Source organism: Mus caroli, unplaced genomic scaffold (assembly GCF_978045245.1).
Source record: "Mus caroli unplaced genomic scaffold, Mus_caroli_1 scaffold_7, whole genome shotgun sequence".
Classification (NCBI taxonomy): Eukaryota; Metazoa; Chordata; class Mammalia; order Rodentia; family Muridae; genus Mus; species Mus caroli.
The window spans coordinates 39,056,311-39,128,399 of NW_028227262.1; the positions used below are offsets into that span (position 1 = coordinate 39,056,311).

Genomic DNA, 72,089 nt, shown 5'->3' on the forward strand with positions numbered 1-72,089 from the left:
AAAAAATTATAAAGGTGTTTAGAAATAATCTGCTAAACTAACAGTTTAGTTAGATGCAGACAACACATTTGAGGAACTCCATACTTAGTATGGAACATTAAAGCAATTAGAAGGAACACTATGTCACAGGTGTAAGAAATGTAAATGAAGAAAATATCTAATAAAAATTGTTTAATAAAAAAAGAAAAAAGAAAAGAAAAAAACTATTGCTATTGTATGAGAGAATCAACTCCCCTCCATTATGTGCCATGATCTGGGATAATGTAAATACAGTACGATTTTTTTAATCCAACAAAGTTGTGTAGGATGTTGTCTTTAACTATCTAAGACCCAATGAATCAGATGCTAATGGTTAAAAGACAAGAGTATATAAGTTCTACAATACCTTGACCCCAATTATCGAACTACAAATATTGAAAAACTGGATATAACTTAGCCTACAAAGTCCTTCATCTTTGATGTTGATTTTCAAGTTCTGTATTGGAACAGCATTCTCTGGGTAACAGACAGCTGTTATCCATTTTCACATAAGAGGTACTGAAATAGATGGCAAAAAATACTTGCCTCCTCCAATACTGGGCCTATTACCCCATTCCCTAGAGAATTTCTTACTTGCTACAAACATTGTCTCATGTTTCAAGAAGGATATAGGAGGTAGAGGTCCAGCTGAAGGAAGTTTTAAAATGCCTCCATCCATACTGGACTGAAGTTATTAAGGGCTCACTTATACTACTATAAATAACTCCCTATCCACATCCTTGCAAATTATTACTGGATTTAACTTACATACTGGACTACCTTCCGGTAGACCAGGATACAATTATTTATCTGGACTTTTGTAGTGTCCTATCTGGAACAAAAAGACATATTCCCACATTCAAATTAAGATTAGGCCCGACTATGTGCTACATAGCTACATACCTTAGCTGCCCTCACTCATTGTTAGTTTTGATGTCAAATGCCACAAATTAGAAACACTGAAACAGGGATCCTCAACTGAAAAGCTTCCAAAAGTGTCTTACTTGATAGGGGAAGACCGGTCACAAGTGTGGGCAGCACCTTCTGGTGAGAGGCCATATAGAATAAGGTACAACAGAAGTATGGCTGCTCACCTTTTGATGGCATGGTCTTCCTTCTGGCTTTGGATTTGATTTATCCTGGTGCTGCTACTGCTGATTCATTTACTGATACTAGAAGTGTTTCCAGGCTTCAATCAATGACCAAGGGCCAAGAACCACAAAATTCCCACTGCTGTTGGGGACTGCTGAGGCACATAGCTTTCCAGTACAGGGGAAATTACTGGGATGTCAACTTCTCCAGTATGCCATTGTGAAACTACTACAACTACTGAGGCATACAGCATAAAAAAATTAAGAGATTGTCAGGTCTCAGGTGTGAGATAGTGGCTCTTACTATTTTAATGTACTAATTTAATCAATCAAGTAAGCACATACACAGGTATACAAAAACACATGCACAAAAACACACACTCACACACACACACCACTCTTTCCATAAGTTTTGTTACTCTAGAGAGCCCCCATTACCCACCAGTACTCTTCTCTCTCTACTATAATACTACAAAAGTGATTAAACTCAAGTTCATGACCAATTGAAATACAAAGTCCCATAGTACAAAACCTACTGTATATTTTTGTGCTCCTATTTTTGCCGCAGAATTTTCCTTATTGCCTTGTTTAACTAAACACTCCCTTTTCTGAAAATCATGTCCAACATCAAAAGTGAAAGGGACGCTTTTTGCCAATTCTCATTTGCTCAGGAAGTTGTCAAGTGTCACTTTAGAGAACCAGCATCTCTGGGCTGTTTGGGAGTCATAGACTTCTGTGATATTTGAATGCATTTCAGAACTCTGTGCTTCATATTTATTTTAACTGTACATATTTTCTCAGTACATATTTATTTATAGATAAAATAATGAAATTTAAATATTTATTTGACTCTTCAAGGAACAGAAAGATGTGGTTTACAGCTAGTTCTCCTTCTCCAGAATAGTTCAAATGAAGATGAGGATCTTTTCAGGATGAAAGGTTTCTAATTTGATAGCAAACAATGTCATCGTTAAAAATATGTTCACTTTCCACAGACCTAACAGTTCATCTTTTTGAATTAAGCTATGTTTACCTTCAAATCACTTGAAAAGTGAACTACACAAGGCTGGAGAGTCTTTCAGCCATTAAGAGTACTTGGTGTTCTTGAATAGGAGTTTTTCAGGTTTAGTTGCCAGCTTCTATATGGAGGCTTACGACTATCTATAACTGCACATCCAGAGTATCAGATACCACCACTTAAACTCTGGGGTACTAGGTGATACATGCAGCCAAAATATTGATATGCATCAAATAAAATAATGAATAAATATATAAGGAAGTGATCTGCAACAAATTAGAATGATAGTTCCATCCTTCTCTGGGAGTCCTGAAGGAATTGAACTGTGCCTCTGAACTAGAAAATGAGCCTGGGATCTTCCAATTTTGTACAGCTGAGTCTACACAAAGAATCTCAACTTCTTTCTTATTAGCCAATGTGAAGAGAATGGCAAATTCCCTATGGTGAACCTAACTATGAATCTCTGAACCCATAGCAGATTCCATAGGAACCCTAATTGCAGAAGGAATGGCAGGAACCATTCTATCTCCCCACAAAGATGTTCACAGACTCCAGGTTGCCAGATCATCAACTGGCTACATATAATATCACACCCCCATCACTCAATCGGGAATGTCTTAACTAAGCATAATTCTCTTCTTCATTTTCCACACAAGCTGGAAGATACACATTATCTGAATTTCTTCTTCCCTTGCTGACAATGTAAGACTTCTGTCACTTTCCAGGAAATCAGAGACAGCATGACTATAAGCATTACTATTCAACAGCTACTTGGCATGAAATGTCCCTTTAGAAACCCATAAGGTACTTTTGCTCTGCCACAGGGGCCTAAACTCTTCTTTGAACCCTTACTGTGTTGTATATATACATATGGTGTTGAGATCAAAACCTTTCTCTGACTTCACACTCTATTCCTATAAGTCTGTCCATGGTATTAATAAATGTCTCAATAAAACTCTTACAAAAAAAAAAAAAAAAGACAATCCATCTCAATGTCCCTGTTGAACATCAAAACAGAGACTTCATGATCCAATGAGTTTCTTCCTATGAGAATATCCTTTACAACAGAGATCTTTGTGAAGATTAATTTTGTCAATTTGATGGAGTCTTGGAACACCCAAACATCTTGCAGAAATTATCCTTGAAGTTTCCATGATAGAATTCTCATAAGTTGTCAGAATATGCATATCACGTGATACTCCCTACTGAGAATGGGCCTCATTCAACCAGCTCAACATCCACAACAACCAAAAAAGCAAATCCTTTGTAACAGGAGGTCCTTAAACCTCACTCCCCTGATGGAGGACTAGGGCCATTTCTTGTCTATAGATCTGAACTGTACTCTTAGCTCCTTCAATACTAGGATCCTAGGTGCCTCTGAAATGGAATTTGAATCATCAACTCTCATGATATCGAGCTTGCCAATTAAGATGCTAGTCTTGAGACCTACTAATTTCTATAATCATGTAAATCAATTTCTTACAAGAAAATCTCAAATGTAAGTACAGTATCCATGTGGGAGAAACCCTATTTATTTTCCTGTGTTTGTGAAAATGCTAATACATCCTTCCTTTGCATGATATAAAATCAAGTACCATCTAAATAAGAGGGATTGCTCTTACAATCTTTACTTGATATTGCAAGAGTGCACAAAGGACCTAAACTAATTACCATCTTCCTCCAAATCCTTTGAAAATGCTGAAGTCAGAGTTTAAAAAAAACAAAAAACAAAAACCAAAAAAAACCTAAAATTGTTTCAAATGCTTTCGGTCCTTGTGAGTCTTCTGGTATAGACAGCAGAGTATTAGACACTGACTCAATCATGCAATAATCTAAAATAAAGATATAAGATAGATATAAGGTACAAGGTATAATACTGTGGAAAAAATAAACCATATCTTTTTGTTAAAAGAATTCTAATATCAAAACTCAAAAGATAAAACTGGCAGTTACCTAGCAGTTTATAACTACCCTGGGAGAAATTTCTCCTGAACAATTTCTGAGCAGTTTGCAAACTATAGTTTGGATTTAGAAACATTTCTGAAATGCCTGCTTTATAAGTATAGGTCCCTGCTTCATTTATATAGCTGATAGCTCAGTATCTTAAAAGGTAAGACCCAGAAAACTCTACTTCCAACCAGATGCTTCAGCTGTCTGGTATGTACACTCATTTGGAACGACAAGAGACAGCCTTTCTAATGCTCTCCCAGATGCTCAGAACCATCACTGATAAAGAGATAATTGTTCCCCTCTTCAGTTTCAGACTATTTTTATTAGCTTCAAGTTACTGTATTAAAACCAGATGGCTTATAATTTGTACCATTATTCCCCCCTGAGCTTAACATGCTTAAGCAGTTAACAGGGAAGTAATAGAATTACTTGCAAAATTTTTCCAGCTTTTGCCTCTTTCCTTTTCACTATCAAAGTGTTCCAACTGGTTATTTCAAATGATGTTTACTCTTCTGAGAGATTAAGTGATGCCAAAGAAGCCTCTTGAAAGCTTCCCCTCTTCTACAAAGGAGAAGTTCTCTAGAGAGTCTAGACCTTCAGATAAGTCACTAATACAGGTCTCAATACTAGGATCTTCAAACATTATGAAGAGGAGGCAACCACACCAAAAAAATGTATACTGCTAACTAAAGAAAGGTAATACATACCAAAAAAGTGGCGAATTTTGTGGTATATAATGAAGTTAATAAAGTCTAGTAATCCCCATTATTATAAGTAATGTCTTACTTATTAGCACATGATTAAAAGAAATGGTCTGAGGTATTTTCAAGTTTTCTACAGAAGGCAAATTGTTCAAAAAAGTAGATTTTGTGTGTTTATGATAGATGTTCTTGTCTATTTTTCAAGATATTCCTGAGAACAAGAAGGGAACTATTAGGGGAGAGGTAGAAACACAGCAAGGAAGTAGTATAAGGTTTAGGGGAATTGGGGAGAGGTGTATAAAACAAGGAAAAATAACATTCACAATAACTAGAAAATGGAAATATGTGGGTAAACCCTGCTAATTAGGGTCAAAGTCTACTACTGTCCAGACAGCTTTCTTGAGCTTCGTGCAAAATGGAGGACTCCCTTGACCAGCTGGGATTCTCTTTCTATGACCTTGTCTGGGGAGATCAAAACCTCTGCACCTTCTACCTCTAGAATGTCAGGAAGCGTTGCTGATATTGACTTCCTTTCATCTTCTCCCACCTTCCCCATAAGAACCTGCCCAGAAAGTGCCTGGGATTCCTGAAATGCCTCTCCATACAAAGGAGGTATTCTTAGTACTTTGAATTCTAGCCAATGAATCTTCACCTTCAAAACCACTTCCCACTCTCCAAGGTTCATGTATATATCCCTAGTTCATCCCAAGTAAAGTATATGTGTACAAACCCATCCTGAATAAAGGTATGCACACAAACTAAGATTATTTCAGAGAGGTGTTTCATTGAAGACCTTCAGAGAAGACCTTCATCTAAAAGATCTTTAACACTAAGATCCCCAGAGAAGGTCTTTTCTCTCTCCTCCTGATGTGCCATGCACCCACTCCCAGCCAAATCATGGTCCTATAGAACTCCTCCAACTCTGAACTCTGCTTCATCATTCCAGCTCTATGCGCAGCAGCATTTGTGCAACCTGAGAAGTATGAAGTAGAAGGACTCAAAACTATAGTAGGATCCCAAAATATATGCAACAGAAATAACTTAAATATTTTTCAACTGATGACTGGGTGATAAAAAATGTAGTACACATGCATAACGGAATTCTACTTGGCTATAAGAGAAAAAATGATATTATAAATTTTTCAGGTAAATGGATGAAACTAGAAAATATTATACTGGATGAAGAAAGCCCAGCCCAAGAATGACAAACACCACCTTCTCTCTCGTTTGTGGTTCCCAGCTCCAAAATTTAAAATATGAATATGTAACTTAGAGTATTGGCAGAAATCAAGAAAGTAAAGACAGACCATGGGAAGTGGGAGTTGAGAAACTCTAGTGACAGAGAAACTAGGACATCTGTGCTATGAAGTGAGAAATGGGAAAATGAGTTGGTACTTTATTCAGGGAGTGGGGAGGGAAGAGGAATAAATAACACTAAGGACAATTGAAAAAGACATACAGAATATTATTTTATCTTTACCTAAAATTTGACACAATAAAAAAGAACATTTACACACAAACACACAAACACATACACGTACACATACACACACACTTTAAGTTACCCCAATAGCAGAGATAATTAGTCCCCACATTGGCATAGATCATCTAGCAAAAACTTCAGCATCTGTCATGAGAAATTTGTTTCAATTTGGAGCCTTTAAGAGATTCCCCAAAACAAGACAGGCTATTGCTATTGCTTTTGGTTTTCTCCTAAGTTCTTATTGCTGAAGACTCCACATACTTCAGGTGCAGGACTTGAAGAATTCAAGCAAGAAGGGAACTGGAAGCCTTTTCACAGAGACTAGCTCTCATAATCCTAGAAGGTGTTTTACAAGATGCCAAAGGAGAAAAACATAATCAGTGGCCATACCGAGCCATGATGCCTAGAAACCACAACAATGTCCAGCATGAAAAATATACTGAAAGATGACATGGCAACACTTATATCCAAGGGCTAACCAACAGTCTTTAGTTGGATGTAAGGCCTGGCTGCTCAGTAGCAGGGAATTCATGTCTGGTTCTGTAATTCTAGCCAACTATATGAGATCAGTGAAGTCATGGATCTTAAAGGAGAACCTATTAAGCCAATGACACTTTTAACTGAATTCTAAATATCCTCATGCCACAGATAAGTATAATTCTCACTTCTCATCAAAGGACCTTATTTTGGCAGTAGATGAAGACCATCACTCCCTCCCCCCTCCCCCGCCAAAAAAAAAGGAAGAAAAAAAACCTAGCTAGTCAAAATGCAAAGTACAGCTGAGCATGGGATGCCCAGCCCCAAATAATACAAGGATACAACCCCTACACCTAAGTAAGGCTCACATGGTATTGTACAAGAGAAGGTCAAAAGACCATAAGAACCAGAGCATCAGGATGCCTGCTGCAAGGTTTTGTCATTAATATATGACTGGGAAGCTCTACCCATGAGATCTCAGCAATCTGGCTGCCTGAATAAACCCTGAAAAATAATGATACCAGCTGACATGCAGTATGAAAGGGGGAGGGAAATCACACAAGGCCACGCTGCTAGATGTAGGAAATTATCTATGGGAAATTAATGACTGCTGAGAGGGTCCAGCCCAAAGATGAGTCCTATGATTGGTTATCCAACATCAAGTGATCATCCCTGAAGATAAATACACATGAACAACATTTAATGGACACACACACACACATTTATACTTATATATTTATATTTAAAGGTAGAATATTGTTTCCAAAAATGTGAAATTTTAGTAATATGGCAGATAAAATTTAAATATGCATTTTGTCTCCTGGTGTGCTGTTAAAATGAATACATAAACTGCCAACATTGAATTCATCATTTCCTTTTCTTTCTTAAAACACATTAAAGTTTAAAAAGGAATTCCTTAACTCGGTCTCTTTATAGACAATTAAAGAAAAATAATTTAAGAACTTTAAACACGTAGTTTTTTAACTTGAATAAAAACCAAAATTGCCCAATGAGTTACTTAAGACAGAATGCTTGTGGGTTACAACCTCAAAATTTCTAATTCTTGGTAACACTCCAAAAACTCACATTTCTCTCAAGTTTCCACTGAACCTGAGGATGCTCATCTGGTTATTCAAGATAAGAATGGGTGCATTAGAACAGGCTTCATAGTTAGCAGTGGTTGGAAGCATGAGCCACACCACCCAGTAGAGCAGTAAGTATAGGGTTGGGAGACCTTACTTTCAGTTGTCAACTTGACACCATCTAGAACCACTGTGTAAAAGAGTTGCACTGAGGCATTCATTGCTTATATCAGCTTGCTATGTATGCATGTCTCTAGGAAATCGTCCTGATTACGATAATTCATATGAGAGGATTGAACCCACTGTGGGGAGCAACATTCCCTAGGTTTGTATCCTGGACTGGATAAGAGTAGAAAAAGTAAACTGAATTGTAAATGCTTGTGAGTTCGCTTCTTTCTGCTCTTGATGGAGGATGGGATAGGAGTAACTGTTTTAGCTCCTGCTACCTTGACATTCTTGATGTGATGAACTGTAGCCTGGAATTACTAGCTAAAATAAACTGGTTTCTCCCCAAAGTTGCTTTCTGTCTGCTACTTTATCACAGCAACATGTATTAAACTAGAAAGTTTAAAACTTTCAGTGCTGTGTGACACCCTATTCTAAGCTGGAATGGTTCAATGACAAATATTTCCAAATAGCTTATGTTTTTAGACTGACGAGTTTCAAAATCTTTTTTTTTTTTGCTTTAAAGACTAACAAATAATATCTACTCTGCTTGATATATGAAGAATAATTTAATGACTCATGTACTTGGATATTCAAAACATCCTTAATCCAGAGCACAGGCAACAGATCCTGACTGTCCATTCTTTTCCTTGCTTTGTTCTATTTGTATCTCTTTCTGTTTGTGGGGTGACTGACTGTACGGTCTCCTGACACAGCTCTCTCTTCCAGAGGCAGAGAACATAAAGACAAGGCAACTCCCTGGTCATGATATAAGGAAGAGAGAGATACAGTGCCTCTTGGTATCATCCAGGAAAGCCACAGGACAGGAAGCATATCTATCATACACACAGGACAGATACCAGACTGACCAGCTTTTGGTGACCCAGTATTGTGATGACTAAGGAGTGACAGACCTCCTCAAATGACAGGTTCAGCAGAAGTGAAAGTGATAGGAGCTTCTTGGTGGAAGTAATACTTAACAAAGACGGTGTGTTAACTATATAGGTTGAACAACCAACCTAGAAAGAAGAGAATAACAGAGAAGGCAGCCCCTATTGTGATACATTCAAACCTGCATGATTGGATCCCTGTTGAGACATCATGCCACAGGGAAGGAATAGAAAACTGATTTCTCACTTGTTTGAGAATGCCATGTTCCTGTTAACTTCACTTCTAAAACTCTACCACCTCCTGCAATTCCATATTATTCTCTCAGTATTTCCAGTTAGCTCATAAGCCTTCATCAGAGACCAGATACTTGCTCAGTGTTATTAAAGAAACACGGGGGAGGACAGGAAGAGAAAGGAAACTGAACTTAGAGAGATCAAATGAGCTTTCTGAACTATTTATCTATGAATGGGTCCAACAAAAGAGTATACTTTCTGATCAGTGTTGAGGGTGGATATTAAGTTAAGTAAAATATAAATGTAATTCTAAAATTTGACAATAAAAATACAAATGCAAGGACCATTGGGGGACAGAAAGAATTCAGTGTCTTGCTATATAAACCAGGCTGGGCATGAACTTAAGATCCTCTACCTCAGCATCATGAGTGTTGGGATTACTAATGCTTGTCACAGTACTGAGTGAAAAGTAGCACCACTATTTGGGTGATATTTGTAGGCCATATTGCACAGTAATGATGGAGATGTCTGTTGTAACACTGTCAAATAGGAACCACATTCTACCCTAGTTTGCCTCTTTCTGATAAGCTATTGTTATCCTAGTCACCCCTTTCTCTACTTCAGCAATGTGTCTCAATCTGGGTGATATGGAGACATTATGTGAGATGCTTTGGGATACTCTGTTCTCTAGGATCATCCAAAATACGTGCTTAATTGCATGGGCTTGGAGCCTGGGCAACTCTATGTTAAGTCTCCCTAGGAGATTCCAATATGCAACCAGCACTAAGAAGCACAGACCTCAGCTCCCTGTAGCCTCAGTACCTAAGTGCTTTTCTTTTGGCTCCTACAAATAGACTTGTCTCGGTTGACTTCAGGGAAGCACCTTAAGCTTGGGTACAATACATGTTGCTACTTTCCTGAAGTCAGCATTTCCTCCCTCAAGACCATAGCTTTATAACAGATTCTTAAAACAGTCTTTCATCTCAGGTAAAAAATATCTTCCAAATGTGTCTTTCTCACGGGGATCTAAAGAAAGCACATAAAGCAAAATCAATTTAACTGTCTAGATAAATTGATGAAATTGATGGTATACAGGAGAGGAAACTTTTTTCTCTAAGATCTATAGTTATTAAAAGTTGACTCCTGTTCCTAAGTCCTAAATGCTTAGTAAATTAAGAGAGAAGAAAGGAGAAAGGGAGGGAGGGAGAGGGAGAGGGAGAGGGAGAGGGAGAGGGAGAGGGAGAGGGAGAGGGAGAGGGAGAGGGAGAGGGAGAGGGAGAGGGAGAGGGAGAGGGAGAGGGAGAGGGAGAGGGAGAGGGAGAGGGAGAGGGAGAGGGAGAGGGAGAGGGAGAGAGACTGAGAAGATAATGTAATTCAAATATGGAAAATGCATTATAAATTCTAATCAGAGATGTATTCTTGATTTACAAAATATTCCTTACAAAAAGCAAATTCAATAGGGTACTAGAAGAAAGACTGTCTTTTTTTGCTGCATTCCATTGGTTGAAATATGTAATGTGCTCTGTGCAAAGCATTGTGATGGAGCAAGCAAGATTCAGAGAAGGTAGGCAGAAGTGGGAAGACAAAGACAAGCTCTAAAACTTGCAAACACACTGAAAAGTTACTGGGATTGATGTGGAGGGAAAGTTTCTAAATCTTGTCACTGTTGACATTTGGGCAGGTACCTCTGTGCTGAGGAACAGGGAAAGATGTTTTATTCACTGGAGATGTCAGCAGCATCTCTGATCTCTACTCTCTAGAGACCAGTACTGCACTTTTCCAAATTGTAACAACTGGTATCTCTCTGCATAGATCTTGCCAACTACAAGTTAAAAAAAAATAAAGTTGGATCTGGAGAGTTGGATTAATGGCTAAAGTACATGCTGTACATATGTGAGGACCTAAGTTCAGATCCCCAGAATCCACATAAAATCCAGACTGATTGTGCACACCTGGAAACCCTGTATGTCTACAACAAGATGGAACACAATTTAGGAGGATCCCTGGAAGCTCAGAGGCCAGATAACTTTTAATACACTGTACTAATCAAAAAGGAAACTCTATCCTTAACAGGTAGAAGGTGAGCAACAGCACTCAGGATTGTTCTATGCAGTGGTCCAGGTATGCCAGTACTCACACATGTGGTCTAGATAGATAGATAGATAGACAGATAGACAGACAGACAGACAGACAGTCAGATAGATAGATTTTAAAAAGGAAAAAATCACCGTAATCATAAATGGCTGTGACAGAGTGACCACATAAGGATGTAGCCAACTTAGGAAGTTTTCTTCAAAAAGCTAATAATAAATATATTAATAATGATGGAAATCAATTTTAATTATTCCATCACTGTGTAGAAAACAACACAGAGACTGTTTATGGGCCCTTCTAGTCCTCATAAATCTAACAGTAGTTCATGCATGATTCATTCTGCTCATAGTTAACAAGGCTAGGATTTGATTTCACAACTGTTCTCTGGATCCATTTTTTTTCTACTGCTATTGTAAAATATCAGAAACTGGAATTGAAAAGATATATAAACCAGAGCAAGGTATCTCAATGTGTTTCAATGATGAGGCATAAATGTTCTCATATCTTATAGAAATTCTGGCCTAAAATACTAATGCACAGCTGGGGGAATGTGGAAAATGCCTGCCATACAACTGTGGGGCTGGAGCTTAGAGTTCTAGTATCCATCTAAATGCTGAGAAATTTGATGGCCCGCCTCCAATACCAGTGTTCAGGAAGCAGAGAGAATCTTTAGAGCAAGCTGATTAGCTTACACATGGTGAGCTCTGAATTCAAGTGAGAAACCCTACTTTACAATATAAGATGGGCAATAACTGAGGAAGATAAATTTTGGCTTATATGTGCATATTTACATGCATATGAGTATGCTTACATTCATACTCACACATATGTGAACCACATAACATATGCTCACATACATACACACACACACATGCACACACACACACATTTAGATACTATGTTTCCTTTTTATCTTACTTTTCATCTTACTTTTTACGAGAAAATTACAACATGTCTAAAAAAAATATCACCAATCTGGGCCCAAGGGGAGAGCAGATGTTGACATGAAGATGTCTTCTTCAGTTTCTTCTCTGCCTTATTTTATAAGGTATCTCTCACAGGATATGGACTTTGTCATATCAGCTAGGCTGGCCACCCAGATAGCCTGAAGTACTATGTGTCTATTTCTCACTGTTAGGGTCACAGTTACCACTGCACGGGCTTTTCTTTCTCTTACATGGCTTCTAGAGATCTGAACTTAGATCTGAACTTTCAAAGCAACCACCTGAAGCATTTTGCCCACTGAGCCATCTCCCCTGTCCCCAGTCTGACTTCTCTAAATTGCCTATAATTGTCCAATAGTGTCACTGATTAATTATTGCTCATTATTCATCCATTAATTGGAGGGAACATATTTTTAAGTTATTTATATACATTAAATACTTGTAGGGGTCTTAGGTTGACAATATATATGACCAAATAGATTCTCAATAAATAAAATATGTTGGATGTAATCTCAGACCTTCTGAACAGAATCCTGGAGGATCAAGAATTCAAAATAGTCCTTGGCAATAATAAATAGAGTAAAAGGCCAGTGTGACCTTATCTCAAAAATTAATAGAAGTTAGAGAAATGGCTTGGTGATTAACAGCATGTACTGTCCTTCTAGAGGATCCAAGCTTGGTCTCAGCATCCATGTTGGGCAGCTCTGGATCATCACCGCTAGCTCCAGCATGAAGGGATCTGATGCCCTCCTCTGATTTCTACAGACACTTTAATCATGTATACATTCACACACACATACACACACACACACACACACACACACATGCACACACACAAACATGCACACACACAAACACACAATATTAAAAAAATAAATATTTAAAAATATTTTAAAAATTTAAAATGAATGTTAACAAAACAAGGTAAATCATGATAGATCACACATTTATTTTAAAAATTACTGGCAGTTTTGTTTGGTTCAGATGATGGTAAATGACAGAAATAAAATACAAGAGGGGTATGTGACAGAACATTGCAGTATGTTTTTCCTTAATGAGAGTGTTGGGCAAACCTGCCATTGATGGGACATCATCTATGAGAATTCAATAATATAAAGATCTGCACTGAGAATATTCCAAGGAGGGAAACAGCAAGAATGACTGTCCTGAAGCTGCAGCAAGCTGTTAGAATCAAAACAGGTAAGGCTTATGAGGCTAATAGAGATAGATCTTGTGAATGGGGACATTTGGAAGGAAGGAAGAACCGAAGTGCACATGGTTTAGAAGTTGAAATAATGAGTGGTTTTCTGAGAGTGATAGGAAGTCAATGGAAGTCTTAAGTTCATAAAGCTTATGAACACTTTAAGAAGCTCTTGGCCACTAAGAATATTGTATAGAAGCTGGGAGTCAGAAAAGAAAGACAGATTAGGGAATAATTTCATTAGCCAAGTCTGGAGATAACACCTCAAGTGAGAATAATTAGTGTATTTGAAGAGAACCTCTGGTTTGGGACATGCTTTGGAAATGAAATCAAGTAAGCAGTCTTGTGAATGAAAAGAGTTTAGAAAGATGAACCAAAGAATTCAAAACTCCTTGGAATTTTGGCTTATGTATAAGAAATGCCATCTTTTTTCAAATGAGAAAATCTAGGAAATATCTAAAGAGGGTAAGAGGTGCACAGAAATTTATAAATAATCATGGTCTCTAATATAATTTTAATTCATAGTTGATAGTAACAATCTCAAGCGGACAGCTGTGTCCCAGATTGTAAAACATGGCAAGGCTAGAAACGGGAATTAGGAGAAAATATAATGATTACCTTGTAACCATGAGACCTGATCAACTCAGAATAACAGTAATAAACTGTAAAAATATTCTAGATTATCCTAGTGTTTGCAGTTACAACATAACCAGAAAATGAGACAAGGGAAAAGAATTTGCTGAGATCAGAGAAAAGAAAGCAAAAGGAGAAAATGTGGCAGCAACTGCCTGTCATCTACTGAGGGTTTGCAAAGTGAGCATCCTGAGTCTGAAGCAGACTGAGCTACACAGCAGGACTTTCTCCCAAAGGAAAGGAGAAAATGATGTGTTCTAAAAGCTAAATGATAATAAATATCATCACAATTCAGAAACATTTGTAGTCCTCTCAACTATCCTCTTCAAATGCTTTTCCGATTAGAAAAGTTTGCTTGACCATGGATTAAATATATGAGCATCAAGGAGAAAGTGGACCAAAACGTCTTCAAAGGAGAGGAATCTTTGGCAACCTGGAATGTCAAGGATTAATGAGTGTATGAATGATAAACGAGTGGCTTATCTTGGAGGCTGATCAACACTGAGTGATGAATCGTACATATAGAATGATCTTCGACAGAGACTATGTACATCAGAGAAAGATATGACTGACACAGTCTGCTCTATATAAACTGAGCAATGAACTCTGGGAAATGGTTGGTCCTACTTCTTACTGTCAGATAACTAATTTTCCAGTTTTATACTAACTTCTTAGTTGTGACTTCATGGTTTCTATCTGGAAATCTAGACAGCCCAACAGATACAGATACATTGACACAGAAAAAGCATAGCAATATATTGGTAGTAATGATAGCAAGCATAAAATTTTCAAGACTATACCTCATCTGGCACTCTGTTGGAAAATTCATGAACCAGGAGTTTGTCCTGGCAAGCAGTAGAGAAGGAACTAACTGTATTATCCTAATATGTTAATCAATTTGTATAGAATATAATTCACTTTAATAATGAGTGCTTCTTTTCCATTATATTTTTCTTTGAGAATTAATTATCCAAACAATTCTTCTGATAGTTTCCTTTACTCAATAAACCTTACCAATCCCTGTCTATAATCATAATATATATATTCATGTACATATATATGCATACATACAGTTCAGAATTTCTATTGTCAAGAATTTAATAAGCTTTTGATATTTATAAAGCGCTCTCATGTTTAGTTGTCTTTTTTATTTTCCCCTTTGATGTGATCAGGGATTATATATGAGTTTAGCTAAAATCAGTAAATGATTAAAAAAATACTGAAATAGGAAACTGTTAAATAAGTTTAAAAATTCTAATTAATATGCCATTTTATAAAATCTGAAATGAAAAGAAAGCTCAGAAACAGGACTTGTGGTTTTACTTTCTGCTTAGAAATTTTTGAAAAGTAAATTCAACAAAGAAAATGAATCATTTTCAAAAGTGAACTCATAACTGATAATGAATAAAATTTTTATTTTGTGGATTTTTTAATCAAGCACATGATAAAGCTTGAAAAGCAGTTGTTATAGGATGAAAAGACAGTTAAGCCCAAGTGTCTTAGCTTAGTTTTTTTTTTTTTTTTAATGGAGGTCTTTTACAAAAGTGTCTTTTAAAATAAATCTACATTTTATTTATTTTTAATTGTTTTATTTTTTACATTCCAAATGTAGACCCCTGCCCAGTTCTCCTTCCATGAGCTATTCACCACATCCCCACCCTGCAGTGCCTCTGAGAGGATGTCCACTCACCCTCTCCCAACTTACTACCACCACACTCTTTCCTGTATCCCTCATTCCTAGAGCATGAACTCTCTACAGAGTTAGGCACATCCTCTCCCACTGAGGACAAACAAGGCAGTCCTCTGCTATAAATGTGCCAGAGATCACTGACCAGCTCTTGGACCTCTCTTCAGTTGGTGGCTTAAGGTCTGTGATCTCCCAGGGGTCCCACTTAGTTGATACTGTTGGTCTTCCTAATGGGGTTGCCATCCCCTTCAACTCCTTCAGTCCTTCCCCTAATTCTTGCATAGGGGTCCTTGTTCTCAGTCCAATGGTTGGCTGTAAATATCTGCATCTGTCTCAGTAAGGTTCTGGTAGAACCTCTTATTGGACAGCCATACTAGGCTCCTGTTTTTAATTACAACATGGCATCAGTAATAATGTCAGGGTTTAGTTCCTGCCCAAGGGATAAATCCCAAGTTGGGCCCTTCACTCTATATCCTTTTCTTCAATCTCTGTTCAACTTTTGTCTCTGCATTTTCTTTAGACAGAAAAAATTTGGGGTCAAAAAAAATTGAAGGTAGATTAGAGATTCCATCTCTCCACTGGGGGCCTTGTCTATATACTGGAGATAGTCTCTTCAGGTTCCATCTCCCCACTGTTGGGCATTTTGGCTAATGCCATCCCCATTAAATCCTGGGGACCTCTCACATCCCAGGTTTCTAGGACTTTCTAGAAGTTTCACCACCCCCCACCTCCAGCAGGGGCATATTTGCATTCATTCTCCTGGCTCTCTGGGATTCTCTCCTCTACCCCAGACCTTATACTTTTCCTTTCCCACTCCCCTCTCTACACCACCACCTGACCCTTCCTTCCTCTGCCTCCTTGATTATTTTCTTCCTTTAATTGTGATTAAAGCATCCTTATTTGAGCCTTCCTTCTTGGTAACTTCTTCAGGCCTGTGTGTTATAACATGAGTATTCTATACTTTTTGGTTAATATCAACTTATCAGTGATTACATACAATGCGTGTCCTTTTGGGTTTGGGTTACCTCTATCAGGATAATATTTTCTAGTTCCATCCATTTGCCTGCAAAATTCATATTGTGCTTGTTCTTAATAGCTGAGTAGTATTCCATTGTGCAAATGAACCACATTTTCTCTATTCATTATTCAGCTGAGGGACATCTGGATTGTTTCTAGCCTCTGGCTATTATGAATAAGACTGCTGTGAACATAGTGGAGCACATGTCCTTGTGGTATGATGATGGAGCATCATTTGGGTATATGCCCAGGAGTGGTATAGCTGAGTCTTTCAGTAGAACTATTTCCAATTTTCTGAGGAAACTCCAGATTGATTTCCAGAGCAGTTGTACCAGACTACAACCCCACCAGCAATGGAGGAGTGTTCCTCTTTCTGCATATCCTCACCAGCATGTGCTATCACTTAAGTTTAGTATTTAGTTCAGAATCTTAGCATTCTGATTAGTGTAAGGTAAAATCACAGGATCATTTTGATCTGCATATCCCTGATGACTAAGGATGCTGAACATTTCTTCTTGGCCATTCAAGATTTCTCTGTTGAGAATTTTTTATTTACCTCTGTACCCTATTTTTAATTGGGTTATTTGCTTTTTTGAAGTCTAACTTCTTGAGTTCTTTCACATACCTATGTATACTTGATCTTTGGCAAGGAAGACAAAACCATACAGAGGAGAAAAGAAAGCCTCTTCAACAAACGGTGCTGGTCTAACTTGCAATCTGCATGTAGAAGAATGCAAATTGATCCATATTTATCACCTGTTACAAAGCTCAAATCCAAGTAGATCAAGGACCTCAACATGAAACCAGATACATTGAATATAATAGAAGAGAAAGTGGGAAAATATCCTCAAACACATGGGCATGGGTGATAATTTCCTGAGGAAAACACTAATGGCTCAGATTCTAAGGTCAACAATTGACAAATGGGACCTCATGAAACTGAAAATTCTTCTGTAATGCAAAGAACGGTCAGTAGGATAAAACAGCAACCTACAGATTCATAAATCTACATTTTTTATGGACATTTTACAATCTGTTGTTTCCAGGAATGATTTTAATCACTGGATTTTATATTAGGGATCTGGCATCTTGGCTGCCATAGATTGTGGTATCTATGGGGGGTTTTCCTGAACTGCCTGCCATAGATACCAAAATACAAGTATATTTTAAATGTTCATGAAGGTGATTTCAACTCTAGATTCTTCTGTTTACAGAACACACACCACCTGTCTGATACTCTTGTAATTCCTGGTTTATTGCACACAGCTTTATATGAAAAAGACATTGCAGGCCCTACTGCATCCATCATTTTCCTTCTGCCTTTCCTGTTTATTTTTTCTTTCTTTCTTTCTAGTTATTTTACTCTGAAGGAAAAAAAAAAGGACAGTATTATCTTTCCCAATTCCCAATGTGTGCATCTGCATAATATTCTCAGGACTGAAAAGTGTTGGAGGACAACAGAGATTGGTTGTATCTGGTTTCATGTTGAGGTCCTTGATCTACTTGGATTTGAGCTTTGTAACAGGTGATAAATATGGATCAATTTGCATTCTTCTACATGCAGATTGCAAGTTAGACCAATCTCTGTTGTCCTCCAACACTTTTCAGTCCTGTAGCCCTATCTGTGTGTGTGTATGCATGCATGTGTGTGTGTGTGTTTGTGTGTGTGTGTGTGTGTGTCTGTCTGTCTGTCTGTCTGTCAGTCTGTCAATCAGAGCTAATGATCCTGAGGCTACTATGAGCATTTTACATCTTCTGATGAACCATAGTGCCATCTCCATTGTCAAGGGCTGTCAGACTCAGGAAGAAGGAGGTGAACTTTTGCTGCTGAAGGCTTCATTTCCACACAGCGCTGAAGGTATGTGTGAGGAAAGGGGGAATGGGCCCTAGGAAAGAGGGGTTTTATCCATACATCATTGATGTGGCCAGAGCTTGGATGACCTGAGGAATCAAAAATGGTTCTTATGGTGGTCTTACCGCACAGTGAAAGCTACATAAGGAGATATGTTTTTACTTTAATGAAATGTGTTTGCCCAAAATGTTTTTCAAAATAAACAAATCAATGGAACTGATCAACTTATTTTAAAAGGACAACACTTCCTGACATTGAACACACCAGCTTTGAATTTCCCTGCCTTCCTTGTGATCTCTTTGTAACAATGTGCAGCTGTTTCTCATTTGTCATTTTTTTTTATTTAACATGTGCTCTAGGCTCCAATGTGATCTTTCTATTTAACATTTAAAAACTGTCTTAGCTATTTTAAATCCTGACATTTATAGAAAATAGTTCAACGAATATATTCAGTGAATATGCATATAATAGTTGGGCCAAAGAGAGTAAATACTCTTAGAGTTTGTAGTTCTAGAATGAGGTTCTGTTTTCCAAAGTATCTGATCATTAACCCTTCCACCAAGACACAGGTCACATTGAGAGCTAAGAAAACAAGTAAACTTTTAGAATGGTGAATTTTGAAGCATAGCTACCCTTGTGAAAGATTCTGTATTAGAAGCAAAGTCAAAGCAGTAGTAACACTAGCTTCATGCTCAGTGGAGATCATAATCTCTGGTGCTTTCTCCTATTAGACACAGAGTATGAACTAATCAGGAACATGGTAGAGTGCCTGCATAAGATGTACCTAAAAGGAGATAATATGCTTTGCCCTAAGGAATAGCTTCTACTCTACTTTCCTGAACAGTCCTAGTTTCAAAATATCAGCCAGGAATTTAAATTCAATATGTGCAAGTATATCAGATGGAAGGGAGACAAGGGAGAAGGGAGGGGCCAAACAGTCAGTTTGCAATCTCTACATGCAGACTTTATAAGGAACTGTTTGCAGTGATCTTTTCTTTATGGGAACAAGACAAATCACAGTGAAAAGATGCACCATGAAGCTGATTACTGGGATTAGTACTGATGGGGAAGAAACGAAAGTGCTAAGCGACCAGCTCCATCCAAAAGAAATGTCACTTGTAATGTTGTGCAGTATGCACGCCTGAAAAGCAGAATTAGATGCTGGGCTTCGGCAGATGTAATTATATAGCGTGATAAAATGTACCACAAAAGAAACTGAACGACGCTTTCCAAATTACAAAGTTGTAAAGCATTCAGCAGTCAAGTTGTAAAAAGGGGAGGGCACGAAGTATTTTACTCCTTTAATTTGAAAAATCTATCTCCTGCCCTGTAACAATATGCCTTAGGATGAGAAATGCCTTCAGGAGCTGGTGAACGGCTGCAGTCCCGCTCTACTCAAGCTCCAAGTGATTTCACTTCCTGAATGAGATCATAGCTATACAAGACAGTAAGAAGCACAAGTCACTGTGTAGTTTCCTAGATTTGACTTAGTGACACACACAGCATATGTGACAAGAAGAGGATATTCCTAAATCAAGGTAAGATACTGACAAGGATAAGAAAATACAATCTACTTGGAGCGGGTTATTTCTCATTTCTCAGTCCCCTATAGAACCAGTCTCCCTTTGTAAATGCAGCTGAGGGCAGGGTATATCTGAAACACAAGAACACTTGACATTTTCTACAAGGCTATCTACTGCCAAAAGCATAAGTATAATTTCAGTGAGATAAAAGGATTTGGAGAAACATGGGGTGGAGAGCACACAGGCCATAAAGGAGGTGTTTAGTGTCCATAGAAAGGCATTTACTGTCTAGAGATATTTCCAAGCTAAAGGTGGAAGTGAAAGGACAAAAAAAAAAAAAAAATAGCGATGCAAATTTCCTATACTAAGATAATAGAAAATTCAGGACTGGCAGAAAGATAATAAATGCACAAATGAAGTCATTATTCCCTGTTTACTCTGTATGCTTGGCAGAGCCCTGCATGTCACCTGATTGGCAATTCTAAGTATTCTTATCTCAGTGACTTCACATGGATGTCATGGAGAAAGCACAGGTTTTAAGTGCTATACTGGGGCAAAAATTCAAGCAATAAAAGCCCATTGGTCTTGAATCCAAAGTAGATTTTGAGATGCCTTGATCCTTCAGTGTGCTTTTTCTCATGGATATGGTTTTTATTTTAACTTCTTTTCTGACTACTGTGTTCAAGAGAAGGTAATGGGATTCCATCAGGCCTGGAAGTATAAAAAGTTCTGCTACACAATTCTCTATACCAACCTTTACCTATATTTGACCATTATCCTCCTCTTTTACCATCATCTCCTTGATCTGAAAGTGTCTTGTCCTTCATCTACCATGCCTAGGCAATTTAAAATTGCATCTTGCCTCCTAATCTGGCTTCAGATTCAGGGCAACCAATGCTGCAGATGGACAAAGCAATCTGCTGCATCCCAGGCCTGGGTTTAGAAACAACCTGTATAATGGCGATAAATTATCTCTTGAGACACCTGAAATCTTGTGAGAAGTGGTCTCATTAGGACTTACATTAATTATATGCTTTCTATAGACCAGATATTGCAATCAAACTTTGTTGGCATGTCCATCATGACAGCAAACTAGTACATTAAGGACCCTTTTTGTCACCAATGTACAATTCTCTATACCAATGTCACAATGAAAATACTAAAGAAAAGAGATAGGGAAGCACCTGACTAGGCTGTGTCCTCTTGGGGACAGAATGAAGACAAAAATCACAAGTCTGACACAAATCCAAGATTCCTAGCCATTACTTATATTAATGACAATTGAGAATGAAATAAGTTGATAACATTTACTGAATAGTTTTTTTTTTTCTGTTTTAACCAAACAGTGAAGCACTTGATAGAGAATATATGATTTTTTTCAATTACAACAATGACTGTGGGAGGTCTACGAAGTTATCACTATCCATTAAAAGATGTGAGGTCTTTTCATGTTGTCTTATTTGATGAGACGAATCCTTATATTACCTGAGAGAGGATTTTTATCTGGCAGATATCACATGAGTCTCTAGATTTTGAATAATGAATAGAACCAAGGGAAACTATGTAGCCAAACACTATAGTTAGCTCAATTTACAACATAATGGTAGTTTTGTAGGAAATAAGTAAACAATAAATATATATTATGCAAATATATAAAATACATATATAACCATAAAGCCATTTTAATAAAATAAACACAAACAAAGGGAAGTGGTGCTTAGTTAGTGTTTATCTGATAAACATTACTGAGAACCTATTGGGTAGTAGGTACTCTGCTGAATTTGCTGAGGGAGACAAAGATGTATAAAGACATATGGATCATTATGCCAATAAACATTAATTGTGAGATTCATTCTGCTGAGGATAAGCACCCTGTCTCATCTAGAATTTGTTACCCACTTCCTGTTTTTCATTTGCAAAACAATTAATGACCTTGTTAGCAAGTTGTAAACAATGGCTATTAAATACGTAAATACACTCATTTAACTACTCCTTTTTCTTTGCCAATTAAATAAACCTTCTTTATTAATAAACTTCTACAAACAAAAGGACTGTGTTGATGAACTACAGTTAGACATGACAAAAGCCCCAAATGTGTAAAGGCAGAAATAAAAGACACTGGAAAAATTAGTAATATTCTTTCTGATCTATCAGCCTGCAGCCTTTACAGCAGCATTTATTAAAGAATTAAAAGTGCATTCATTTTCAAGTCTTTGGTAGTAAAATAACAGCTTCACTAGACCTTTAGAAATTACAACTTCAATTATATTACTTAGGACTTTGTTTTTATGTTTTCTATAAACACTGTCTCCACTCACTCAAATACTAACTATAAAAACCACAAAGAAACATGGAGTTTAAGTTATGGTTAAAGAACATTAAAACCATATTGCTGAAAATGGAGGAAGGATAGCTTTATATTCCCATTGCTTTCTCTAAGTAACTGTCCAACATTCTGCTGAGCTGTGGCCAGTACGTAATGACTATAAATGCCTTGTATTTGTAGGGCACTTGGGTTTTTATTTGCAGTAGTTATGCAGATGGAGATCCCCAGCCAAAACAAGTAAAACTGGAGTATATTATTTTTCTTTATTGAGTTCTACCATATACACAGTAAACCATGTACAACACACTAATCCCACATGATTGTCCTGCTAGATAAATTTTACACGCATGTAACTGCACAAGTTAAAATCTAGGACATTTCTAGAGCCTCACAAATTTCCTTTTATCCCTTTAATCAATAAGAAAACAATCTCCTTTTTACCTTCCCAACTCAGAGCACACAGTTAACACGGATTCTTCTGCCTGTTTCTGATTGTCATGTAAGTAAAATGAGCAATGTCTACATTTTCAGTCCATTTTCCCCATTAGCAATATATGATTTAACTGGGATGTTGTACCTGACATATTCTATTAACTGCATGAACACAGCACACTTCGTTTATACATTTCTCTTCTGTTTGACATTTGGATTGGGTCTACTTTTCTGTATAATGTGAATAAAGCTAGCTTAAATACAGCTTCTTAGGAGGTTGTAGAAATGGCCAAATTAGACCCAGCTATTGCCATGAAAGAGTAGAGACCTGAGTTTGGATTTAATCATTGATGTAAAAACTAGACGTGGGTGCATGTATACCTAAACCACAGCAATGTGGGTAAAGTCTAATAGGAAATGGACTGCTGATGGATATCCAGGAATGGAACCATGGGTTAGGGGGATACCATGCCTCGAAAGGAAAATGAAGAACATCCTTCTCAGGCCTCCCTTGTATTCACAAGTGAACATGCCATGTGTGTGTGTCTGTCTGTCTGTCTCCCACTCTCTCGCTCTCCCTCTTTCTCTCTCTCCCTCTCTCTCTCCCTCCCCCTTCTCTCTCTCTCCCCAAACACACACAAGCACACACACACACACACACACACACAGGTCTTCAGTATCAACAACTAAATAATAACCAAATAAATAATATCAAAAGGCTAAATTATAAGTCAAATCATAGCATGAAAGGAGTTTAATCTTGTGGGTGTTTTCCTCCTCTTGTGAACCTAAAGTTTAAAAGTCATAGATTCTCAATTTCTACAGGAAAGAACAAGCCTGCCACAAGTAGCCAGAAGAAAGAGAATCTAATAAGAAGCCCTTGCATTAAAGTAGAGCCCTCATTTTAGCATTAAATCAGAAATAACTCCAGATCTGCAGAGGATGCAAAGAAATCTACTCCTTTTTAAAGTACCAAATGTAGAAGAAAAGGAAATGAGCCATGAAAATCTATATCCTCAAATTGGGCTCTGAAGATTTGAACTTCTTGTTAATCCTAAGAAACTTTACTTTAAACTTTTGTTTAAAGTTTGGTGTTGTTACCTTTATTGGAAGAAACCATGCAAAGTTTCTCTCATAGAATCCATTTTCCGTTAAAGACTCAGAGCACAAAATTTTTAAAAAATCATAAAATACATAGGAAGTAAAGATACATCAAGAACAGAAATAGAGCAATTCATATAACATGTGGTAACAGGGACTTTTATAGAAGATTATACAAAAAAAAATGACTATTCTAAATAAGGTCAAATATTGAAGATTTTTAGTCTCAGTGACACTAAATACTTGGAAGATGAGACATAAATAAAAAGTTGAAGCTACAGAAGTGTAATCACCTAAGCACTGGATAAAAGTAGAATTAAATATATTACTTCTATTCAACCACCATCCTAAAGCAAAGAAAGAATGAACAAATAGAAGTAACGATGTAATTAGATTATAATCTAGAATGTTCCATAAGATATGAAGTTCACTTTTCATATACAAATCCAGCAAAATTATAAGGAAAGATATTAAAAGAATCAGAATCTATATCTGTATATATTACATCAAATATTTAGAACAAGAGAGCTATATTATCACTTAACTACTGGGGCTGGAAGTCTGGCTCACTGATTAAGAATATTTGTGGCTCTTTCATAGGCTACAAGTTTGATTCCTACCACTCATATTGGGAAGCTTGGATACAGCTGTAATTTCTACTCCAGGAGAGATAACATTTTCATCTCACATCCCTGTGCACCTCCATACACATACACACATACACACACACACACACACACATACACAGAGAGAGAGAGAGACAGAGAGAGAGAGAGAGAGAGACAGAGACAGAGAGAGAGAGATTCATACACATTTACAAAAAGAAAAAGAAAATATATCTGAAATAGAGGTGAAAAAGTCAATTACACATCAGAGCCATGTTTCAAACATAGAAGGTGCTGATAGTTATCTCAAAAGAAGTAGAAAAAAAAAAACAATAATATCTTGAATGCATTTTGAGTGATTCATCTAACTTAGAAGTGTATAATCATTTAAATATATCATGTGAAACATAAGTGAAATCAGGATCTTCTAAAATTACTAGAAGCAGAGAACATCTTCCAGAAAATATATAATCAGGGAAGTTTGGAATATGGTAGAAAAGACAAAGGGGAAGACATTCAGTAGAAGGTATAAGATACAAGAACAGTTAATTACTGGTGAGTTTTACAAATATTCACATAAATCTCAACACATATTAACTGTACAACAGTTCTGACAATAATGAACATAAGAAGTTAGTAACAGAAACTTGAGAGAAAATGAAGTGTTTTAAGATATTTATGTTTAGGAGACAAAAATTACCTACATTTACTTGCTTGAACATTGACTAGTTGTAAATTTTGTAACTAAACAGATAAATTAAGCTTATAGGGAGATAGAGAGGTGGCCAAGCAGTCAAGAGCTCTTCTAGAGGACCTGAGTTTGGTAGCTAGCACCCCTACCAGGTAACTCAAACCACTTGAAATTCCAGTTTCAGGAGATCCAGCACCCTATTATGTCTCCTTGGACATCCACATGCATATAAACATAGTAACAGGCAGACATGGCAACACAGATACATTAGTAAAAGTAAATACAAAAAGAATGATAACAGGGTAACTAAAATAATATAATTTTTAAAAAAAGGAAATCTGAGTAAGAAAGGAAAATACAAAATGAAAGAAGGCAAGGAAACAAAATGGAAATAGAAAGGGTAGAATAGACAAACAAAATAAGATTACAGATGTCAACCCCAAGACAATAGTAATTTTTCAATTAATTGAATGATTTAATTAAAAGATACAAATTGTCAACACCAGCTCATAAAAATTTTAGCAATATGATGCTATGGGTAGATCTAAAATAATAACTCAAATGAAGGCTGAAAGAGAAAATATTTATTATAAAGTATGAATTTTTATAAATTTAAAGAGAAATACCTATAACATTAATATATGTAGTTATATGTAGTTACAAAATTATAATCAATATTAAGGAAGTAACTATGATAAAGAAATAAATACCAAATATAGAGGAAAACATAATCACACACACACACACACACATGACAGAGTTTCACTAGGCTGCCCAGGTATATATCTATAGAATATAACATGACATTATCCTTAAATTATATCTGAACATGATTTTAAAATACTTGCTCTATCTATCAACAATCTTACTAAAAGATACAAATATTTGCAGTCCATACAAGTAATGAGCTAGGGACCTCAATTGCCCAGAATATATATTTTTAGAGTCTGAACACTCAATAGTAAAGCTCAAACAATCTAATTAAAACACAAAAAGATAACATGAACAGATATTTCACTGCAAGAGTACACAAATGGCAGAAAGGCACATAAAAAGATGTTCAGCATCACTATATATTAGAGAAATGTGTAGGAACCCATTGTTAAATATTATGCTCAATTTTTCAGAACAGAATTGTACAGAACAGCTAAATTTAAAACAAATAAATTTGATAATACCAGATGTTAACAAGAATACCAGAAAAGTGAGCCTTGCATTCAACGTTCATTGCTGGTAGACTAAAAAATAGTTCAGCTATACAGAAAACATCTCAGTAAATTGTTTAATAACTGAAGTATGTCTGTACCATGTGGCCCATTAATTATTTGAGGGTTATTTATCCTGAAAAGTAAAACATAAGTTTATTTAAAACCTGCATGAAAATATCTGAAACAGCCATTTTAATAGCCCAAACTTGAAGCACTCCCTTCCATAATCAGAAGATTAAGCTAATTGTGGAAGAACCAACATAGTGTTGTAAGACAACAGACTGTTAACAGACTCATCTTAAATGTGTATGTGCCTCACTCACACTGGGAATGAAAAGTCCTCCTCCATAAAGATGTGAGTCGAGCTATACAAGTATCTCAAAGGGACAAAATTACATAGATAGAGTACAACTTAGTGGTCACCTGGAGTGAAGGATAGTGACAGCCAGTGAATCAATGTGGCTATAAAAGAGTGACAGGACAGAGGTCTCAGTGATGATTAAATGATTTTGGACCTCAACTGTAGTGAGATCAACACTACAGGAACCAAAAGCTGTGATTAAAGAACACTGGTCTGTGTACATACTCCACCACTGGAAACTCCCTGTTTGTATCATGAACTATAATATATGGACAGTATGTTGACTGGGTGAAATTGACAATTCCCTTCTTTGGTGTTTGAATATTTTCTACAGATTTTTCATGTCTCTGACTAGGTTTATTCAAAGGTACATCTCTCCTTTGTGGCGGGGAGGCAAACATTAGGAAAAAAAAATAATGGTAAATGCTGGCAAGGATTATGGACAAAAGAGAGTCCTCATACAATGCTGGTAAGAAGGCAAACCACCTAGATACTATAAAATCTTGTATAATTTGTCCTCAAGAAACTAACAACAAATGTACCATGTGATCCAGGTATAGGACTCCTAGCTCTTTATGTAATGGCTTCATAGTGAATGTATTACAGGAATATTTGCTCATAGGTGTTTACTGCATGACTAAGTTATGAAAATCAACTTTATAAGATCGAAGTTATGAAATCAACCAAGGTGTCCATCATCAACAAAAATTAGTGATCTATAAAGAAATTATAACATTCTCTCAACAGAGACTAAAGTTTCTATACAAAGACTAGTTAAAATGGCAAATCTTCATTAGACACGTGGACTAGGGGAATAAAGAGAATCAGGAAAAATAATTAAATCATAGTATAACTTAAAACTATAGAAACTTCAGGCAGTATAGAATACTGATGAAAATACCACCATTCCTCTATGCCAGTAAATGCCAATAAGAAGCCTAGAATAATATAGCAAACATAAGTAGTCCTAACAATGATAATACTTCTTTTATAAACATTTTAGATTGGTAATATTTTAGGTATTTATGTGTTCTGTTTGTACCTTCATTACTTTTATATTATCATAATAAAGCACACCATGACCAAGACAAATTATAAAATAAAGCACTAGATTTTTGAGCTACAGTTTCATAGAGTTCATGATATCCAGTCAGGGAGCATTGCAGAAGGCAGGCCAGTAGAAAGGCAGGCATGGCATGACGCTGGAGCAGTAACTGAGTCCTCTTAACACAGCACCATTTTCCAGCACCCATATAGCTCAGAACTATCTGTATCTCCAGTTACACAGTGTATTAGTCAGGGTTCTCTAGAGTCACAGAACTTATGGATAGTCTCTATATAGTAAAAGAATTTATTGATGACTTACAGTCGGCAGCCCAATTCCCAACAATGGTTCAGTCGCAGCTGTGAATGGAAGTCCAAGGATCTAGCAGTTACTCAGTCTCACACGGCAAGCAGGTGAAGGAGCAAGAGCTAAACTCCCTTCTTCCAATGTCCTTATATTGTCTCCAGCAGAAGGTGTAGCCCAGATTAAAGGTGTTCCACCACACCTTTAATCCCAGATGAAAGGTGTAGCCCAGATTAAATCTCTTTAAACTCGGAGATTTAATCTTCTGGAATTCATAGCCACTATGGCTCAAGATCTCCATACCAAGATCCAGATAAGGATCTCCAAGCCTCCAGATAAGGGTCACTGGTGAGCCTTCCAATTCTGGATTGTAGTTCATTCCAAATATAGTCAAGTTGACAACCAGGAATAGTCACTACACACAGTATCTGCAAAATTTCTATATCAATCACTAGGCTAGCATGGCATTATGCATTACCTGGATAGCTTCTTGACATCAGTTGCTCTGGCTGGATTTCAGGATTGTTGTCCAGGGCTCAACTGTTGTTGACACTATCAATAGAAAAGATATCACTCAAAGGGATCAAATAGCAACGGGTAATGACTCTGTTATTCAAATATTTATATATCAATCCTCATTAACATGCATATACTAGTTGTAGTATTAGATGATTGAACTGGTATCCAGCAGTAGATGGAAGACATCCACATTTTCTCATGCCAACACCTGTAGAGGTATCTAGTGTGTTAGCTTCCTGACTGAAGTATAATAGAAAATAATATGCTTTAGAAACTTGGCACTGAGGTGGTAAAGACATTTGAAGAAACCATCTATAGGATAATGAAATAATCTAGATTTAATTGGAATTTCACTCCAAACTCTAGCATTTCTTTATACAAAATCAATTCTTTTAAAAATCAATTTGTTCTTTTAAAATTGTGCAGTAATTGCACAATTATTGGGCACAATTGAGAGAAAATAACAGTGCAGAATTATCTGAGGAAATCTAAGACTCACATCAGAAAACTTGAAACAATAGACTCTTTGAGACTCCTGCACCATGTTTGTTAGTCAAGCATTAGTTTGCAGTTCTTTTGGAGTCCTTATATTTTCTTAGAGACCAGGATATCCTAGTCAATATTTGAACAAGGGCCAGAACTCCTGCAGTATCACATCAATCAAGAGACAGAGACCATGAAAAAGGGGTCAACTTATGACAAGGAAAATCCATAGGCCCATAAAATTATGCCTTGTTTCTTAGGTATTTATTTTTCTGGACAGCCAGTTGATTTCATAGCACTATCTTTTATTTATCATTTATTTGCCCAGCATACAACCCTAAGGAATTTCACATTTCAACAGATGAGCCTTCTCACATAAACAAAGCAGAAGTCATGCTAGGCTTCTTTGAAGTTAAGATTCCATCATTCTCTCCCCAAAGAGCCTGAGCTCTTTGAGCCATACAAACATTTCCTATTTCTTATACATTGATATTCAATGTAAATACTGTAATGTATAGGGTAAGATCTAGAAAATTCCTAAAATTCAATAATTCACTGTTATTTTATTCTCTTCTGTAGATGCTGTAATCCATCTATTTTATTCATATACAACAAATGAGTAGAAATTACCTTTTTCAGAGGCAGGCGGATTTCTGAGTTCGAGGCCAGCCTGGTCTACAAAGTGAGTTCCAGGACAGCCAGGGCTAAACAGAGAAACCCTGTCTCGAAAAACCAAAAAAAAAAAAAAAAAAAACCAAAAAAAAAAAAAAAAAAAAAAAAACAAAGAAATTACCTTTTTCACCAAATTACACAGAAGAGCTTAATTTCCGTACTTTTATTTTCCCACTCTGTAAAATAGGAACAATAATGCCAACAGGCTCTTCTTTTCTTTATTAAAGGAGTTAGTACAAGCCAGTCCACCTGAAGCATTTGTAATGGAGTATGATTCTAGTGACGGTTTTAGCTCAGATGTCCCAAGAAAACTTATCCACAGAACTTGTTAACTAACTCATGAGAATACTGGAATTTCATTTAGCACATACAAGCTCAGAATAATCAGAGTGGGCTACACAAAAAAAAAAAAAAAAATAGCAAGACAAAGAAAAAAGAAGAAGAAGAAAGAAAAAGAAAGAAAGTGATGTGAACTGATGTTTTCACTTTGGCACCATTTTACAGTAAACTGCCAAGAGACCTATCAGATACTCAGTAGATTTTCTGGTTGTCACATAGGACTTTTCCAGCAGGACTCTAAAGGAAAAAACAAATCTTGGCATAGTCCACAGGAGACATGGAACAAGAAAGAGAGAAATCTCCTAGATTTCTTTCCCCTTCTAGTTTCACAGGGCAAATGTCACTGTTCACATCTTTGTAGGGTGCCATCTCTGGCTCCTCTGAGAGCCCACAGTAAACCTGATCCCACCCATTGCAGCTGCTGTATTCTAATCATTTTCTGTTATGTTCTACTTGCTATCAATCAAGCTATAACCTGGAAACCATAACCAGCACCATGGTTGCCTTTGAATCAAATCTCCTTTTCACAGCTCTTGGTGTAGTTGATCAAAGGAGGGCTGTGGGATGAGACAAGTGATTTTTGAGTCCTGGACCTGCGACATTCCAGCTATGGAAGGTATTTAAGCTGCCTGAGTCTTGGTATAAAATAGAAATGTTAATATCTACCTCACAGTGCTATGATAAAGGATGAATGAGCAGTAAAGTAATTAGAGCTGTGATTGGCACATAAACGTTCAATAAATGTTTACTACGACCATAATCATCACTGCATACAAATGAGAAGACTGGGAAAGGCCATTCAGAGCACTTACTGTGAATCTGCCAAGACTGCACTGAAGGAACAAATGACAGCTGCCAGTGGCAGAGGAGAAATAAAGCTGAATAATGACCATGATAGATTGCATCAACATAGGGAACCTGAACTAATAACTCAAAACCCAAATTGCATATTTCTCTTATTGCCTGAATTATCCAGGAATTTTCCAAGCTCCCCAGCCCCTCAAGATGTTACCATTGTTCAGTGTAGCATATTTCTAATAACATGCCATTGAATGACAACAGCCTTACATAATTACTCATGGACACCCACATAAGAGTTTTTTGACATTTTTAAAATACTCTTCCTCCTGTAAATTGTGACATTCAGTCCCTCCTCATTTGCTCAAGGCTTTGAGTCAGCTATTTCATGTGACACTGAAATAAGCATACTGTACAATGGATTTATTTTATATCAAGGCAAAAAAAAAAACACACCTTTTTAAAAGCAATATGCGACTTACTTTAGGCAGAAAAGATAGATTAAATTTCCTCAAACATTTTGATATTTATACATGTTTTACTACTTTTTAGTCTTTTTGCCTTTGAAGACCTTTAAAAATAAATCCAATGAAATCATATTTTAAACAATAATATGACAAATAAAACCCTGCAATGATTTCTTTATATTAAAATTAATTATAGTACCAAGAGTCTGAGCTCAAATATCAGATACTAACTTGTATTATAAAAGAATGTCAAGAATAATCAAAGCCGGGCGTGGTGGCTCACGCCTTTAATCCCAGGCAGAGGCAGGCAGATTTCTGAGTTCAAGGCCAGCCTGGTTTACAAAGTGAGTTCCAGGACAGCCAGGGCCACACAGAGAAACCCTGTCTCAAAAAAAAAAAAAATAATAATAATAATAATAATAAAACTGAAGTTTAGGCTCAGGTCTAGACTATAGTTATCAATTCTGGTAGGTTCAGAAATCATTAATCATGGTCTTAACATTTTCAGACTCTCACTTCTCGTGCCTACCTTGTGATTTCAATTCAGAAGATCTGGGTGGAAAGTAATCATTTTGATACTGGTTATTCTTGGGCTAAATTTGAACAAGTGAAAAAACATGGAGAAGCAATTTACTAAAGATAAATCAAAATCCAGAAAGAAGAACAGTATTCACCAGTTTTTAATATCTTTTATGTTGATGGAAGTGCACAGTCAAATATAAGAAGAAAACCAATAACTCTTATTAGAAAGTTTTGACAAAAAGGAAAATTATATAATTATACTTTGATTCCAATGAATAAAAACATATATATATGTATATATAAAACAAAAAGTAAATCTGTAGATTGTTGTCTATAAGCGGGTGAAGACAGGTGAGAGCCTGTGATTGGGCAGTGAAAAAAGAAGGTGGGATACGAATTTTAGAGATGAGTACAGAGACAGAGGGGGAGACAAAGAAGGGAGAGACAAGATGGAACCTATATGAGAGGAAGAGGATCCAGAACCACACATTCTTGGGAGCCATACTTATTGAGGATTTCTTACCTAGATGTTTGAATAGTAAGTCGGGTGCATTTGCACTATCTAGGTGTGCAGCTTGTGTTTATATCAATTGAGTTTTCAGTTCATTGTGTAGGCATTTTGTGGGTTGAGAATTTACTATTATAAATCTGACTGATAAATTACCAACCTCTAGAGTTTTGATTTTACTGGGTTACAGGGGGGCAGGGATGGGATTTGTGACAGCTAACCACAGGGGGCAGATGGCTAGAAATGTGAGTAGGATTAGCCTCAAGAGACCAGGGAGGTTGGGCAGTCACTGCATGGAGATCCTGGTAGCAGGGAAACTATGATACTAGAAATTAGCCGGTGCTAGTGTGGATACCTTGATTTTATATATATTTCATGCAACAAAAATCTTAAGAAAGAAATAACCAAATTCTTTTTTAACCATTTGACTCCACCTGAACACATGTGAAATGAAAATTAAAACAACCAATTTAGGGGAAAATAACAGAACTGAATTTCAAGCAATTGGCAGTTTATTCTTTGAGTCCATCTAAGTTAATTCCTGGCTGAAGTAAAATGAACATAATCTGGCTAGCAATATACAATAATCTAGATAATATCATGTCTTCAAATTCTAGAATGCAGTTCAAAAGTATCCAACATAGAAGTCATAGAAGTCTAGGAATATATAACCAATATTCATTAAAAAGACAACCAATCGCCCCTTTGAAAGATCTAACTTTTTATTAAAGTCCATCTATCATAACTATGTTAAGAATCATCCTGACAATAGAAAAATCTAAAGATAATGCAAAACTCAGTAGGAACTCTTAAACTGAATTATAAAACACTATAAAGGAAGATGCCATTCTCCAGAATACACTTTGCTACCTACTACTTCCCTTTTTACTTGGGTTTAGAAATGTGAGCTTGCTTTCCACTGAAGGAGGAAAAATCCCACAATGGAAAGAAACAGTCCATAAGCAGCCCTGGGGATAACACTTCATTTCTGTCTATGGCAAACCAAAGTGAGATAAGATTTACCATAGTAATTTATCAGTTTTCTCTGCGGTTCTAGTTAAAGACTAAAGATACTAATACTACAACTATCTGACTTTGTAAACACAATTCCTGTAAAGATAGTTTTTCAAACAATGTGACCTAATTGTAGAATAGAAGTAATTTTCTCCTTTTTTTTTTTTTTTTGTTTTTTGAGACAGGGTTTTTCTGTGTAGCCCTGGCTGTCCTGGAACTCACTCTGTAGACCAGGCTGGCCTCTGCCTCCCAAGTGCTGGGATTAAAGGCATGTGCCAACACGCCCAGCTTCTCCTTTCTTTTTAAAAATGATCTCTCTGTGTGTGATGGGTATGTGTGCACACTCATTTGTGTTCATGTTGATGCACACACGACACAGTATTCACATGGAAGTACAAGAATAACCTTACATGCCAGTACAATCTTCTATCTTCTACTTCGTTTGAGGATCTCTTATTCTTTTCCATTGTTTGGTTGGCTATCTCGGTTCCCATAAGTCTGTATACACCTCCTATCTTGCCAAAGAAATGTTGGGATAACAGACACAGACTACTATGTCCAGCTTTATATGGGCTCAGGACATCCAAACTCAAGAGTCAAACACTAGCATGTCAAATATTTTACTCAATGAGCCATATTTTCAGCCCAGAAATCTGCCCTTTTAAAACTAAAGGTGTTCTGTAAATAGGATATGCTAAATGGATTTTGGGAGCTCCCTAGAAGAACCAAAGCCAGGAACAGATATAGTTAACCTAAAGAAAGGTTGCTAAATGTTCTCTCTAATCCCAAAACTCAACTCATAATCCTATGTAAAATTTTACACTGCCTCAGAGGGACCCGGGTGTCTCTAGCTGTATATGTACCAAAAGATGGGCCACCATTGGGAAGAGAGGCCCCTTAGTCTTGCAAACTTTATATGCACCAGTACAGGGGAATGTCAGGGACAAGAAGTGGGAGTGGGTGGGTAGGGGAGCAGGGTAGAGGGGGAAGGTACAGAGAACTTTTGGGATAGCATTTGAAATGTAAATAAAGACAATATCTAATAAAAATAAATAATTCAATACCAGATTAGGGATTGTGTAAAAAAATTTACACTGCTAATTATCTTCTGGCATGTGTATCTCTCCTCTCAATTTAACAGTCTTTCTCCGATGTTGCTATTAATGGGTCTTGTTAACACTAAAATAATAATGAAATGATTAACTTCTAGGTGCTGACTTTAATATCATTAATCTTGTAGAAGCATTTGGAATGAATGTGACTGTCATGTGTACTTAAGAAGATTTAAAGCAGCTTTCTAGCTCTGTCATGTCACAGAAGGCGATGTCTGCAGAAACGTTGGGGCTGCCCTCCTGAGAAAAGTATGCTACATGCTTGATATTTACTGAGAGCCTTTGGAATTACAGTATGGGGGGCGGAGGGGTTCTCAGCTGCTTATCCACCACTCTTCCCCAGCTTTCCTCCTTGACAGAAATTGACCTCTGCAGAATGTAAATTCTAAACATTTCTTGCTTAGGGCCTTGTTTCAAGACAAAGTAAATGCAGGGACTATTTAGAAAAAAGCACTGTATGGAAACATGTTTCTTGTTGTGGTGGTATTTGGCGGGGGTTGTTTTTGTTTTGTTTTGTTTTTCTCTCACTCTCACTATTCTGTAAGCAACAAAGACTGGGAAAAATAAAGGGAGGGGAAACAGAGGGCACACACATCAAATGCCAAACACACACACATACACACATACACCAAACACAATACACATACCAAATACCAAAATGACACACCACATATACACATGACAAACAGTAACCACATAGACACACTATGTATACACACAGCACTCATATCAAACATGCACACATACACACATCAAATGCAAAACACTCACATAAGCACACACCACATGTGTACAGACCACACATATACCAAACACACATTCACATACCAAATAAAAGATATACCACATATACACATATCAAACATTAAATATATACACACAGTACTTATGCACAGCAGACACACATCAAACAAGCTTGTATTTATGCACACATACACACACACACACTTACCCACCTGAAAAACACAACACACACACACACACACACACACACACATCAGGATTGCTTTGTTTTGTGTTTCTTGTTGGTGAAGTCATGATTATTGCCAAAAAATGTCAAACGATTGTGAAATGACCTGTATAGAGACAATAGTCTGTCTTCTAAGAAGTATCTCAAACAAAGGTTTGAAAGCTTTCTTCCAGTCCACATCTACACCTGCAACACAGACCTCTAGTCATTAGGAATTACCTAGTTAGACTCTAACCCCAAGTCCTTGCCTGGTGGCCCCTCTGAGCAAACCCATCAGTGGCAAGTTCTGCCTTGCCCACCCTGTACTCCATTTCTTGGACCACAGATTGCAAGCATCCCTGGATGCCTGCTGATGCCTGAGACAAACAGGTGAGATCCTCAAGCCCTAAACTCCTTCCTATTGTGTCTCCCCAGCAAGCCCATTAGCCTTGAGGTATTCTTTGTCCCTTCTGAGCTTTATCTTCTGGCTCATACCTCTAGCCACAGCCCCAGAGGCCTGCAGCTATTAGGGGCTACCAGTTGAGACCATCTACCCTCTGGGTTAACCAAGAAGCAGTAACTTCCTTTCTGCTCCATGTGTATTCCATTTCCCTGGGCCACAGCTCTACCTGCACCCCTGGAGACATGCATACCCTGAACAACCAGTTGCCTGAAGCCACCAGGGACTACCAGCTATACTTACAGCTACAAAGGCTTGTTCCCATCAGGTACTACCAGGCCTACCAACACTAGGAAAAGCCAGATGGCCAAAGGCCAGCATAAGAACAAACGCATCAAAAGCCAGGGCAATAATGGAATCCAGCTACCCTAATACAGCAAGCCCTGAAAGTCCTAATGCAACTGAATTGAAAGATGACCTTAAATCTAATTTTATGAAGATGATAGGGGCCTTTAAAGAGAAAATGAATAAATCCCTTAAATAAATACAGGAAAATCAAACAGGTGAAGGAAAGGAATAAGAAACTTGAAAATGGACATAGAAGCACTAAAGAAAACACAAACTGAAGCAATCATGTAGTTGGAAAAACTAAGAAAGAGAATAGGAACTGGAGACACAAACATCACCAACAGAATACAAGAGATGGAAGAAAGAATCTCAGATATAGAAAATACAATAGAATAAAATTATATATCAGTCAAGGAAATGCTAGCTGTGAAAACTTTCTAATGAAACACATACAGGAAGTTTTGGAAACTATGAAAAGACAAAACAAGAATAATAGAAAGAGAAGGAGAAGATTCCTATATCAAAGTCACAGAATATATCTACAACAAAATCATAGAAGAAGATTTCCCTAAACTAAAGAAAGAGTTGCCTATAAATGTATAAGCGGTTTCAAAGTCACTGTAGAGTAGAGCAAATAAAAAGGGGGGTGTCCTTCAATCACATAATAATGAAAACACTAAATGTACAGAATAAAGAAAGAATACTAAAGAAAACCACAGGAATGAAATAATATATAAGTACAGACCTATTAGAATCACACCAGAACTCTCAACATAGACTTTAGAAGCCAGAAGGGCCTGAGCAGACATTTTACAGTATCTAAGAGATCTCAGATGGCAGCCCAGACCATGTGCATCAAACCTTTTAATCATCATAGATGGAAAAATCAAGTTATTCAATGACAGAACTAAACTTAAACAATATCCTTCCACTAATCCAATCCCACAGTGGATAACAGAAGAAAACCTTCTATACAAGGAAGGTAACTACACCCCCCAAAACACAAGAAAAAAATAATTTCACATCAACAAAAACATAAGAAGAAAAATGCTTACACACACACACGCTGACATTATCAACATCAAAACAACAGAAATTATTAATCATTCATCATTAACATCTTAATGTTATTAATAATATTAATGATTATTAGCATTTGTATTAATAACCATTCAACATTAATGGACTCAATTCTCCAGTAAAACGACTCAGACTATCAGAATGGATACAAAAATAGGATCCATCATTCTGCTGCATACAAGAAACACACCTCAGCTACAAAGATTAACATTACTTCAGAGTAAAGGGCTAGAAAAATGTTTTCCAAGAAAATAGTCCCAAGAGAAAAGATGGACTAGCCATTCTAATTTCTATTAAAATAGACTTTCAACCAAAATTTATTTAAAAACAAACAAACATAAAAGTTGGGGAAGGACACTTCATTCTCACCAAAGGAAAAGTCCACCAAAATGGCATCTCAATTCTGAATATCTGTGCCCCAAATGCTAGGACATCTTGGTAAAAGAAACATTCTAAAGCTTTGCCTGATGTTCTAGCAGAGCCTCTTTCAACTGAAAGACACGATTTTGTGATGGTGCAGTATGTAAATGAGTTTCAGGATAGTGATGCACCTGTTGTACAAGAAGTTAACAGTGCAGAAACTTACTTTGAAAGTGCCAAAGTTGAATGTGCAATCCAGACATGTCCAGAACTGCTGCGGAGAGATTTTGAGTCACTTTTTCCAGAAGTGGCTGGTAGCAAACTGATGATCCTGACTTTAACCCAGAGAACTGAAAATGACATGACTGTCTGGAGTGAAGAGGTGGAGGTTGAGAGAGAGGTGCTCTTGGAGTTCATCAATGGTGCTAAGGAGATTTGCTATGCTCTTCGGACTGAAGGATATTGGGCTGACTTCATTGACCCATCATCTGGTGTGGCATTTTTTGGACCATATACCAACAACACACTTTTTGAAACAGATGAACGGTACTGGCATTTAGGATTCTCAGTTGACGACCTTGGCTGCTGTAAAGTGATCCATCATAGTCTCTGGGGTACTCATGTGGTTGTAGGAAGTATCTTCACTAATGCAACAGCAGACAGCAGTATCATGAGGAAGCTCAGTGGAAACTAGCAAGTGGCACTGTGATAACTGCAGCACTGTTTGTCTGTCATGGATTGCTCTATATAAACACTGTCATGGACAGCAGCTTCTAGAGGATTCTTGTTTCTAGGTATTTATTGTATCATTTATGGGTTTACATGGACAGGTGACTTGGGGTTTCAGAATTGCAAATGCTAGTTCCTATTCTTGAGTGCATGCTGAACACATCCATATTCTGCAAAGTGAGGTCATCAGCTTGTAACCAGGGTATGTGTGTTCTCTTAGGGTTGATTCTCCCCTTTATTGGGAAAACTTTAATTATTTTTATTTTATTTTATTTTTTATTATTTTTTTTGCATCTGCCATGTTGTTTATAAAATAAAAACAAAACCCCAAAAAACTAAAAGTTCAATAAAATAAGTTTCCTTTCCTTTGCTCAGAACCACAGGCATATTTTGCTACAGCCCGGAGCAAGGTATCTGCTTGTCAAAAAAGCTAAGAACGCCAACACACAGGGACAGTAGACTGCAGACTGCAGACTGCAGACTGCTCACAGCTTGTATCCTACAGTGTAACTTCACAGGAGGGAAGGAGCGAGGGAGGAAGGGAAGGACGAAGGAAGGGACCTGAACCCTGTGACCAGCTGGGCTGAGGGGTTACCCAGGCACAGAGGGAGAGGAAGCCACACTACCAGACACACCTGGGAAGTGGAGAAGTTCTCCAGCCCAGGGCTGTCATCTTCCCCTATCTTCTTGGCCACACCACCAGCTTCTTGATAGAGCTTTTAGCTTAGTAGTTTTTTTTTTTTTTTTTTTTTTTTTTTTTTTTTTTTTTTTTTTTTTTTATGCTGGAGAGGGTTGAGGATGGTGCAAGAGCCAGGAGTAAAGTGGGGGAAGAGAATAGTAGTCCTTGAGTTTTTCAAGCACACATTGAATCCCACACATTAACAATGGGAGACTTCAGTTCCCATTATTGCCAATGGACAGGATAGAAACTAAACAGAGAAATAATGGAACTAGCTGGTGTTATGAAATAAATGGACCTAACAGATATTTACAGAACACTTCACCCAAACACAAATGAATAAACCTTCTTCTCAGCACCTCACAGAACCTTCTTCAGAACTGGCCATGTAGTTAATTACAAAGCAAGCCTCAAAAGATATTAGAAAACTGAAATAACTCCCTGTATCCTATCAGAGCACCATGGATTAAAGTTGGACTTCAACACAATGGAACAACAGAAAGGCTACAACTCATAGAAATGGAACAACTCTTTACCTGATGATCACCGATTCCAGAAGGAAATAAAAACAGAAATTAATGACTTTCTAAAATTCAATGAAAATAAAGGCACAACATATCCAAACATATGGGACACAATGAAAGCACTGCTAAGAGAGGTGATCATAGAACTGTCTTCATAAAGAAATTGGAGACATATCATACCAACAACTTAACAGCACACCTGAAAGCTCTAGAACAGAAAGAAGCAAATATACCCAGGAGGAATAGACTACAGGAAATAATCAAATTTAGAACTAAAATCAATATATTAGAAACAAAGAAAACAGTTCAAAAATTGATGAAAACATGGGTTTTTGTTTTGTTTTGTTTTGTTTTGTTTTGTTTTGTTTTGTTTTGTTTTGTTGATAATAGCAACAACTTAGGCAAACCCTTGGCCAAAAACTAAGAGGCAGAGAGAGAGTATCCAAATTAACAATGTCAGAAATGAAGAGGGAGACATAATAATGGACACCAAGGATATCCAGAGAATCATTAGATCTTACTTCAAAAGCCTATATTCGCAAAATTGGAAATCTAAATGAAATGGATGGCTATCTAGACAGATACCACTTTCCAGACTTAAATCATGATCAGATCAACTACCTAAATAGTCCTAAAGAAATAGAAGCAGTCACCAAAAGTCTCCTAACCAAAAATGTCCTGAGCCAGATCGTTTTAGAGTAGAGTTTTGCTACACTTTCAAAGAAGAGCTAATACCAAAACTCCTCAAACTATTCCACAAAATAGAAAAGAAGGAACATTGTCAAACTCATTCTATGAAACTACATTCATTCTGATCAAAAAAAAAAATATGCAACGACTCAAAAAAAAAAAAGAATTTCAGACCAATTTCCCTTAAAAAACAATAATGAAGAAATAATCAATAAAATACTCATAAACTGAATCCAGGAACACATCAAAGAGATCATTCACCAGGATCAAGTAGGATTCATCCCAGGCTTGCAGGGGTGGTTGGGTTGCATCACTGATTCAATATATGAAAATTTATCGACTCGAACTACCATATAAACAAATTGAAAGAAAAAGCACATGATCACCTTATTAGATGCTGAACAAGCCTTTGACAAAACTCAACACTTCTTCATGTTAAAAGACTTGGTGATATCAGGAATGCCTAACCAAAATAAAGGTAATATTCAGCAAGTCAATAGGCAATGTCAAATTAAATAGAGGGAAACTTAAAAGCAAATTCATTAAAATCAAGGACAAGACAAGGCTGTTTGTTCTCTCCCTATTTCTTCAATACTTGAAATCCCATATAGAATAGTAAGACAACTAAAGAACATCAAGAGAATATAAATTGAAATGGAAGAAGTCTAAGTGTCACTATTCTCAGATGATAGTATACATAAGTGATCCTAAAAATTCTACCAGAGAACTCCTTCAGCTAATAAGCACTTTCAGCAAAGTGTTAACTCAAATAAATAAGTAGCCCTCCTTCATACAAATGAATAACAGGATGAGAATGAATTTAGAAAGATAACATGCTTCACAATAGCCTCCAACAATATAAAATATCTTAGAGTAATTCTAACCAAGCAAATGAAAGACCGGTGTGACAAGAACTTCAAGTCTTTGTAGAAAGAAATTGAAGAAGATATCAGAAGATGGAAAGATTGCCCATGCTCATGGATTGGTAAGATTAAGATAGTGAAAATGGCAAACAAAAAGCAATCTACAGATTCAATGCAATCGCCATCAACATTCCAGCACAATTCTGTATTGATCTTGCAAATGCAATTCTCAACTTCTTATGAAAAAAACAAAAAAACTTGGATAGCTAAAACAACCCTGTACAATAAAAGAACTTCTGGAAGTATCATTGAACCTGACTTCAAGCAGTAACACAGGGCAATAGTAATAAAAACTGCATAGGATTGATATAGAGGCAGACAGGAATTGAATCAAATACACAGAAACAAACCCACATAGCTAAGGACACTTGATTTTTGACAAAGCTGCCAAAACCTAACAATGGAAAGGGGTGAGCATCTCCAGTCTAACTGGATGACTACATGCAGAAAAAAATGCAAATAGATCCATATCTATTATCCTGCACAAAACTCAAGTCCAAGTGGATTGAAGGTCTCAGCAGAAAACAAGACACACAAAATCTAATAGTAAATAAAGTGGACAATAGCCATGAACACATCTGTACAGGAGACCACTTCCTGAACAGAGTCTAGCTCAGATACAGTTATACCACTAAGATTCATAACGAATAAAAGAGACCTTCTAAAATTGAAAAAAAATCTGACAGAGAACTGATTCCAAAAATATATAAAGAACTCAAGAAGTTAGAGTTCAACAACCCAAATAAACAATTTTTTTTAAAATGAGGTACAGAATTGAAGAGAAAAATCTCTAATACCTGAGAAATATTTTTAAAAGATGTTCAATATACTTAATCATCAGGAAAATGCAAATAAAAATGACTATGAGTTTCCTCTTAAAGCCATCAGAATGGCTAAGATCCAAAACTGAAGTGACAGCACATGCTGGTGAGGATGTGGAAAAAGGGAGAAATTTCTCCATTTCTTAGATGGAGTGCAAACTTTACAACCACTCTGAAAATCAATCTGAATATTTCTCAGAAAATTGGAAATACTTCTACCTCAAGACACAGTTATACCACTCCTGGGCATATACCCAATAGATGTTCCACCATACCACAAGGAAATTCACTCAACTATGTTCATAGCAGCTTTATTTGTAAGAGCCAGAAATTAGAAGCAATCCAGGTGTCTGTCAACTGAATAATGTAGAAAAATTTGGCTCATCTACACAATGGAATGCTACTCAGCTATTAAATCATGAACATTATGAACTTGGCAGGCAAATGGAAGGCGGTAACCCTTCCTGAATGAGGTAACCCAGACTCAAAAGTACATGCATGGTATGTAGTCACTTATAAGTGGATATTAGCCATAAAATACAGGATACAAATGTTATAATCCACATACCTAAGGAAACAAAATAACAACATCCCAAGTGAGGATGGTTGAAACGTACTCAGAAGATGAAATAACACCCAAGGTGGTGAAGGGAGGGAACTGGGTAGAAGGGATTGAGAAGCAAATGGAAGGTGGACATTAGGTGTAGGTAGAACATAGGAAAGAGAAAAAAGACAGCAGGCAGTAGGGGGTATATCTAGGATGTGACAGGGATCTGGAATGAGGGGGAGGTCACAGAGAGTCTATGAAAGTGAAGCTAGCAGGATATAGAGCAGAAGTGGCCCCCTAGTATAGCCAAGCAAGACTCCCAGTGGAGGGATAAGGACAACAACCCACCCAGAAAACTTTTGAAGAAAAATATTTACTACCTTCAAGATGTGCAGGAATGAAGCTGGAACAGAGATGGAGGGAATGGCCAACCAATGACTAACCCAACTTGAGACCCAAGAACTAATCTCAGTCACTATTAGTGCTACTCTGCTATTCTTTTTTTTTTTAATTAGGTATTTATTTCAGTTACATTTCCAATGCTATCCCAAAAGTCCCCCACGCGCTCCCCCACCCACTCCCACTCCCACTTCTTGGCTCTGGCATTCCCCTGTACTGTTTGCACAACCAATGGGCCTCTCTATCCACTGATGGCTGACTAGGCCATCTTCTGATATATATGCAGCTAGAGACACAAGCTCCGGGGGTACTGGTTAGTTCATATTGTTGTTCCACCTTTAGGGTTGCAGATCCCTTTAGCTCCTTGGTTACATTCTCTAGCTCCTCCATTGGGGGCCCTGTGATCCATCCAATAGCGGATTGTGAGCATCCACTTCTGTGTTTGCTAGGCCCCGGCATAGTTTCACAAGAGACTGCTATCTCTGGGTCCTTTCAGCAAAATCTTGCTAGTATATGCATTGTTGTCAGTGTTTGGAAGCTGATTATGGGATGGATCCCCAGATATGGCAGTCTCTAGATGGTCCATCCTTTCGTCTCAGCTCCAAACTTTGTCTCTGTAACTCCTTCCATGTGTGTTTTGTTCCGAAATCTAAGAAGGGACAAAGTGTCCACACTTTGGTCTTCGTTCTTCTAGAGTTTCATGTGTCTTGCAAATTGTATCTTATATCTTGGGTATTCTAAGTTTCTGTGCTAATATCCACTTATCAGTGAGTACATATTGTGTGAGTTCTTTTATTATTGGGTTACCTCACTCAAGATGATACCCTTCAGGTCCATCCATTTGCCTAGGAATTTCATAAATTCATTCTTTTTAATAGCTGAGTAGTACTCCATTGTGTAAATGTACCACATTTTCAGTATCCATTCCTCTGTTGAGGGGCATCTGGGTTCTTTCCAGCCTCTGATACCAGGTACCGAAGTTAAATCAAAATCATGTTAATGATCTAAACAGTCCTATATCCCCTAAAGAAATAGAAGTGGTCATTAATAGTCTCCCAACAAACAAAAAAAAAGGACCAGATGGGTTTAGTGCAGAGTTCTATAATCCCAGTTCTTCACAAACTATTCCACAAAATAGAAGCAGAAGGTACTCTACCCAACTCATTCTATGAAGCCACAATTACTCTGATACCTAAACCACAAAAAGACCCAACAAAGATAGAGAACTTCAGACCAATTTCCCTTATGAATATCGATGCAAAAGTCTCCAATAAAGTTCTTACTAACTGAATTCAGGAACACATCAAAACAATCATTCATCCCGACCAAGTAGGTTTCATCCCAGGGATGTGTATGCATACATATAGACAAATACACACACACACACACACACACACACACACATAAATATATTTGGATGTATGTGGTAGCCCCGCCCCCCCAAAGCCACCATGTTATTTCTTCTCTCTGGCCTTTTTATACCTTCTTAGACAAAAGTTCTTTAGAAAATTACCTCATAGATAAAATGTTACATTAAAGGTGCTTTACAGAAGGATGTTGATATTAAGTGCAAAACAGTGTTTCACTCTATGAGCTCATTGTATGTCAAAGCAACAGTTTTACACAGCCTTCCTTCAACATAGTGCCATACCTGCGACTTCATCCTTGCACCTGACCTAGAAGGAATGCTTTTCTTTGATCAGAAAATTGTCCCAAGGCTTTTCTCTTTTTAGTGTAATTGTGAAAGCTAATTGTATTCCTTATTATGCAGCCTTTGTTTACTTTTTTATTAAGGGGGTCACATTCTATTCCTGATTCTAACTTTATTACATCTTTCTGGCAAAACAACTAAAACCATCTCTTGAAACTTTCTTCCTAAAATTTTTGAATCAATCAGGAATTCTATAAAATCATCAATTCATCTAAATAGCATTAATTTCTGAAAGTTTATCTTATGTGGACATGTAGGAAATCTGCCCAATAGGGTGGGATAATACCCAGAATCATTAGACTATGTAATAATGACAGGAAAGGCCTTTCAGTAGTAAGAAGCAATCCTGGTATGAAATCTCTGAAGGCCCTGCAATTCAGAGCTTACCCTTCGTACCCATATAAAGCAGTTGGGCTATCTCCAGAAAACTTATTTGCCTTAAGCCTTTCCCAGATGAGCCATAATGTCTAGTTTAACTTCTGGTCTTACAAAATAATGTAAATCTACCTCTATGTCAATGGCATGGACAAAAATCCAGAAATTCCTCAGCAGAAGATTTAGATCTTATAATTTAGTGTTGTTAATTTTGAATTATTATATTTCTCTGAGCCTCATTTTCCTTCACAAGTAAAATTTACACTGTAGTACATTGAAGAATGAATGTGAGGAATGAAGAAGGGGATCTACCCATGCATTTGTAACTATCTGGAAAGCTATAAATACTTATCAATAAATTAAAGCTAGTGTGTCCTTAAAACAAATGTTTATCATCCTATGCACTCTCATTTTACACACGAAGAGCCTGCACATCTGGAAAAATTGTATTTGCCTGCTTTTAAAGATTAGAACCAAAGAAGATAGCATTAATTCAATTGTTCAATGGGAAACATCAAAGGCCATTTGTTCATTCTCGAATAACTACTGAAGTTGTGCATCTTCCTCCATAGCTTTACTATGGGAACTATTCAGAAATTCGGTTGTTACCCTTAAGTTGCTAGTGTTTATCTTGAGAGTAATGATTGGGATATAGTTTGCTAAGGAGTAAACCTAAACTACAATGATGGCCACAGGGCAGGAGATAGATAGATATAAATTTGGCAAGGGTTATGAGGCAATATTATCTTTGGTTGACAGTCAATAGTTTGAGTTATCAGACAGGCGGATAGGACAGACTGAGAACCTTTGTCAATGTAATTTAGTTATCTTCACAGAAAATCTTGCCCAAGAAAACTTTTAAGTGTGTGTGTGTGTGTGTGTGTGTGTGTGTGCATATAGGCACGTGCACATGCACACACATTCTCATGTGGATATGGAAGACAGATGTCAAAATGAGGTGTCTTCTACTATATTGCTCTACATTTAGATATCTGTTGGTTTACTTCATTTATTTATTTATTTATTTATTTATTTATTTATTTATTGAGACAAGCTCCCTCATGGAACATAGAAATCACATTTCAACTAGACTGATTGGCCAGTAAGTCCCTGGGATCTACATGTCTCTTCCAACATTTCCACCCAATACTAAGATTATAGATACGTTTCTCAATGTCATCTGTCTTAGGTTCTTATGCTAACACAACAAGCATTTTTCCCACTGAGCATCTCTCCAATTCTCCAGGAAGACATTAAAGTAAACAACAACATAATTCTCTGTTTGCTTCAAGAAGGTTATTGCAGTTCTATTATCATAGCAAATAGTTTACTCAACGAACCAACAGCTCTTTCATATTAACAGACAAGAGTTTATTATGACTAATTCAAGACTTGCCTTATTGTGTTCTACAACCCCAGATCATTACAAAGTTAACTGACAAGAATTGTTTTCTGTCTTATAAAAATTGTAAAAATTTATCTAAGAATTTGATACAAACATTTTGCTAAAACCAAGCCCAATTCTTTTTCCTCTCATTCCTCCCCTATCCCCACCACAAAATTTTCCTCCAGATTCAGTTTAAAACCAAAATTCCACATAATGCTGCCTCTGTGTGCTTGTATGTGAGACAGACTCCTGTCCTGGAGCATGGATACCCTCTTAGAGTTCACATCTCCCTGCCCTAGCAGCCACAAATTGCCAATTGATCCTCAGATATGATTGGGAAATCATGGCATTCTCCACTATCCATTCTGGGAATTTGACTGTCTTGACCTTTTTCATGTCTTGTGCATGTAGTCCCAGCTTCTCTCAATTAATTTGTTGAATGCCCCTAATAAGTCCGGTAAATAGTATTTCCCTGAAGATGCCCATTATCCAAGATGTCCTTGGATCTTATCATCTTACTGTGCTCTCCCCTGAAATGATGCTTGAGCTTTAGAAGTGGGAATATAACATCCTATTGAGAGCTGAGTACTCCATGGTCCTTCATTCTCTGTGAGTTGATCAGCTGTTGGTCTTTGTATTAGTCACTATCTACTGCAAAAAGCAGCTTCTATGATGAGAGCTGAGAAATGCTGTAATATTTGTGTATAAATATAAGAACTCATAGGCCAAATGATTATAGAATACATTTATAGTAGTAGTAGTAGTAGTAGTAGCAGCAGCAGTAATGGATTCCTCCCTAGGGCTTATGACCTATCCAGGCATAGGTTTTGGCCCAGTTAACAGTACCAGGCCTAAGTTTGATCTTGTAGAGTAAGCTTTAAATCCAACTATGAAATGGTTGCTTATTCCTATAACATTTATGCCACTATTGCACCAGTACCCTTTGGTGTATCTTGCCAGGATGGTAAATACATTACACAGAGTTCACAGCTGGGTAAGATCGTTGGCTACTATTTTTCCTCTGTAGCACACATAGAGAGCTTTATTGCTATGAAACCTAGCCAATAGGATAAAATTTCTAGTTCAGTGCCATTTTGACTTATTCTGTGTCTTATATCTCATGTGTGTGATATCTTTATAAAACATGGAAGCTTTCTGAATATACCTGGTTGAAACAGCTTGAGTTTCTTTGTACTGAAGCATTTAAGTATTTAACTTATCACAGTTGAGAGCAATGACTAATAATATATTTATGAGTATGTATGTACATATGTATGTATCAACAAAGAATATATCCCCGCCTGAAAAATCATCACACAAATGTCATAATACTTTTGGGAAAAGGCCTCAAAAGTTTCTAAGTTTTTACAATTATTCAGATTATAAGCAGAAATCAATAGAACTTTAACTACTATTGCTAAGTTGAGACTGTTTCTTTGTTGTCTCTTTATTATATGGCACGTGTCTCTGTGGCTGGGGTGTATATTTCGGAGATCTTATTTACAGATTTGTTTCCAAATGTGGTTCTTTGACTGAGAGGTAAATCGCTGTATGTATTTTATCTCTTGATCCCTGTATTTTCTTACATATTTAAAAAACATAAGCCTCAGCATTTATCTAAAATATGCATAGCTGCAAATTAATAACAAATTCTGCTATGTTCCTTAAAGCAACATTAATTACAATTTGATTGGAGATGAAGGGCTATAGAAGCCAAGGTCATTTTTGAGTGGAATACTGTTATCAACTCTGTAAATGCCCTTGGCTATTGTATTAATTTTATCCATGTTCTCTAGAGACATATTTTGGGGGAAAATTTGATTAATTCCAGCTGAAGAGGGATCTGTTTCTTAGGTCTGCTTTGAAGGATGTACAAAACAACACCAAATTGATTGCACAGGGCAACTGTGAGCACTGAGTTTCCCAAATAGCCACAAAGGACAACAGCATAATTAGGAAACCAAGACAAACAGGGGAAAGTAAAAGGTTAGTAGAAGAATGAAAAAGAGTGCAAGCCAAAGAGAGGAATAAGAGTGTTCACAGAGAAGCAGCCAGGGCACAAATGAAAAGATAAACTATAGGATAATAAAGGTGGGCTTAATCTAACCTCTGGATTTTTAGAACAAGGAAACAATGAATTCTTACCAAACCATTGAGCTACATACCTTTCTCTTTGTTATCTGGTGATGATGGAGAGTAGCCATCTTCACAGGGAAGAATATGAGTATGCAATGCAAATATGAAGAGCAGGGGGTTGAATCAAATCCACCCAACAGGATGGACTGTCCCCACTAGCTTACTTCCAGCCTGTTGGATATACTAAGGGTCCCCAAGGGAAGTCAGACTACAGCAGCAGCCCCCAATGGACCTTCAGGAAGTCTTCACTCTGGGCTCTAGAGCTTCCTCTTGATGAGTACACTGCCAGAGAACCTGTTGAAGTCTGCAACTCCAGAAATACGACAGAGTCCTAGCCAGCAGACAAAGAGATACACACCAGAGTACAGGGTATTTTTTTTTCCTACTACAATGCATTCTGACTGAAGGAAAGAAATTTTAAAGTTAAAACCTGCCATGGGTGACAGAATGCAGTCAATGAAAAGCAGACTAATGTGTTAAATATTTAATATCTGCTGATTGCTTTTGATCTCTCAATCACAGTATGCAGGTGAATTTCTCTCTACTTTAAAAGCTTTTCCCTCTAGTATTTTATTCACAGTTTTAATATTAGTATATCAAATATTCATAATGAAAATAGAGAGGCCATTGGCAGACATAATAAAGAACACAAATCATTTCCAAGGTGTGCAGAGTGAAACCACATGTCCTTTCCATTTTAGGCATTTGTTTCCAGCAAAATGGTTACTTTAAATATGCCATTCTATATCCTCATGTGTATCAGATCTTGTACACCAGGAGGATTCTTGCAGCTTTGAAACCATTTATTTTAATGCCTGCAAAACATCTCATGATGCCATTTACCCTAAATTACCTAAAACTTTTACTGGTATTGGAACATGTAGGTTATTTTCAAATTGGTGTGATTATGAGTTACATAGAAATAATTCTTCCTCATACATAAATTTATGAATTCATCTCTGAATGATTGCATACAATAAATTTCTAAAGTAGGACTAATGTTTCAGAGACTATGGCTGCTTTAAGTCCCTCAAATTAGAAGAGTGGGTTGTCAAATGCAAACACTAATGTGAAATATAAACTGTGGACAATTCAATTATACCCTGAGGCCCTCTTATCAATAGGAATGCATAACTACAGGATCCTTAAGTATATTTAGAAATTCAGAAACAAAGAGCTTTAAAACTACATCAGAAAGTTGCTATGTATAGAAACTGCTGCAGGCTGTTTTGGCAGATTTGTTCTTTTGTTTGAATGTTTGCATAAACCCTTTGAAAGTTGAACTCTCCTCAAGTGTGTCACAGTAATGTCTCAGTATCTTGGCTTAAAGGACCAGGCTGTAGTATAGAACACCTCTCCCACAGTGGTACAGGTTAAAAGAATGTTTACTTGGTACCAACCAGGTTCTCATAAATCATTTTCAAGATTTCACTTGTAATATCAAACCAGTCCTCAGCAAAGGATACGGATTTCGATTTCAACAAATGATCCTTATAAAGACAGAAGGCCTGTACTAAGAAAACATAGCTTGTTGAGGAACATACTTGCCATGGGCTCATGTAAAACTCGGAGAACAGTGGCTCATTTTTATAACTCCAGTGCTCAGGAGATATACTTAGACCCTTGGACCTTGTTAGCCAACCAGTTGAATTCAATTGATAATCACTGTATTTTGGGAGAGACTCCATCTCAAAACGAACAAATGAAACTAATAGCAATTGGGAAAGATACTAGACCTTTATTTTTACCTCTATATGTGTATATAATTATCCAATTCTCAATTCTCTCATCTCTCTCTCTCTCTCTCTCTCTCTCTCTCTCTCTCTCTCTCTCTCTCTCTCTCTCTCTCTCTCTCTTTCTCTCTCTCTCTGTCTTTCTGCAAGATTAAGGCTCAAAGCAGCACACTGAACATCTTCTCCACTTGGTTTTATGCTTTCTCCTGATGGTTGCACAGCTCCAACCTTACGACTTCATTAAGCTGCTTATCGTGCTCTGTGATTGGACTCCAGTAGAACCTGTCTTATTTCACTCAGACTTGAGAAGTAGTGTGGAGATGTAATGGTGGGCAGTTATGGGGAAATCCATGAACATTACACACCAAAATCCATGGATAAGGGCTTCCCCTTCCTCTTCCTGGGCAGAAGTTGCTAAGGATCATCAGAAGGCCCTGACAAAGACAACACAAGGCTACTAGAAGGGAAATCTGAAGCCTCATCAAAAACAAACAACAAAACAAAATAAAAAAGGAAGCTAAAACAAACAGCATCAACCATAAGCCATGCTGCCCATTTCTGCCTTCCTTAGGACTCAGATGCCAGATATCCAAATGTGAGTACCTATCTCATACTCCATCTTTCTCAGAAATTGTGATAAAAATGTGCATCTGAATGAATCTCAAAAACTGAAATTGGGAGGCATTTGTGGATGGTATGGAAATCTAGTGCAGTGGAAACTTGCTGGAATCTATGAGGATGACACTAGAGAAGATTCTAGTATTGGAGAATAAGAAGTCTGAACTACCTATCTTTTGCAGCCAGGCAAGGCTTCCAGTGGTGGGAATTGGTTAAATTTGGTTGAGTTATTCGCCTGCAGAGGTCTTGTGGAGATCCCTAAGCAACCTAGGCTGAGGCTAGTACAGAAGGGGCCTCTCTGTAAACTGACAATGAGGTCCTGTTGCCAAGAACAATTTCCATTCAGCTCACTGAACATGGAGAAATGGTGCAGACTTGGAGTCTTCAGTCCTACATTTTACTCTCTTTGGCAAGAGAAGGTACTTTGCAAGCTATGGAAAGAGAAACCTGGATACCAACCCAAGCCACAGAAACCTTGACTTACACACTGTCCTGCCTGCAAGATGTGCTGGGACCGTAGTGGCACCAAACTTATGAAAATGGCCAACCAACATCTGATTTAACTTGAGGCCTACGCCATGATGGGGTGTACTTGCCTGACCGCGCTTGAATGGCCAGAAACTTGAGAGTAGATAGATATCCCAGAGAACTAGGGTAGAACCAAACACAACTAGTTTAAAAATAAAAAATCAAGGAAATGACTCCTAATGGTATTCTGGTATACTCAATAGATGAGTGCCTTGTCCAGTCATCATCAGAGAGGCTTCTTCCAGAAGCAAAAGGGATCAGGTGCTAAAATCCATAGACAGACATTATGCAGAGAATGCGTCTGAATTTGTTGTCTCCATTAGATCCCTTGTCTTAGAGATCAAGGGACTCCATGGAATAGAAGGAGGAAAGACAGTAGGATTCAGAGGGATTGGAGGAGACCAGGAGAAAATGGACCACCAGTTCAACTAAGCAGGACTCACATGGGCTCATAGAGATTAAAACCAAAAGCAAAGGGTCTACATGTGTCTGTACCAGGTCCTCTATATATATCTTCTGGTTTGTGATTTTGTGAGAGTCCTTACAGTGGTAGTGAGTGTATCTCTAACTCTTGCCTCCTCTTGAGACTCCTTCTCTCCTACTGGGTTACCCTGTCCAGCCTTGTCTTATTGTATCCTGTTTTGTCCTGTTGGTTATTATCTCTTTGAGGCCTGTTCTTTTCTGAAGCAAAGGGATAGCAGATCCTGGGGAGAGGGAGGGTAGTGGATAAGCTGAAAAGTGCAAAAACAGAGTAAAATGGTTAGAACGTATTGTATGAGACTTGATTTCAATAAAAAGTATTTAAGACTGTATACTTCTTTGTTTCACAGGTTTGACTAAGCCATTGATACATTATGAGTCTGCTCAAGTTATTTTCTGTCTCTGTCTCTCTCTCACTGTGACCCCGTCCCTCTGACTTACTCTCTCTTCCTCTAAGCTTCATGCAGTTCTCCCTTCTTCCCTACTCTCCGTCATTTTCCTTCTTTTTACACACACACACCTCCCAAATACACATACAGATATATAATAGGAGTAGGATAGGTAGCTCTCTCGAGAGGTCCTTAATAAACTAATTCAGTGATGATAATATATTAATAGTTATTACAATTATTATTAATGATTAATTTACTAATATTATAATGCAAATGTATAAAATTTTAAAACTGTTTTTTCAGTCCTTGTGGGTTCCTAAGACTTTTTCATGGAGTCTATGAGTTCAAATTTGTTTTTTGAATAACAATAAACTAGTAGCTGTCATTAATTTGGGCAAAAGCAACAGTAGGTATTGTTTACGGGACTTAGAACAAAACAGCAGAAATAAGCCCTACTAGTATTTTATCTTCATTCAAATTTCCTGTCATTCCTTTTGAAAATACAAGTTCATCTAAGATGGTCCTTGAGGAAGAAGCAAAAGTTGGCACACTATTTACTCTTGAGTACACATCTTTTTAATATTTGACACATATGGGAACACATATAGGCTTAAAAACAGACATATGGTGCTTATTTTGAAAGACTTGTACAATTATTTTAGTTGTCAAGTGAACTGAACACCACTTTCTCTTCAAAGAACAGCAAGTTGACAAAGGATATTTCACTGGTACCTTTTTTAGAAATAATAAAGTAAGTTTTTAAGGAAAAATAATGGTTAATAGTCAATGTCACTTAAGTTTGAGCTCAGAAATAAAAATAGAGTATTGATAACTAACACCTCTGTCATCTTGACAGCTTCCTGATTCTTTTATGCCTGTTTTGATGAATTTAGCTGAATAGAAAGAAAACAAAGTATTTCTTATCTTAAAAAAGAGTACATATGGAGGGACCCATGACTCCAGATACATATATACCAGAGGATGGCCTTGTTGGACATCCATGAGAATAGAGGTCCTTGGTCCAGTGAAGGCTTGATGCCCAGTGTAGGGGAAGTCCAGGGTGGTGAGGTATGAGTGGGTGGGTGGGAAGGGGAGCACCTTCATGGAAGCAAGGAAAGGGAGATGCAATAGGGGGTTTGCATAGGGGAAACAGGAAAAGGGGATACTATTTGAAATGTAAATAATTAAAATATTTTTAAAAAAAGAAGAAAATGTTGATAAAATCTTTCCTCGTGAACAAGCTTTAGTCAAAACCCTATAAAGACTGTTTTCAACTGCCTTAACTAATGTCTCCACATTGCCTAGTTTCTGGAAGAATCAATCTAGTAAGAATTCTTCCATATTTAATGAACATAATATATTATATGTAAATATTTAACTTGCATCCAATAAGAATACTGTTGTGTCAATTAACTAGATTTTCCTAACTTGCCATCTTTCTTCTTAGTAATTTTTCATCCATTGACACAGCCTGGAGCAGGAAATGTCCATCTGTCTGCTATATTGCAAGTTGAGACTAATCCGTCTTGTCTGCTAGACTCTGTACATAACAGAATAAACAAATATCCTTCATAAAGCAATACATAATGGCACAAAACGTATGTATATTAAAAAGCCCACTCAAAACAGAGAAATTAAAAGAAATTCACATGTCAAAGATACAGAAGTTCACTGATGAAACTTTACATGTTGCAGCTAAACTTTAAGCAGCTACCATTTGTCCACTTTCATTATACTTTCAAAGATTGCCAAGAATTATCTACAAATAACATACTGAAATACTACCTTCCCTTGTCTAACTCCTGATGTGTTGGTGAAGTCAGATTCTCTTCACAAACTTAAACCCAAACAACATATTGCAAGAGACTCCCCACAGGACAGATCAGAATCCAGGTGCCTTCCAATGTAGCCATTTAAGAGAACTGTAAAATTAAAAAGTGGTATTCTTTATTGTCTTTTTGTTTTAATATAAAAAAGTTTGATTTTCACAGAACAATGTTCTTAATAATAGCATTCAATGGGTTTATTTAAAGAAACATTTTAATTTTTCAAGGTAATTTTTAATTAATTAAAGCCAAATTTCACATTAAACTCTAAACAGTTTTCAGTCTTTGTGTGTATGGATGTATATGCCTGTGTGTAAACATGTTGACACTGAGTGTCACCCTCTATTGCCTCTAACAATATGTTTTTAAGATATGGTCTCTTACTGACCCAGAGCTCACAATTTTGGGAGAAGAGCTGACCTCTTTCCATACTGCCAGCACTGGGGATACTGGTATGATCACCCTATCTGGCTTTCACATGGATGCTTACTATTAAACCTTGGTCTTCATGCTTGTGTAAAAGGAATGTAAGCAATTAAACTGTATTCCTGAGTCTTAATTAGTGAGGTGTGTGTGTGTGTGTGTGTCTATGCATGTATTTGTGTGTGTGAGTGTGTGTGTGTGTGTGTGTGTGTGTGTGTGTGTGATGAAGAGCAACATCCAAAGTTAAACTTTGACCTCCACATGGGCAGTATGGTACATGTGTGTATACACTCAGATTCACAGAGGCACAAACAGTATGTATGTAGTGTATTGAACAGGTGCATGTGTTTGTGCTTATTCATATGTATGTAGGTTTGTGTGTGTGTGTGTGTGTGTGTGTGTGTGTGTGCATGTACATGTGTGCATCTATGCCTTTCCTTAGGACACCTTGATTTTGAGACATCTTTCAGTGGCTGAGGACTAGAAAATAAGGCTAAACTGCCGAGCAAGTGAGTACCAAGGGTTTCCCTATCTCTGCCTTCCTAGTGCTTGGATTAGAGGCATGCACCACCACACCTGACTTTTTATGTGGGTTCTAGGGACCTGATTCATGTTCTCATTTTAGCCTAGTAAGCAATTAGTAATTGACCTGTCTCCCCTTTCTAAATGATTTTGTGAGCAAAGCAACCGAGAACAATATATTCATGTGCACCAGAAGTTCAACATCCCCAATAGTGATTAAAAGATGTTTTAGGACTGACAGAAGAGTTCGGAGAAGTAACAGCATTAGCCATGAAACTGATGAATTCTATCCCCAGAATCTGGGAGGAGAAGAGAGAAAACACTCTAAAATATTGTACTCTGACATCTACATGCACTTTGTAGAACATGCCACCTGCACTCAGACAGACAGACAGACAGACACACACACACACACACACACACACACATGCAAACACACACACACACACGAGAAACAGAGACATACAGACCAAAAGACAATAACACAGACATGTATGCATGAACACATGCATATACACAGATGAAATAACATAAGTATTTTAAAATAATAATCATAGATAATTGAAAGTAAGAAACTGACAAACATCGTTGTTTATCTGTCATTTTTTAGGGTAGGCACACATGGGTATGAGTGTGATGATGTTGTAATAAAAGAAAATCTCAAACACCAAAATAGGAAGCAAGGCAGTTGCAAAGGAAGATTCTCATTTGGAGCACTCTAATAATCAAATCAAATTAGGATCATTTGATTTCATTAAACTATTTCGGGACATAAAAGTGCTATTGTTTCTCAAACAGAAGATAATGAAGCTAATTTGAATCTGAGTTCATACTAAAATGAATTTATGATACACAGTAAATAAACAGAGAAGCAGTCATGTTTTCAGAAGCCGCTTTCATCATGTTTATAAAACGTGTCATTAACATTTCTAGAATTTTTTAACAGAGCCAAATAATTTTCCCTCATTGAACACAGAACTCACATGTTGCCTTTTCTAAAACCACCACCTTACAAAAACTCTACAGAACTCTGAGATTTCTCATTCACAACCCACCTATAGAACCCTGGAGATCTCTGTATGAATAATAATCTCTCTGGAATCTAATTTTATGGAGTCTGACACTAAACTATCACAAGTTGGGTCTATTGATGTCTCAATGGTAAGATGTTTGCTGTGTGAGCGTGAAGACCTGACCTTAAATCCTTAGAACCCATGTAAAGCCCAGTACAATAGCCTTGGTTTATACTCCAATCACTCTTATTGCAAGGCAGGAAGCAGAAACAGGAGAATCCCCAGAAGTTTTCAGACAAGGTACCCAGGCTTATAAAGCAGCCCAGAGAGAGTCTCAAAGAAAGCTAGAAGATTTGCATCCAAAGTTGTCCTCTGACCATGACATGAGTGCTATAGAATATGTGAGCACACACTCATATTCTCTCTCTCTCTCTCTCTCTCTCTCTCTCTCTCTCTCTCTCTCTCTCTCTCACACACACACACACACACACACAAACACACACACAAACACACACATACATGCACACACACACTAGACACTATGTACACATATTTTTATAAACTGAAAATCCTAAAAAGAATCACACACTGATGTACAAAAGACCAGAGGCAAAAGCTTTTCTTTATGAAGTTATAAAACTCTCCAAAAGATTTCTTTCCAATTTTGTAATTATGCAGCCAGTTGGAGGGATAAATAGACTTGGAAAAATAATTTAAAACTCCAATCTTATACATTTTAGTATTTTTTTAGAATTCTGTAATTCTTCTAATAGTAGTATTATGACTGTTCTATATTTAATTAACATGGGTCTATTGAAACACTCAAAGCATTGTAAATCATTTACAAATTAGATATCTGTATATATAACTTTTGGGCCTTTTAATTTTATATTGATTTTAACTTTTTAATTGATTTTTAATTACATCACTTCTCTACTTCCATTGCTCTCTCTCTTTTTCTTTCAAATTAATAATGTCTTTTCAAACTCTTTGTTTTTAATATAAATATTACATCCTGAGTCCGTTTAGTTTTGCTGTCATGTCAATAATTCAGGACTAGTCACTTTGTACTAGATTACCAATTAGGAGCCTCTTCCATAGGAGGGGCTAATTCTTTCTCTGAGCAGTAACTGATGTTATCAAGTTTATCTAGTGATGACCCCATGAGATCTCCCCTTCAGCTTTAGTATGTCTATTGATACTGTCATTGTTCAGTTCTCAGTTACAAAACAATATGAAGTAGAAATTTCTGGTTTCTTTGGAGACTCAGAGTGTCATGTGATGATTTTCTGGAAACTGTCTTATGAAAGGACGTTTCTGCTGAAGCAGACACATACATGGGTGGATGTTTTGCTGAGTACAGACATGTGGTGATTTTCTGGAATCAGCCTGGGGGGGGGGGGAAGGCATAAGATAGTTTGCTAGAGTAGACACTTGAGAGAACATGTGATGTTTGTAAGGGGTATAACTATAATCCAACAGACAGTGGATGCTATAGTATTGATATGTCTTACCACTCTTTGCTTATCATCCTTGGCCTTTGCTGACAACAATGTATGACATTAGTTCACCTTACCATTCTTTGCTGGTCACTGTTTGTCATGACTTTATTAAGAGAAATACAGCAAAGAACTTCGCATGGTTTTCTAGAGACTTCTTGCAGCTTCTATAGACTCTGGACAATTGGCAGAGCCTGGGGGTTTCTTCTGGACTGAGATGCTGCTGCTGATTCATGTGAACAGAACTGCTGATATTCTGACAACTGAGATTGGATTTGCTTCCAAGAACTGTTTCTGCAAAGGTCCACATCCTCCTTTGTTCTATTTTCATTTTCTTTCCACTACTTCTGGTTGGTATTGGGCTAGAAGGGAACTTAAAGCATTTAAAAACCCTTATTAAAGGTGAGTTTTGAAAAAAATATAAACCTATACCCATATTATTAGGAGAGAAGACTATGGCTCACTGGGGTATACTAAAAGCAATATAAGAGAGTCTCTGGTGGCCAAGGCATGTGGGACTAATCAGAACTAATTTAATGAATTCCCAGTCTTCTTGCACTGGCTTAATTTGGTTTGAAATAAGGGCAGAAATTTTCATAGTTGTCTAGTTGATCCAGCACTGAAATTACTCACCAAATATTCCTATGTATTACTTACAACAGCAAAAATTAGCAACATCTGAAAATTCTCATCTAGGAAACTAGTTAACCTGGAGAAGAATCCTCTGTGGATTACAATACATGTACTAAAAATTATGTATTCAAAAATGTTTTAAGGTTAGAGTGAATAAACATTCATTAATGGAAAGAGTAGGAGTAAAAACTTCATGTACTAAAAGCGAAGACTTCTAAACTATTATACAAAGACACAAGAACTGTTGGATGCCACATTGACAACGCACTGAGTATTTACTGGTAGCACATATATTAGAAACCAATTCTCCTCAAGATTTACAAAAAAGAGAGAGAGAGACAGAGATACACAGAGAGAGACAGAGAGAGAAAGAGAGAGAGAGAATATTAAACAAAATTTCATATCTCACCTAATCCAGGAAAAGATAGAAAAATAGAAACTAGGCAGGAGGAATTGTGGACAAGTTATTCAAGGAGTGTCTTAAAGATACCCTACCTTCCCTTCCCCTCTTTCCATCTCTTCTTTCCTTCTGTCCCTAGTTATTTTTTTTAATATTTTTGCTATGTAGCCCACGAAATATTTCCTAACTTAACTATGCCTAACCCTCTATTTGTATGGAGGTGACTCAGTATATTTATATGTTCAAGTATTCATTCTTAGCCAGAGAAGTTAAGGTTATTTGACTGGTAGCCCTCTTGAGAAGTTGTGGAAGGAGGTACTAAGAAAGTAAGAAAAGTAAGTTATTGGTAGAATATATATTTAATATATGTGAGACCTGGGTTAAATCTCTAGTACAAAAGAAGAAGCAATAGAAGTAACAAAATATTTTTAAAAATAGAACATATTTATTACTGAAGATTGAAGGCATGCTGGTCAGATTAAAAGACAATGCTTTGATAACTGTAATTACCATAGGCGGAATTGTTCATACTCATCAACATCCGTGCATGGTACAGATGCCTACATTTTACTAGTAACTTCAGTTCACTTGGATGAGACTGGTTGATGAGAATTGCCCCATATCTTACAAAGAAGGTGTAGAATGTCTAGAATTGGATATGGAGTTTGACCCTGACAACATATGATTATTTATAGAGTGATCAACTCTATAAATTTGACTGTCAAAATGTACCATTAATGGTGAAAGACCCCATCCTCATGCTGTTTTACTTCATCACCACAAGACTAGAGCAACATTGGACTAAGGATTGGGCTCTACTCCCTATTTCCTTTCATCAACATGTTTGAAGTTCCAAGCTCAAGAAAAATAAAATGTGTCACTCTTTAAATTAACCACTAGAAATGATCAAATAAGGGCATTTTAGAAACATATTCTTTGCTCTGGAATAATTTTTAAATGTATTTCAAGCACAATTAAATTTGGTATTGAGATTAAAAATATCCATAGTTTTATGCTAGAGCACAGTTCAACTTGTCATGGAGAACAAGCACACAAAGTCAGTTATAAGTGTTTGTGATCCTTTTCTCCTCCAAATGCTAAGATCTTCGAGAATCATAGAATTCTACTAGAAAGAACGAGACCTGCTTCACATTTTTCACTCTAATCATCTCATGCTGCAAGCCCCGAACACCTTATTCTTTATTTTATAGACTAATTATTAAGCTTTGCTAGTAGCAAAGCTAGTGTTGTTTAGTGTAAGTAACTGTGCTAAAATAAGTTTTCTATTTTATGAGTACCACACACTAACAGATCGTACCATTTAGGGGTAGACAGGTGAGAAGCCCAGAGGGATCTGAAGAATGAATAGAAATGTGCAACTTCTGGGGTGGCAGAGCGTTGGGGGAAAACTCTAGAAAGTCCTAGAGAACTCTGATGTGAGAGCTTCCTAGGATTCCATGAGGATGACATTAGCTGAAATGTCCAACAGTGGGGAGATAAAACAACCCCAGTAAATAGACAGGGCCTCCTGTACAGGGATGGGGTAACCAAATTGCCATCAAAAATTTTGACCCAGAATTGTTCCTGATTAAAAAGGATAGAAACAAATATGGAGCAAAGATTGAAGGAAAGCCCATCCAGTGACTGGCCCAAATTGGAATTTATCCCATAGGCAGGCACCAAACCCTGACACTGTTGCTGATGCTGTATTATGATTGTGGACAGGAGCCTAGTATGGCTGTCTTCTGAGAGGCTCTATAAGCAGCTTACTGAGACAGATGCAGATTCTTACAGCCAACCATTGGACTGAGGTCAGGGACCCCAAAGGAAGAATTAGGGGAAGGATTGAAGAAGCTGAAGAGGATGACAACACCATAGGAAGATCAACAATATCAACTAACCCATATGCTTGGATGCTCCCAGAGACTAAGCCACCAACCAAGGAGCATACATAGGCTGGCACATATTGAGGAGAGAACTGCCTTGTCTTTCCTCAGGGGGAGAGTATGAGTCTAATCCTGTGGAGACTTGATGCCTCAGAAAAGAGGGACATGGGGAGGTGAGCTGGGGAGTGGGTAGGTGAGGCAGGCAGGTTGGGATCACCTTCTCAGAGGCAAAAAGGTGGTAGATGGGGTGATGAAATCTTGGACAGGGAACTTGGAAGTGGAGCAACATTTGAAACAATAATTTGTGTGTGTGTGTGTGTGTGTGTGTGTGTGTGTGTGTGTGTGTGTGTGTGTGTGCAATTTTTCTGAATTGAATAAGGCATTCCTTCAGAACATTGAGTTATTTAAAATACCAGAGCCCTTTAAGCTCCTTCAAGCTTTCACTCCCTGTATATATATGAGAACATATATTTCATATGTGGTCGTTTACCTACTTCAAAGGGGGGAAAAATCAATGCTAGTTCCTAGATAGTGAGAAATGGATTTGTGTGAGCAGAAAAGAAGGAAAAAATATCCCCTCCCACACACATAACCAATCCCATCAAACTCTACTCCCCATGGTGTTTGCAAAATTCTTATGTGGGAGATTTTCTAGCATCAGGCTTTGATATCCATTTTACCCCAAATAGTGGCTATTCTTCCTCACCATTGTAACATCAATGGCACCCTTTTCCATTGACTATCAGCCAGCCTTCTTAGTAGCTCTTTTATTTCTTCATAGGAGCCAATATGGCTGTGTGACCAATTTTATTCTGCCTTTCTCAACCCACTGTGCTAGCTTCATCCCTGCAGTATTCTTGCACTTGTCCAACCCCATCACCCAGTTGCTGAATTCTACCCACAGTCATCTGCTCAACATTCCATTCCTTTTCTTATCTGATGCTTCCGCATCTGAATGACCATTCATATTTCACCATTCTTCTCTTCTGACCTCTTGAGGTATGATTTGGAAGTACATTCGGTATTTTAGTCTGTTTTCTGTATCTATAGCAAAGTACATGAAACTAAGTAACTTATAAAGAGAGGTTTGTTTAGTTCACGATTCTAGACATTTGGGGGGAAAATAAGAAGGCCTAATGGATGGGGGTTTCATGCTACATCATAACAGAACTCAAGAATGGAAGGAAAGCAGGCACAGGCAGACGAGAAAAGACAGGTTACTTTCTTCCTCATGCCTTGTAACAACTTGGTCTCAGTAGTAAATACTCTCCTAAGAATTAGCCCATGCCAGAAAGAAAGGCAGCCTCCCATCACAGCCACAGAATAAGCAAATTCCAACCTGAGTTTCAGAGCAGACAAAGCATCTTCACAACACAGCATTCCACCAGCTGTGATGCTATGGCTATCCTTGAAATTTTTATGGGCTCCTCATTGAATTCTAACTCAAATACCTGTTGTAGAGAAAATTATAACCTATAGCAGAAAAAAGGCTACCCCAAGGACAATTCAAATCTGTGTTTTTCTCACCAGAGTGAGTTCAGTGGTCTCAAATCTGCCATTATTAAGCAACTTTGCCCGATTTACAGATAGTGTAAATTATATAAAGCAAAACTCTTTGAATGACAAAGCCAAAAACAATACAGTGGAAGATGGAAAGGACACATTTCTTTGAGACTATAAATGCGGTAATGAAAGAGAAAATTAACATGGGGAGTTTAATTTAGCTTGAAGCCAGAACAAGACTTCAATATGAGCTGTTGTTATTAGTATTAGTTTCAATTACTTCAGGACCATAGAAATAGTAAGATAACAGAATGCCCATTATAAAGATCATGAACTGGGAGAAGGAAAACATACAATGAGCTGGAAATGAAAGTAAAAGTTTTGAAATCTTAACCAAACTACTATAGATTTAGGTGAAGAAGTGCTGGGAGTGGTTGGGCATAGTAGGGATTCCTTTCTACCACATTAATCAATGTATTCATTTGCAGTGGGTGGAGTGTCACAATGAGAGCAGAAGAGCAAGAGTAATATATTGCCTCACAGTCCTCAAGGCCATAGATCTGAAACCCAGGTATTCCTACCAGATTGGTTTCTGCTAAACATTGAGGAAATGATCTTTTTCAGGACCTTATTTATAGCTTATAGATGGATGTCTCATGTCTCCTCACATATCCCACCATGTATGTTTCTGAATCATGAATTCTTATTTTGATGAAACAACAGTCTTCTTGGACTTGAGATGCACTCATCATGGGGGCTACCTCTAACTTCAGTATATGTCTGTTGCTGCTGCATTCTAGCAAGGTCACATTCTGAAGGAGAGAGGTAAGACAGCCATCATGGATATGGAAGAAGAGTGATACAAGTCATAACCTTTGGTAAGGAAACAGCCAGATGTTTAGACACAGACTTAGGGTGTGTGTGTGTGTGCACATGTATGTTTCCAATTTCAAAGCACAATAATGTATTTAATGTTACCAATTGTAGTACACTTTTTTAAACCTAGAAATACTGAAATACCATAAACAGCCAGTACTAGACACACCATAATTTCTAATTTAATATGTATATTTTCACTGCACTGAAATTTTGCATAATACTTCAAATCCTGTTTAGATGGCACTAGAAATTCATTTAATATTGTAAACTTTAAGCAGGTTCTGTGAACTGATAGTGAGGAATCTTGTAAAAAGGAGAATAAAATATAAAACGATTAAATCTATAAAATTAAATGAATAGAATTTCTTAATAATGATTCATCAGTATTTTCCAGGAATTTTATGAATATGCCACATATTTAAATTGTGTTTAAAAATATTCCCAGGTACTTCTTCTTAAAACACTTTCATCCTTAAACCAGTCTTTGTTTCATCTCTATTTGGGTTTGTTCCTGAAGATTTTATACGTATGAACAGTTTTTACTTCGAGAAATTATAAAACCAAAATCCACAAAATCAGATACTATATTGGTAAAGTCCTATTTACTATTTATAGACTACAAATGATGACAGATGGACATTCTTTTACGATTCTATAAAACATGTTTTCTTATTGCTTAAAAAACAAGTGCTGCCATTATAACTGATAATTTTATCAGAAATTACTGTTAATTAATTGATCCCTTTATATAATCAATACTTCTTTATGACTTCTCAGTGTCTAGCACAGTTTTAGAATTTTTACAATGCAAAAATAAATATATTTTAAAATCTTAACAGTATAATAAGGGATGGAAAATACATGCTTCATGAAAAAATAAGTGTAAATTTTCTTGGTAAGGCATTGTCCATATAGATTTGGTGTGACTTAGCCTAGACAGCTATTTTTTCTGCTGATGAAAGCTGTGCATTTTTTGTTTAGGTTTCCATCTGTGATATTCTACCAGTGTAGGCCTGGCTGTAAATTATTGGCATTCCCGCTCTGTTTTAGCTTGACAACTTGAGTGGAATAAATAGTTAAAATGGTCCATTGGTTTTCTTAGATGGAGGTAATAACTTCACACAGACTGAAGGTAATGGTGATATTGAGAAAAATTATCTGTTTTGGTGACTATGCTATTGGGACAGATGGGTAATGTTCACACCATAATAAAACCCATGTAATTCCTCTCTACTCTCTGCCCAGCTAAAGAAGGCCATAGACAGATGAAATATGAGTCAAGACAAGGTGTGCTTTCCTACTGAAACTGGCAGTTGATATCTCTAAAGCCCAAGGTAAGGATGACTCCTATGTGTAAGAATATTTTTTTCTGGTAATTAATGTCACATCGTTAAGAAAAAAACAGATTCAATTTTCCATTGAAAGTGTAATTTTCATGTAAATATGTCCTTTCAAATTTAGCAACTATAAAAATTCATTTGTTATCTCAGGAGAGAAGAGAAACTATTCACATTGGGAGTAATTTTGTCATATGATACCCCACTTAATTTCCAAATTATATGGATATTGCTTTATTTCTAAACAAAAAAAAATCTTATAACTATATAAGGTTTTGTTAAGACAAACATCAGTCTGAATGGCCATCCCTTGGAGCTTTACCCACACAACCACAATATGCAGCATGTTCTAGTACATAATCTAGAACCCCAATTCTTTGGTGGTGATCACTGCCACACAGAGAACACCTGGTGTCTATATTGAACGTAGCTCGTGACATCCAGAGGACAGAAACCAAGGATACTAACTATCTTAAAAATTATGAGAGTGCTTTTAAGCATCATCCCATTTTGCATATGAAAAGCAGAATCCCTGAGTTTAGGCACTTACTAAGATAATACAAGTGATAGTATCCTTACAAGCAGTTAAATATTACATAGACTAACCAAAAGTTCAGGCCAAGTCTTAAATAATTTATTTGAAAATAGTAAGAAAATCCCAATTATGAGAATTGCAAAGATAAATTCTGTTCCAAAGTTTCCCATTCGATATAGAATGATTCACTTTGAGATCCATTAAACCTTGAATTAATAAGTGTTAAAGGGTCAAGTTAAAAGTTACAAATGACTTTTTCAAAAACTTAAGCAGTAAAATACAAGGTTAAATGTATCAAGTCACTTTTGGCATGTTTACTTGACATGGTGGTGCATAAGTATGATTCTTACAGGTACTCATGCTCCAAGGATCATGGAGCATGGACAAATGGCCATAACCACATTAAAAGCCCAACAGGTCAAGAGCATCCTGGGTGCTGTTGGTCTACAAAATATAGGGCTATGCCTAAAAACTCTGTTCTGTCACGTTTCAGATACCTGTGATGACGAAGAGCAAGCATTAGACATTCCTAGCATTAGCAATTTATTTTTGCCAAAACAATTAGAATTCCCAGCATCAAAGGCTTTAAAAATGTTTTCTGAATATTAATCTTTTTTGAGGATTTTCTGCATATGCCAAATTAGATAATATGGTAAATGGATTTGAAAAGAATAAATCCAAAACACATTTGCATTAATGCTTTCCAATTTCCTGAGAATGCTTCCCTGGTTAATTGTTAGATAGCCCATAGTAAGCAAGTTATCAGTTAATTGCTGGTAAATGCACTATGTATATTACTTTGGTCTTTAATTGGCTACAAGTTTTCTTTCTCACTAAATGCTAATTTAATTGTTTAAATAAACAAGGCCATTAAAACACCAGTCAACAATTTGGAAAATTGTTTAATAAAATACAAATTCCATTTGCAATTATGATTGATTTTTTTAATCAATAGACCTCAGAGCTGGAGTTATTTCTTCCTTTAAATTATGGAAGTTAATCATAGCAGGAGGTGTGGGCAATAAAGGAATATCAGAGAGAAGAAATGTAGGATGCACTTGCTATAAAAGACGAAAAGGGAAAAACAAGTGAGTGAGAGTCAAAACAGGGAGAGGGAGGAAGGAGAGAAAAATATCAGGAAGGATGTATGAAAAATTCATGCAGAATTTTATTATCCTACTTGACATTATATATAACATAGTAGTATATAAATGCGTAGTTTTACTGAACTTTTGTCAGCTGGGGCAATATTTAAAACCGTGGCCTATTTAACAAAACCCAATGTTAGGCATAGAAAACCTCTTTTCAAGGTATTAGTTATGAATTCCAAGAGACACCAAAACATTGTTATAGCCCTGGTGCCTCTGTAAATAGAAAGTAACCCTTTTGCTGGAGATACCACATACTTTAGACATAGTGTGTGGAGGAATAAGTCTAGATCTTATCTGGAAGCCTTGTCATGGAGGGCTAGCTCTAATAGTTTTAGAAAGAGATATGTGAGCTGTCAACAGACAAAAGCAATCAATAGTCCTATACATCTATAATGTCAAAATAATCACAACAATGACCACCATAGCAATATATCCTGGAAGGTACAATAGTGGCAGTTATATCCTGGGAGTAATCAAAAGCTACATAACTGACCTTAGGTCCACTTACTGTGAAGTGATTCATGCCTGACACTTTAAATTTAGCCAACTACCTATGGATAGTAAGGCATAGAGCCTAGAAGGCAACCTATTAATGACACATTCTTGACAGTATAATCTATCTGCATTTTAAATATTCATCCTTACACCCACAGAGAATTGTGGCTCTCACCCCACATGAAAGAAGCCTCTTCTTGCAGTTCGTGGAGACCATTACAGAAAATTAGACTGGTCCATACTGTGTGGAAGCACCTGTCAATAAAACCTGATGGCCAATGAGCTGAGGCAGAATTAGAAGATGGGGCATCCAGTAGAGAGAGATAGGAATTCTGGGAAAGAGTCAAGCAAAAGATTTTTCTCCCTAGACTTGAAGGAGAGGGATATATGAAACCTGAAACTAAGGAGAGGTAACTTACCATGTAACACACATAGACTAGGACAAAAAGTTACAAGCTACTCAGGGAACAAGCCCAAGTTTATGGCTTAGATATTTATTCATAAATAAGTAGCCTCTCTTGACCAGAGGGCCATGGGCCACATCATGTATGGCAGGAAAAGACAGGAGCACATGTTGGCCTCAGGAGCTTGTTTACAGCCATCCCTGAATTAGAGGCTTGGCATAGAGTGGCAAGATGCAGCATGCCAGTCTAAGGCCATAAGCAGGCAGAGGGCTGAACTGCCTCTTCCCTGTGAGAGAAAGTCACAGGGAAGTCATAGGGGCTAGTCATAACTCTTGACACAAAATCCAGGCAAAAACAGACAAAAAGAAATCCGAGCACAAAGAAAAAAGGAAATCTGAGTACAAAGAAAAAGCGAAACATCACAGAAGGATATACATAGTTTGAATTAAAAAAAAAAAAACATAAAGTCTTTAAAGAGAGAATTAAGTAAAATGAAAAAAGCCACTAATATGGAAAAGAATTTAGAGAAAATTAAATGCAGACAAAGTTATTAAGTTTAGAAAGTAGTAAGAGAAAAATAAATTCACACAGAAAATAAGTCTCCATAAACAAGAAGAAACTACACAAATGAATATATATACACACTGAAGAAAAGCAAACTGAAGAAAGGATTGTGAAAGAAACGTAAAATAAAGTCTCCATAGAATGGAAAGAGACAGCCACTTCAGGTTCAATATCCCCCATTGCTAGGAGACTCCCTGGAGCCTTCCCCATCCCAGGTCTCTGGCATGCCATAGAGGTTCTCCTCACCCCACCCTTGACACATAACCATCAATTTCTGCTAGATCTCCTGGACCTCTTTCCCAGGTTCTTACTACACATACTGATGACCTCCACCCCCAGTTCCCCTCTCCATCCCCTCTACCACCAACTTCCCTTTCTCCATCCACCTCTGAGGATTATTTTATTTTCTGAGTGAGATTCAAGTATTCTTCCTTGGGCATTCTTTGTTATTTAGCTTCTTTGGGCATGTGGGTTATAGTGTACATTTTGGCTGACACACACTCATAAGTGAATCATACCAGGCATGTACTTTTGGGACTGGGTTGCTTCTCTCAGGATATTTTCTAGTTTCATCTATTTGCCTGCAAATATAATGCGCTGTTTTTAATAGCTAAGTAGTATTTCATTGTGTAAATAAACCATGGTTTCTTTATCCATTATTCAGTTGAGGGACAACCTGCATCCAGGCAGGACTCTGGGTGGAGGAATATAGACACTAACCCACCCAAAAAAATCTTTCAACCCAAAACTTGTCATGCCTATAAGTACAGGGACAAAGATAGAACAGACACTAAAGAAATGGACAACCAATGACTGGCCCAACTTGAGACTCATCCCATGGACAAGAACCAATCTCTAATACTATTAATGATTCTCTGATGCGCTTGGAGATCCACACAGCAGCTGACTGAAACAGATGCACTGAATCACAGACAAACATTAGTTGGAGCTTGGGGAGTCTTGTAGAAAAGTTGGGGGAAGAATTGAGATACCTAGAAGGGATAGAAACTCCACAACAAGACCAACAGAGTCAATTAACCTGGATCATTGGGATATCCCAAAGACTGGATTACCAATTAAAGAGCATATATGAGCTGCACCTAGGCAGCCTGCACATATACAGCAGATGGGCAGCTTGTCATCATGTGGGTTCCCCAACAACTGGTGCAGGGGCAATCCATGACTCTGTTGCCTGCCTGATAATCCTGTTACCTAACTAGACTACCTTGTCTGGCTCTTAAGAGGATGCTCTTAGCCCTTTAGGTAATTGATGGTTAAGGTAGATTGATACCCAGAAGGAGGCAATGTAAAGGGGGTTGGGGAGGAGATAGGGGTTTTGACTGGGATGTAAAATGAATAAATAAATTAATGGAAATTTAAATACAGAAGATCTCCCTGGTTCTGTGGAAGCTTGATGACCATGGATAGGGGAACACACTGACCTCTGAGGCAGGAGTAGTTGGGCTGGTTGTGGGACACAATAGAGGTAGGCAGAGGGAGGAGGGGGATAAGGGTCTTTTGGAGGGGAAACTGGGAAGGGAGATAACATTTGAAATGTAAATAAATGGCCTCCCTGTTTCCCTCTGCCTCTATCAGATCTTCTGCCACAGAGATCCTTACCCACATTACAACCAGAGGGAGTAAGCCTCCCAGGAGTGCAGACACACCTGTGAGTACAGGTAGGACCACCACTGCCATTCAGAGAAACCTGCCCAAAACCCTCAGGACACAGGAACTGAGGTGCTGCCTGGGACAGGAGTTTTACAGTCTCCATTTGCACCCAGAGCTGATCCTCTGTCACAGAGCTACATGAACAGATGCCACCAGGAGAGAGCTGCTCTGTCAGGAGTACCTAGACACCTGTGAGCACTGGTAAAACCACCGCTTCTCATCAAATTCCTGGCAAAAGAGGGACCCTCCCAGAGCCATCAGGACACAGGAACCAGGGATCATCTGGGGACAGGATCCTTCTGGTTTATGTCTGCACCCCAGAGATAACCCTGTGATGGTAGGATTCCAAGGTGGTAATTTGCACTCTGGAAATCAGTTTGGTAGTTCCTCAGAATATTGGACATAGTACTACCTGAAGACCCAGCAATTCCACTCCTGGGCATATATATCCAGAAGATGCTCCAACATGTAATAAGGACACATGTTCCACAATGTTCATAGCAGCTTTATTCATAGTAGCCATAAGCTGGAAAGAACCCAGATGTTCCTCAACAGAGGGATGGATACAAAAAATGTGGTGCATTTACACAATGGAGTACTTACTACTCAGCTATTAAAAACAATGAATTGATTAAATTTTAGACAAATAGATGGAGCTAGAAAATATCATCCCGAGTAAGGTAACCAAATCACAAAAGAAAACACATGGTATGCACTTACTGATAAGTAGATATTAGCCCAAGAACTTGGAATACCCATGATACAATTCACAGACATGAAGATAAAGAAGAAGGAAGACCAAAGTGTGGATACTTCGATCCTCCTTAGAAGGGGGAACATAATACCTCAGGAGGAGCTACAGAGACAAAGTGTGAAGGAAAGGCTCTCCAGAGACTGCCCGATCTGGGGATACATTTCATATACAGTCACCAATCCCAGACACTATTGTGGATGCCAACAAGTGCTTGCTAATAGGAGCCTAATAAAGCTGTCTCCCGAGGGGCTCTACCAGTACCTGACAGATACAGAGGTGAATGATCTCAGCCAACCATTTGACTGAGCCCAGTGTCCCCAATGGAAGAACTAGAGAAAGGAGCGAAGGAGCTGAAGGGGTTTGCAGCCCATAGGGAGATTAATGATAGTAACCAAGCAGTAACCCCAGAGCTCGCAGGGACTAACCCACAAACCAAAAAGTACACATGGAGGGACCCATGGGCCCAGCTGCATATGTAGCAGAGGAGGAGAGGCCCTTGGTCCTGTGAAGGCTCTATGCTCCAGTGTAGGGGAATGCCAGGGCCAGGAAGCAGGAGTGGGTGTGTTGGTGAGCAGGGGGAGGAAGGAGGTAGGGGATAGTGGGATTTTGGAGCAGAAACCCAGAAAGGGAATAACATTTGAAATGTAAATAAAGAAAATATATAATTAAAAAAAGGAAAATGAAAAGAAAAAAAAGAAATGTAAATAAATAAAATTACCAATATAAAAAAAAAACAGAATAAATGACAGATATATAAAATTAAAGTCTCCAAGGGGGAAAAGGGAAAAAGAACTAACATGAATTCTCCAAAGAATGAAGGAGTTAGAGAGATTAAAAAGGAAATATTTTCTATATTAAAAGAAAGAAAAACACTATAGAACGCATTTGAACCACACATAGTTTTGTTTGGCTAGTAACATAAAAATGACTATATGTTCAGTAATGAGTACAATTTTATATATCCCCTTGAAGAAAAATCAGAATAAAGCAGACTTAGAGAAAGAGAAGACTAAAAAATTAAATGCCAGGTTAGAGGCCATAGAACAGTGAGTAAAGGATTCTTTGAATCAGAAAAAAGAGTCTTCAGAAGAACCCATTCTGGAACCTACGCCAGCAGCTGAAAATGTAGCTCCAGACAAGAACAATCAACAAAGGCTTGAGGAATTAGAATGGTACCCCATATAGATGAAATATTCTAAGTTAAGAATCCAGCTTATGCTTAATGATATTATCTTAGAGCAATGTCATATAATAGAGTATATGTTTTCTTTGGAGAATTAAGTTACCTACATATGTTAATACATCATACACTTGATTTTGACTCAAAAATTTTTTTATAATTTTTAAAATCTTATTTATTTACATTTCAAATGTTATCCCCATTTCCGGGTTCCCCTCCACACACCCCCACCCCACCCCTTCCCCTGTTTCTATGAGAGTGATCCCCCCTCCACACATACCCGCAATGCTGCCTCAGTGCCCTGGCATTTCCCTACTCTGGGGCATTGAGCCTTTCACAGGACCAAGAGCCTTCCCTCCCATTGGTGCCAGATAAGGCAATCCTCTGCTACATATGCATCTGGAGCCATGAGGCCTTCCATGTGTATTCTTTGGTTGGTGGTCTAGTCCTTGGTGGAATTTCGAGGGTCACTTATGTATACTACCATATCATCTCCAAATAGTAATACTTTGACTTCTTCCTTTCCAATTTGTATTATCTTGATCTCCTTTTGTTATCTAATTGCTCTGGCTAGAACTTTGAGTACTGTATTGAATAGATAGGGATAGACTGGGCATCCTTATCCAGTCCCTGATTTTAGTGGGATTGCTTCAAGTTTCTCTCCATTTAGTTTGATATTGGCTACTGGTTTGCTGTTTGGTGCTTTTTCTATGTTTAGGTATGGGCCTTGATTTTCTGATCTTTCCAAGACTTTACCATGGAGGGGTTGAAATTTGTCAAATGCTCTTTCAGCATTAAATGAGACGTTTGTGTTTTTTTCTTTGAGTTTGTTTATATCGTGGATTACATTGATGAATTTCCTTATATTGAACCATCCCTACATCACTGGGATGAAGCTTACTTGATCATGGAGAATTAAATGGGCAATTGCTTTAGGTTTTGAAAAGGTTGATTCTGACTTTGCACTCTTATTAGAGGTGATGACAATCTTTGACATGTCTTTGATGATCAAAGCTGATGATTCTGCAACATATGTGTC

The 72,089-nt window shown here is 37.3% G+C and overlaps 1 pseudogene; it reads left to right on the forward strand.

Moving 5' to 3' along the window:
- Positions 1-18,422: 18,422 nt before the first annotated feature.
- On the forward strand, positions 18,423-38,682 carry LOC110295742 (cobalamin trafficking protein CblD pseudogene; annotated as a pseudogene).
- The last annotated feature ends 33,407 nt before the right edge of the window (positions 38,683-72,089 follow it).